Raw genomic sequence first — 72,089 nt, forward strand, 5'->3', positions numbered from 1 at the left:
TACAATAGAACACTCATTTATTTACCTAAAACTAACTTTCAAATAACGTTGATCGAGCGTTATCTCATAGTTGTTTGGTAGTTAAAAACAACTTTCAAATAACGTTGATCTAACGTTATCACTTAGTTGTTTAATGGTTGAGCTCAACTCCTTAATAACCCTATTGTAATGGAAAGGCTTTCTAATGCACAGAATATTACGCACCACAATATTATATTTGATTAAATTAAAAATATTAACATCATAAACAATTACATATAACACCAAGACTGAAATAATTATAACTTATGTATTCATAAAAGAATAACTCATATATATATATAAATATAATATAAATGAGAAATAACTAGAAGATAATCAAGTGCTGAGTGTTTAATATGGTGTTTCAAAGCCCAGTGTTATAAAAAGTTCTTAATTAGTTTTGCACTTCACTATCCTCCACGGTAGTCATTAGAGAACCAAATCGTGTTTATATCTTCAATAATCTCAGGAAAAACACTTTTACTTAACGGTATTCCAATTGTCATCCTATTCTTAGGCTCAGTATCTGCCAATAACAATAAGGAATCCTCATTGTTAGAGTCCCGAATTCTGATAGATTCTTGTTGTGTCGGTTCAAGCTGTTCAACATTGGGTACATTGTTTACTTGTAGCATTTCTTCTCTTAATCCATTTCACACAGATTCCATCTCTTGACGACGATTCTTCCAGTTCTTGCTGTAGGATTGTCTGGCTAACCTCTACTGACTCATTGCTGGAAAATTCGTAAAAAATTTAATCAAAATAATAATTTAGCTTATAAATATAGTTGTACAAAAAAAATATTTTTTTTATTTACAGCGAATCTAATCACTCAAACAATAACGAGCCAAATACTGAAGGAAATAGTTTATAAAAAAAAAATCAAACCGAACCCTAGGTAATCTCTTGTTGAAAAAAAAACGTGCTCCACTTTACATTCATTTCCAGATATCATTAGTCTTTTATGAATATTGAATCATGAATGATGCAGCTAAAGAATAGCTTCAAAGTAACAAATAAATAGTAAGGGCGTTAGGTGGTACAAGCAGCCCCCGGGTGGGGGTGGGGGCAGAAGCTTATTAAACCGATTACGATGATTGAAGTTTCTTTTGATAATTATTAGAATTAAATATTATTTACTATTATTGAAATCTGCTAAAGAATTAAATTTGATAATTATAAAGACGAATGAATCCTACATTATGAGTGTTTCATAAACAATTTCATTTTCGACATTTTTTGTCCTTTTCTTGGATTATTCTTGATTTCAATCAACGGAATTATTAAAAACTGATATTTTCCCCCCTGAATTAGTGTGGAAAAAAGTGATTTTTATAATTTTTTCTCTATCTTTCACACAAGCAGATAATCATATAATAATAGGACAAATTTCTTAATTTGTGTTGTTACAATTTTCTCCTAATTGGCTGCTCAAATCGATAAATGGATGCCAAATTTGGATTTAGCACAAAAAAATGAGTAAATCAGAATAGTTTTTAGAAAATGCGCAGTTGAGCAGTATATACTTGTGTAATCGTTCGTTATATCATATAATCGATTTTGGGTTTGATACTTTAATAATCCTGATACAAAGTTATAATAACTTAGCTTTTTTATTATTGTCATAACCGTTTGCAACGTAGTCCTTTTTCATAATCTTCCATTGGGATTATGGGTGGATGGGTATTGCTACCCATCCACTCTCGTACAATATTAGTAGTATGGGGCGGAGCCCTGTCCTACTGAAATACATATGTGGGCTTGTTGGACTTATTCATGGTCTTAGTGATCTATGGGACCACATTTTCCACAATGTTAGTTTACAACATGTACATCAATTTTAGGTTTAGAATCTAAGCTATTGATAAATAAGCGGAACTTTCAGATTCAATCAACAACACCTATTAAAAACTGTATTTATAGAGGGTCTCATTACTTTTTCTATAACTGGAATATCAACAATAACTATTTACCACACAACCATTTTAAATGGAATTAAAATATGCAATCGTAGATATCAATAAATATAATATCCTTTTTCGGCCAATTGTCTCAAATAGTAATTTGGCGAAATATCCGCTCGGCAAAAATGGTTTTGGTTAATTATCCTGAAACCATTTATTTAAACTTTTATTGAAAGGCAAAATAAAACATAATTTTTTTTTAGCTCCAAATAATATAATTCAAATGTAAAACAGTAAATTCCTATTAATTTCCTTTCTACAATGGTTTATATTGATGTATCATATACATATGGAAAGATTATTTACTTTTCGTGGAATGTCGTGAATTACAGTAGCCAAGAATTAACTCTTTTGTTGTTTCGGTTCGAATATCACAGCTTCCTCTACCATTTTTAGCATAGCATCACTTTTCAAACTACAGCCAGGTGATTTATTATTTCTTACTGTTTTGTACCATAAATTTCAATCTCCTTGAGAGCACAGAGTAGACTGTGAAAATTGAATCAATTATCAGTGTAAAGCTTGAAGTTTTGATTCTTTGGAAGTTTACTATCCAGTCTTATGGCATTATCTGCTCTTATCCCAAACTGCGGACTACGAGACACCTTGGTTCATTTTCTTACATAAATCAAAGTCAATAGGATGATCCTTGTACTACATCTAGTAAAAACTATGAAATTATGAGGTTTATTTCTCATTTTTGCTTCAATTAGTTACGTTCCTACAAGGTTATCATCATTTTGTCCACTGAATTACGTTCTTTTGGTTCAATTTTACCAAAGTTATTGTTGAGAGAGTTCATGAATGGTGTAACTTTGAAGAGTTTATCATAATGATAATCTTCTTTGGGTTTTATATTAATTATATTGTCATTATTGTTTAGATGAAGAAAACTCATCAGTTGTTCAAATCGATTAGGTATCAAAAATACAAGGAATCAGTGATGAAAGAAAATATAGGAAGATTTATAACTAGTTTTAAAAGAATTCCCATAACTCATGTAGAAATAAGAATTTACTGAAAATCATTATAAAATCCCATTGATGCCATATGGAGTCACGCTACATTAAAAAATCTAGACCACAGAATATTGATATTCTGAGAAAACTTGAAATTCTAGTATCGTCTATAAGATGTTTACATTCAATTATGATAAATAAATATACCAATATTATGGATACCTTGTTAGTTATCTGGGGTTGTAACCAGAGCAGTGTCGACAACCTCCCTCAAGAGCAGTTCATGTGCAACTGATCTGCTATGACAGAAGCATAGCACACACCTAACAACAAAACTGATGCGAAATATCACTATTGCAATTTCATATACCTATGGGAATGCTATGAATATTGAATCATGAATGATGCAGCTAAAGAATAGCTTCAAAGCAACGAATAAATAGTAAGGGCGTTATGTGGTACATGCAACGGTAGAATTTTTGTGTACCAAATACATTAAATAACTTAATTGTATCCTTTGCTACAATGTATGATAATAAGAAAATTAAAAAATATTTTATGTGCATACAATTTCAGTGAAATCCATTTTTGAAGTTGCTAATATATATTTCATTTACAATTATATAGCCTAATATAACATTATTATGTATAATCAACCCCGAATAAGAGTAATATTAAGGACCAGGTGCACCAACTAGACGGAAATTAAACTAGGAAGTTATGACATCACTGCATTCAAACTGAAAGATAGTTCGAGTTAATGCAACCAGGCCTAATAATCTAATTTATACGGATAAGAGGCTTTTAATTTTATTCCATATAAATTCAAACAATATGTTATATATAGGGATATATTTAATAAAATTAACAAATACAATGTATACAAAAAAAAAAAATCTTGAAACATACATGAAACATAAACTTATCTTCTATTAGTACTAGTAATAATATAATTATACAACATATTATTGAGAATGTACTCAATAATTTGGTGAGATTGGAAGACAAATCTTCCATAAATACTAGAATAATAGCGAAATATAAAAAATGACGGATTTTAAAGACTACATAAATAGGTATTAAATATATAAGTGGTTTGTCAACATAAAAACAATCTTGAAAAAAAAAAATCAGGAATAGGGAAGTAGCCAATTTATTTTTTTACTTCATATATATCCCAATCTTTCATCAATCATAGATATGTTCGAAGTCTTATATTCAAATTGTGGGATGAACTAAGATATCTAAAAAAATATATCTATAGTATAGATCCTTTATTTGATTTACGAGACTTATATTGTCCCTGATATGGCCTTTTTCATATCATATCTGTAAATTTATCATTTTTTTATTGTGACAATCCATTTTTGTCACTTTAAGCATGGATTTATCCATGTTTTATGTTAATAAGAATAATTAATTGATAGAAATTGACGAAGATTTGTCGAAGAATACAAATATAGTCCATATTGAATTGAGAAAAATCATTCTAGCTTGCTTCTGTGTTGACTGGCACATATCATACTATGTACAGTTTTTATTCCAATCAAATTTAGGATACATTTTCAATATGAGCCAACTGTTTTTGTTCATATAAAGGTAATATTTTTATCCAAATTTGCCTGTATTTTTTCCTGAACTATACAGAACACATCAAATAAAAATCCAGTTTTCAACTTAGAAATATATTTAAAGATTACAATCAAATATAAAACTTTGTTATAAAAGTTTATATACAATACACATAGACAAATATAAAATTATTCCCTAATAAATAATATTGCACTAATAATTAGCTAGGCAGAGGTATTTTTAAAGTTATAAAAATACTTTTGAAATTTAAAATTGAATTAATTCTAAGTAAAATGCTAACAATTACTTTACACTCAAATTGAGTTGAATTAACTATTTAGAAATGTTTTTGTTTTTTTAAATGAATTCAAAAAATGACAGTCTTTTTGCAAGAAAATATATACTACTTGTAGAAGATTTGGAATGTATATACAGTCTACATGTTTTGGAATTATAATGTAATTACTTACAAATACATATCAAACAATATAAATAATCTTAATTACCTTAATAGGAACAATCTCATAACTTTTTGATTACAAATTAAATAATATTTGGCATTCAAATGACACAACAATTGACTAATTCCACAGTTTCTTATTTACCCTCAGACTCATCTTCAGCCAGAAGATCAATCGGAGGCTCTAATAGAAAAATACGCGATTTTTTAATATGATTTCTCAAAAGGAGAGCAAAACAATATCCACTTAAGGAGATGAGAACGACAGCGATAACTTTGACTAAGGGATGAGCTAAAAATGTATCATCCCGTCTAATCAGATAATCAAGCGTGATACCAGTAGCAGCAACAATAATCCCAACTGCAGCACCGAGATATGGATATTGAGAGTCGATTTTAGCCTGCTTGGAACATTCTTTACGGCATTTCTTGACAAGGTCCATTACTTTTTCTTTTTCCATTGTACTCTTTGAGACTTGGAATGACTTCAAAAATGACTCTAGAGCTTCAGAATAGTTTTGAGTCATAAAATATACGTTGGCTTTGCGTTTGTAGCCCTCTGGATCATCTGGACGTAGACGGATAAGGACTTCAGAGTCCTTAAGGGCAAAATGGTATTGCTCTTCCTCCATAAAGCATCGATTTCTTAGTAGGTAAAGTAAGTAGTTGTCGGGTTCGAGTCGGATGGCTTGAGACAAATAGATGAATCCTGAGGTATAGTCTTTTTTGGACATCGCATTATCTGCGAGGCGTTTAAGCTCCTTGGAGTCTTCACTCAACATTTTATCCATGACCAATCAATCTATCACAAAGATTAAAATAACTAAGTAAGTAGCACTGTTAAGAGTCGGCGATGTTTAAGATGTGAAAACTTGTGATGGGATTGTCAATTTTTTCCTCCCCTTTCAACTTTCTTCTCTCCTTTTCATTCCCTTCCTTAGTCATCAGCTTCTTTTCAGTTCATTTATATTATTATTTATATGTAAATATAAAATGTAGCATTTCTAGCTGAATCTTTCATAAAATTAAAGCAGTCTATATCAGAGTTGTTTCATTTGGAATAACTTTGTATTTTGATCATCCGTTGTCCGTTTATAAAAAAACATTATTTGATTATAATTACATACTATATTTTACAAGAGCTTGTAGAAAGAAAAATTTACATTTAAATTCTAAAAAAAACAATGATTATAAAGATACTTCTCGAAAAATATGCATACACATGCGAAATCTAATACAAAATAGTATAAAAATGCCGACTAAATCACATAAAGTACATAGGTATATTATTATAAATTGTATCATTTTGATATTATTATATAATTCTATTGAGTTTTGAGATCCTGATTAATTATTATTAAACTGCTGTGGAAGGAATTGAATCCCTATAACTACTCCCTGACATACTTCCAGATCTTGACATACGTCCAGGTACAAATTTCACAGGAGTCGTTCTTCCTGACGTACTTATGCGAGGAGTATCAGTTCTGAGGGGTGGGCCTACCATTCGACTACTCCCTCCGCGCTGAGTAAATGGCGAATCCACAGAGACAGGCCCAGTTGATGCTGACTGCATGCTCATAGTAGGAACTCTGGCATTAGACTGTATTGATGGAGCCCTTGAAAAGTTCGATACATTGGATTGCATAACTCCCACGGGGGTGACCAAGTCTACATGAGTCCCACCAGAAATATATTTGTCTTGCAAGGCAAAACTTCTTTGACTTGCAGTTGGAGTTGGTGGGAGAGGATAATTTGGTGTTTTAGGCATGGACGTGGCTAGAGGAGGAGGCATTGACTGAGATGCAATTAAGGAAGCAGTTTGTTGGGTAGTATATTTGCTATCATTATAATGTGATCCATTCGTTTCTGGCAATGTTTTGTAGGCATTGTGAACTTGATTCATGGGAAGAGTTCCACTTTGATACATGGAAAAATCTTTCATACTTCCTGCTTCACTCATAAATCGATCCTTCACTTGTCTCCTTGCATTTCTCCATAGAAGACAACAAATTACAACCATTACAATTAGGAGAAGACATGCTGAAAGCATGGACCAAAACGCAATTTGAAGCGGAGATTCGGGCTCCCACCAGAACTCTGTAGTTGGTGGATATGTCGGAGTAATATAACCAATTACTGAAGGTAAATATTCAGTCCAAAATGAACATTCCCGTTGACGATAGTTCCATAACATGGTGGAGTTCTCTGTAGTATTGAGAGTTAAGTATTTCAAAACTTCTCCATGCTCTGTAGGCTCCCAATGAACACCCAAAATTGTTTTTGGAGTAGGATGACCGTACCAAGAAAAGTTTGAAAAGGCATAGATAAAAAATTCACTCATGTTTCTGTCACTTTCAGTCCAAAGAAATCGTGTCACCTGAAATTATACAAAATTCACAAGTTGTTAATATTAAATATCTGAGTCTTTTTATATGATATATTTATTCAACATTTGAATTAAGAATAATTATGAGAATTTTCGAACATGGAAACATTTCATTGGGATTTTGGGGAATTAATGGGAATTTTTGACAAAAATAGAGGTAAACTAGGAATTTACAATGATGAAGACTAGAAACTCAAATATTCCTTGTAAAAAATATTCAGTTTACCTCTGCTAACGAAGTCGAACAGAGTTTATGTTTTTGAGTTAGTTTGTTTGTTAGTCACCAGGATTGGGCCAAAAGTGAATGATCCATTTTGATCAAATTTGGAACTAAGATTATATATGGTCACACTAAGATGCCATTAAATTTTGAGAAATCAAGGTGAAGGTAACAATAAAAGTAAAAAATGCATAATCAACCATAACATTGTAAAATATTGAGATACATAACAATTTGATTTTCGGTGGAGGTTTTATGCTCTACCGAGTGCCAATTTTACTGAAATATATGTTTACATAAAAAAAATTTATCAACAAAATATAATGAATCTGACTAAAAAATTATGGTATTGAATACGTGTAAATATTATCCGGTTGATTTTCATTGAAAGTTTGTTAGATCGAGATTGAATGTACTTCGTTATTGGCTCCTTTATATTTTATTGTAGACTGCCTATTGGCAGTTACTACAGTTTGAAATACGAACAGAGACAAATATATAGAATTTTGTTAAAAGAATATTTTTTGATATTGAAATAAATTGACATTACCCATTTGTATAAAAAAGTATTTTGTTAGAACCATGTATGTAAAGTGAAATTCATAAACGAGTTATACATATATTTTTTATAGAAATAAATACAACATTTATATAATAGTGGTTCCCTTAAGTTGTGTGCATGGAATAGCTGATATTATCCATCTATTTAATATAAAAAAATTAAGAACCTTCTTCCCCTCTTCTGCGATCAGTGCACACAGAAGCTCAATTATAATTATAAAAGTATGAACAATAAAAATTCTAAAATATTGTCCTTCCAAATGTTTACGGAACTTTATAAAATCACATAACCTACTTGATTGAAAAATCCAAAATTCCCGAAGGAAAGTTTCCATTTAAATATTCCAAAACTTTCTACCCCTAAACCGTGACCGTAACCGTGAATATTTAAATATTCCATTACATATATCTGTTTTCTCCTAGATATAATTAAACATGCTGAGACATCCTTTTCACACATCCTTATAATAATATTAGTGAGTAGCTATTTAAAGAAGGTTTACGTCTTCAATAATGTCAGAATGAAAGTAATTACTATCCTCTTTACTACTATTGTATATGTGTTCTAACAATTTGGTACAATTTGAAAGTACAAAACAGATTTATATCAAAGTTAAAACTTACTTGTTTATCCTCTGGAAAAAACACTGAATCCATAAAGGGTGCTCCTGTCAAAAAGTAATACTCCAGATTGTGACTAATTTCTCGCCAATATGGTAATTTTAAGGCCTCAACTGTTGTGTTTTGCACATACATATAAGTATCGACTCTATTTTGAACCAAGGTTTTAACCATGGCATCCTGAGGTGCTCTGAAGAAAAAGTCAGAGTAAAACTGAAAATAAACAGTATGAATATTAAATTGATTCTGTTTATCAAATGATCAAAATTCTTACATTGATGAACTCTTCACGAATATGGGAAACATTATCTGGATCCGGATAATACGTGTACATGTACTTTATAGCATTAAAAATCCCTTCAGGGTTTAACGTATAGTTATACTGTTTAATATGATCTTTTACCATCATATCAAAAAATTTCCAATCAACTTTGTAATCTGGAGCTAGAGTCTTGTTGTTATCTGCCCAAAAAAGTATGTTTAAAATCAGTGACTTCGTAATCAAAATACAAAAATTCCTTACAAATCATGTATGCAGCATCATCCCTTGCCACACCAGTCATGTATTCTAAACTTGGATTATATTCTTGGTTCTCGTACAATACTTCTACTAGTTCTGGAAGTGCCATAAAATCGTCAGACGTCCATTCTTGATACCAGCCCTCTTCCGGAACGGAAATGTTTTTCTAATCAAATTTTATTAAATAAAGATATAAATCATGTGTATTATAAGTAACACATACTTGAATAATTGGAGCCCAGGGCCAGGTTCCAATTTCAGGCTTGAACTCGATATTGGCCAAATCATGAAACTTCCTTCCTTTTCTTAGGCAATCTACAAGTTTCCAGGAGCTGTCGATAGTACAGCCCACTCTTTCACCAAATACTAAACTAGTATTCATTGCACGGAACTTATCACGAATTGTTGCCCAGTCAGCAAAAGGACTTCCACTCATTGAAATAACACGACGAACCATATTTTTGGTTTTCGGCATCACTGCTAAGATACCCGCACTAGCACCGCCAGCCCCTGGTCCAAATCTAACAATAAATTCAAAATAATTCACGGGTAAATTGTATGCCATTTCTGTTCTTCGAATTTTTACTACTTACACTGTGATTTTTTCCCTGTCCCCTTGAAATGCGTATATATTGTCATATACCCATTTCAATGCCATTGCCTGATCTAAGAGACCATAGTTCCCTGGAGCATGTTGATCCCCAGTTGACAAGAAACCTAAAGCTCCAAGTCTGTAATTTATTGTCACTACAACTACTCTACCCCAATAGGATAACTGATGACCAGAAAACTCGTTCCCTGATCCATGTTGAAACTCTCCTCCGTGAATGTAAAACATCACAGGAAATAATTGTGACTGTCCACTCTCGACAGTGGGAGTAAATACATTTAGAAACAAACAATTTTCATCCATCAATGGAGAATTTTTTGTCGCTCCAACATATCTAATGGGCTGGGGACAAACTGGAGCCCAGTCCACTGCGTTATAGCTTTGCCATCCTCCATGAGCTCTTGGAGGCTAAAATACACTAAATATGTCTAATTTTAAACAACCAATCGAAATAGTGTACCTACCATAAATCTGGCATGATTGATCGGTGGTTGAGCATATGGTATTCCTAAAAACACTGAAACAGTAGCTTTAACTTTATCAACATTGGCAACTCCAGGTCTTTCAAATTCTGGAACTCTAGGGCCATCGTATAAATTCACAAGAAATCCATTTACTCTTCCATAGTTTGTATTCACAGTTACGTCCCTCATAAGGTTTTCGCAACCTAGTTATTAATCAACATAGAAAATTAATATCCAAATAATTTTCTAAATAGATGTAAGCAATTACCTGGCCGGCATTCTCCTTGAAGCTCTGGCAGCCAACCACCTAAAACACCAGGCACTGGTGGATCCTCAGGATCGTAGCGAGGATCGTAATTTGGATCTCTTAAGCGGTCTCTCTGCCTATCAGGAAACCTTTCGTAATATCGATATTTTGAATCATACCGGTCCTTTGGTACTTTGTGTTGATTGTTGTTATACTTTGGAAGATTTCTTGGATCTTTATATCGAGGGTCAGAGAATCGAGGGTCATTATGAGGATCATATGTTCCAGGAAGTAAATGATATCTTGGATCATAGCGATTTCCAAAACGATCTTGAATATTTGGAGGTTCCCGATAAGGTCTTCCATTAACAAATCGTATATCATCACCACCCTGAGTTTCTGATATACGATAACGATTAGGATCCTCAAAAGGATTGCGAGTACTTGATGATCTTTTAGAGGTAGATGAAGGAGTTGATGTAGTGGAAGAAATAGTTGTTGAAATGGGTTTGATTGTTGTATTAGTCACTATATCATAGTTGAAATAGCCCACATTACGAAATGCAGAGCCAGGGTCGTATCTCTCTCCACGTTCTGGATATCGCCTTCTGAATACAACATCAGTATCATCAGGAGTTTCTTTAATTGAAGTTCCTTGAGAATAGACCTCCTTCAGATCCTTGATGATGAAAAAGAAGAAAATGGCCAAACTAATTGGCAATCTCAAAATCATAATCGCATATCCAGATTTTGTTTATTTTCTTTTGTTATGCTTTGGGAAATGATCCAGGTATTAAGGTTTTCTTGAAACAGGTAACGTAGTATTATTCTACTGCTGCTGCTGCCTGATATAACTTTATGTCTCCCTACGGTTATTCATTCACCCTTGTATATTTGCTTTTTTTTATATTTCTTATCTCAACTCTAACCTCTTTGTATATAGTTATTATCACTCAGACTAATATACAATCATTAGTTGATACAGAGAAGTAATCGAGGAATTAATTCTTGTCGAGCAAGAGTAATAAATATTTATCTATACATTATATTTTTATCCTTGCTGCTTGCATCAAATCAGTCAAACTTAATAGACTGACTTTTTATGTCCAAAATCTCAATATTTAATAAATTATTTTGAACAATATCCTAAGCAGTCAGGTTAGGTTTTGTGATTAAAACGAACTTTTTCAAATCGTTACCTTTATTGTATCACACAATATTGCATAGGAAAAAAAACTAAAAAACGGGATTGGGGTGGGGGAGTCCAAAATCAATAGATGGTTAGCCCATTTTGCCCACTGATAATCGATTGCAATCTAATCTAAGTGCTGATTTTAATTCAATTCAACCAATCAACGTTCAGAACACTGATTAGGGGGGCAAAAGTAGAAAAATTGACAGCTAACAACAAAAACCCTAATAAGTTATTGTGATAGTGAGTTAATATCATGACTGAGACAAAAATTGTCTGAATTACTAAAAGGATGTTTTGGGGCCATGTACAATGTATTTACATAATTTTCTGCCATTCTTTGCCAATCCTATACATAGCCCCTTAAAAAAACTATGCAACATACTTAAACCCCAGACTAAACAGGGCATAGCTCTGTACTTTGTCATAGTGGAATTATATGTCTTTGCCATTACGCACTCTACATAGTTAAAAATTAGGTTTCTATTACATTAAAATATTTTAACATGTCATACAGCCGTTCAATATTAATCAATATTTAGATCTTATTTAGTTAAACAGGAAGGGAGTTAAATTAAATAGGTATATGTAGTGTTATTCACAGGGAAAAAAATCAGAAATAATAATATTTAATTTTTTTATCGAAAAGAAATACTTTAAACGAAGCTCTTCTCCCGGTTTAAGCATTAAAACGTTCTTTATAACCTTTTTTTTTTGTCGAGGCAAAAATTCATTGATTTCAGGAGAGGATCACCTCCCCCAAACCCCCCCATTCTCTGCAGACGCCCCTGTACATTTTCGAAATTGCAGTTAATTAAATAAGAAGATATAGTATCAAAATATATGCGTAAGTACATTTGTGAACCTACCTTCGGAACTGTGTGACAACTCAATCTAAAAAATAACAATGAGTACAATGTACATATCTATATTAATAGAGCCTAGCTTGTCTGCCAATGACTCATTTTTAATGACGATCATGGGTTTGCTTAATTGAATGCGTCATAGTAAAAAAAAAAAAAAGTATGTAATGAATGTACTAAGGGTTGTCCGCAGGATCATAATTTTTTTTTTTGGGGGGTGGAAATTTCAAAAATCTATAGCTATTCTAAAAAAATTAAACCTTTTGAAAATATATTCACATAGAAGTAGTATAGTAAAGGGCCTAATCAAGGGCGTCTGCAGGATTCTATTTTGGCAGGGGCTTGGTTTTGGAATTTTGAAAAAAAAAAAAAAAAAATCTAGAGCTAATCTAAAAAAATTAAACTTTTTGAAGAAAAATGTCACATGGAGGTTGCGTGGTTAACGGTTTAATCTGGAATGTACGTAGGACAATATATATGTTACTTATATAATATTTTTGTTCGGGAGGAGGGGGAGGGGGAGAGTAGGCTTGTCTTTTGTAAAATTTTGTGGAAAGAAATTTCAATGATTGAATTTGAAATATTTAAATTTTTGATAAAAATTTTCAAAATCTACAGCTTCTCCCAAAAAATTAATTATTAGATTAGAAAAACTAAATTTTCTAGAATTTTTTTTCAAAAAAAATTTCAAAAATCTATAGCTGTTGACAAAAAAATTATATTTTTTTGGAAAAAAATATCAAAATTAAATTTCAAATATTAACTTCCTTGAAAAAAAAAAATTATAAAATCTAGAATTATTCTCAAAAAATTAAATTTTTGGAAAAAAGTTTCATAAGTCTGCAGCTATTCACAAAAAATTAAATTTCAAATATTTAATTTTTTGGAAAAAAATTTCGGAAGTCCTTAGCTATTCTCAAAAAATTAAATCAAACTTCAAACATTAAATTTTTTGACTAAAAAATCAGATATTAAATTTTCTTGTAAAAAGCAAACATTTCCTTAATTTGGGGGGAGGGACACCTTGAACTTTAGATTAGGTTTAGGAGCAAGCATATGTAGTTAAAGCTCAGCGTGTCATTTGAAAAAAAAGAAATGACAAGAGAAGTATACAATAACTATATTGTAAAAACAATGTTCATCGAAGCCTAATAACTGAGCAGTACTCCCACTAATTTTCAATAAATATTTATATTTAAGTATTCATGAATGGTTTCATAAATTTATTAATATTGCACTTTTAACTTATTTCTTTTTCTTTAATGTTTTTCTAAAAAAGAAAAAAACAACATGTTTATTACCTATGAAAATTAAAAACTCATCAGTCAAAAGATAAAAGTTTCATATATATTTTCACTCAACTATGTTATTAGAATATTAAAAATGGATATAACTGTGTTCATTCTTTCCGATATAGATACATTACAAAGACCCATTAAATCAAGTTGTGGTTAACACCCTAGTCTATAAAAGAGGGTCAATAAATCATATTTATGTCTGTTACGTAAGTTACGTAAATGATTGACAACTAGACTAATATACAGGGTTTATAAGCAAAAAAAGTTCGTTTTCTTTTCGAAAAGATTGTTTCTAAAGTAAGGGCCAATATACAATCAAAATGACCTAATTGTATGTATAATTAAACAGTGTATCCTCTAGCATTGGTTTTATGTTATTCGATTTAGAAATGTCGAAAGAACACCAACGAAAACAAGTAGTAGATTTACTTCGTGCCCAAGTTCGTCCTTCTGAAATAGCAAGGATTGTCATCAGAAATGTCAATAACGTCATTTCTCCACATTTCTTCCCAAAAAGGGGGAGTTATTGCGGATGGATACATCCAGGTTCTTCAGGACGTTGTAAAGCCCTGGGTATATCATTTTCTAGCAAGGCGGAGCTCCATATCATAGCAGTAACAAATAACAAAATTGTGTTCAGACAACTTCGGGAGATTCTGGTCTAAGGAGAAATGACCGTCATCATCACCAAATTTGAATCAACTGGATTATTATTTTTGGGCCGAATTTGATAAGGTTTGTAGGACCTGCCAAGATAATTTCATTCATTTAAAAGCTTCCATTGTCCAGGGAATGGGCTTCCTTGATTCCGTCAAAATTGTCAGACCATATAGAAGCTGTGTGGTTGCAAATGGTGGATAATTTGACTTTTGAATAATAATTAATGTTATAGCTTGGGAGAGCTTAAAACAGAATTTCTTATATCGTTTCCAGTTTTCTGGTAATTATACTCAGAAATTATTTAGCGTAGACGGGTCATTTTTTGTTATAAGCCCTGTATAAAATATTTTAATTAGTATAAATGTAAGTACACTAGTCACAACTGATTATAGCTGATCTAATGAAACGTCATGAGCATTCTTTCTCTCAAATTATCAGGGTTACCATGTATATTTTAGGATTCTTTTTTGACATGCCAATTCTACACTGGATTTTCATCATTGCTTAAACATGTGTAGCAAATCCTATGGATCAAAACACGTACTCTTACCCTTTATTACAAAGTAAGTTTGGTGTGATATATGTGAGTAAATTCGATTTAACTGTTAGGAAAAATTGGTTAATCTCTCATCTTCAGAAATAAATCCAATAAAGTATCGATCTCAACTTTCTAGTTCAAGTCAAATTGCGAGGCGAAATTAATGTTGTACAAAATCAGAAGGATTGGAACAGTTGGTCATTGTTGTCATGTCTCTTGATCAAAAAATTGGAGTGCATTCAAAATAATTTTAAGTTATTTAAAGAAACAATGAGGCTAGGCATTTACTTTTACGTTATTAACACTTTGACTAGTTCACAAGAATGTATTCGGCTGAGAGATTTATTCAATAATATGAAAATGCAACAGTGATATACAAAGACAATCAAACACCAGCATGTTTCACTAAAAATCATCACTACAATAGGAGAACTAAACATATGGAGATAAGATATCACTTTATGTGAGAACAAGTAGAGGCTAAATCCATTAGAGTAAATAATTGTCAAAGTGAACATATGGCAACTGATATTTGACTAAAGTACGGTAGTTTTAAACTTTATAGAAATATTGTTAAAACTTGGAGGCATAATTGTAAAGTGAGTATAACATTCATTATGTGAGACTTTAGATTTTCGAGAAGATACATTTTAACATATGAGGCTTTATATTTAATTCAGATCTTAACATAAACTGAAAATACAAATTAATTATGAATGATATACATAAGAGACCAACAACAAAAACATACAACATTGAAAAAAACAATGCCTTGTTTCATGAAAGTACCATTTATGGTCTTGAATTTTATGCAAGAAATAGGTACCCTGAATTCCAAACAACAGCGCCTTTTTGCTGCTTATTAGGCGCTTATGAAATTCATTTAACGTTAAATCGTCAACTACAGGCCTAAAAAAGAAAGATCCGAATCGTGACACCATAACACCATTTAATTTTGAACAAAATAATGCTTTTTGCAAAAAAATTATATACTAGTTGGAGAATTTTGAATAAACTTATCGAAAGAAAATTGTTCCAGTGAAGATACATTTTTAACATTAATCAAAAAAACTTTTGGCATGATAGACTTGACTCAATATTTAGTTTTCAGTAAAAGTTTCGGTTATGTTTTTCAAAGTCAGGTAGAACCTCTAGAACGAAAGCTTCGTTTCTATCGATATAGTAGGGTATGTATTTCTTATACAAGTGTGAGATAGTTCTTTGAAACAGAAAAATCGTGAGCAAAAATTTTGCTCAAGAAATTACCAAAGGAGATATGCAAAAATATATCTAAAAAAGTATTTTGGAAGTGAAAGAAAGTTGAGATCAGAGAAAAAATGAGCTCTATGATATTAATGTTGATTTGAAATATATATTTATTTAATAATAACTGATTCTATGATTTATTATTTCTGAATAAGTGGTGAATTTAAGTACATATATAGCTTAAGGTCCATACATATATTTTTCATACCTTTCAACAAATAATATTTTATTTAACTAAAGTGTAGATAAAATTAGTAATATTCAAAATTAGTTTTAGTAATAACTAGTTTTAGAAGTGGTCCTTAATGTTCAAGTTATATTTCGGTATAAGTATATGTATATAAAGTAGTCATTGATTTAGATAGTATTGATTTTTACGCAACATTTTCCTACAAAGGGGTCACTTAACCTCTTAAAACTATGTAATTATCTATTTGATCTACTTTTATGAATATTTAATTATCATTGAAAATCAATCAATTGATTTGTCAATGTTCCTGTTATTCTTTATAGTGTTAGATCATGAATAATTATGAACATCTCATTAACTCAAACCGATTGTCCCTTGAATTCTTTCAAAACACAACTGTACATTCAAAGTTTCAAAGTACATGTATTGCTAACTTTTTCTTGATGTAATAAAATGCTTTTTTAAAGGAAATTATTCTCATTTTATCCAACCATGTATTCTTGGTGATAAAACTTAACTAATATGATATAATTGTTAGTCCAGGAAACCCATAATATCAAAAGTTAAAACCCACATTACCTAATTATTCATTATTTTTATTTGACATAATTTTTAATACATTTTTGTTATACTAATTATAATTATTGAAATCAATCGAAAACTGTTATTCATTTCACGTTTAATGTAACAATTTTAGTTAGACATTGAGATTGATTAATTATATTTTAAAATATAATAAAATAAGACAATTTGGCTCATAGTAAAATGTACATCAGATTAGTGATATTGAATCAAAATACCCGGGCAATCTATAAAATTTCCACTAGAGTGGTAATTTTACCTTCATTTACATTGCCATGTAAAATGATAATGGATAATTTTATTGTTAAAAAATTCATTGCAAGCAGTTTGAACATTAAGAATTTGATAATGATACAATTTTATTATAAGCAATTTGATAATCGTGGACACTTTGATTAAAATTTATATTGTATTCTGACAATCAAACTATTGTATGATAAAAAATAGTCATGTGAGACTCCATTTTATTTTGAAAATATACTTTGGCCAACAATTTCTACAGGTGGAAAGCTGGTCCCTAAGGGAGATCAAAACCTATCACCGCCGCTATTCTGAGTATCAAGGACCCCTTCTAATATACTATAATACACCCCGGCCTACGAGTTATGCAAGTTAAACACTTTTCCACGAGGTGCGTCATTACCTATGTAATGTCTATTTTGTAGATCATATGTATCCAGAGAACTAAAGTGCTCCATCTGCGTCCATAAATACCACGCTTCAGAACCTTAATTCAGTCATTTTTCTCCGCTTTTAGTGGCTAACTTAATTGAGTCTCTACTTACAGGTGTCTACTATTATTTATAAAATGAGGGATGATATTCTTAGAAAATTCGAGGAAGAGGTGGGAGCAAAATTTGATATATGATATTACTAAATTAAAACATTTTTTAACTTCTACTGCCTGCTATATGACTATATTTTAAATAGTATTTCACAGAGGTAGATGTTAACGACTGGACGACCTATTAAAGAATGAAAAAAGAAAAAAAAGGCACACATACCAACCGGTATTCCTATTCTAATCGCTAAACTATGTCATTTTATAGGGTTTTATTTTTTTTAACATATAGCATTCAACCGTTTTTAGTGTTCCGTTTCACGTTCAATTGCTAAAGTAGAAAAAATTAATTCGGGTAATAAGTTATATGTACGGCTAAATTGGTAGGTTGAGGTATACTTTCTTATAAAAGCTCTGTTAAATAATATTATACAGCTAATAACTTGTTTTTATTTTAGGAATAGTCATAGTTTGGAACAAATTGGAACTTACCAAAGAAATTCTAGTTTTCTAGAATTTTATTAAGTACATTTATAAATTAGCTTTATTCATTTGGTTCAAACATGGTGTTAGGACAACAGGAATCATGTTTCTAGTTGTATAGTTGATTGATAGTAAAGACTTTAACATATGATAATTTCTTATGTTACGATTTATACGCATTTGGTCCCTGCCAAAATCCTGTAAATTCAAATTTTAATACCTCTTGAACGTATTCATTATAATTTTACATTTAATTACATTGCTGAAATTACAAACAATAACAATTCAGATATAGTCCTGCTTTCAAAGATGTTAGGTTGGTGAATAAATTTAAGAATTCAAAATCTGATTTTAAAATTTTAATAACTTTATTGAAATAACTTAAAATTATTTATGTACGACTCAATATTTCAAATTATTCTGTGACTACAATGTATCTGTTAAATTAAATTGAATGAGATAATCTGGTATCTGTGAAGTAATTGGTTGAGACATCAATATTTGTGATACAGGATGACGTCAACTTAGTTACAAAAAAATCGTACGCGGCAAACTGCCCTGGAGAAAATTGCCGAGGCGGAAAATTGCCCGTATTTTGTTCAAACTTCATGATGAATAATAACGGATTATAAATTCACTTGATTCATGACAAATATCTAAACATATTTGTTTGTTCCATCCCCCCCCCAAGGGAGTACCTTCAAGTGTGAGAAATATTATTGCAATACAATTAGCTTGCAATTTTTAAATTCCATACAATCGTCTTTGAAATGGATTTGGAGTATTGGTATGAAAGAGGAACAAAAAATAGCTTTGGACCTCTTAAAATGGGCTTGAATGCCCCTGCCTCGGCTTGTCCCGGGGGTAGTGCGGGATTGATAAAAACCACCGCCAATATAGCCATGGAAACTATCTAATACTAAAAAATAGTTTCAAGTCCACTGGTTGCTTTGGGTACTTGGAGTGCCCACTGGATCCTTAAAAATCACTGCCAATTCATCCAAGGAACACTTTAATACAAAAAATAGTTTAAAACTACCCTTTACAAATTGGAAACCGTATTTATTCTGTGTTTTTACATCGTTTAGCTCTTTTTTTTATGGATGTTACGTTACATGCAAATGGAATTATATGTATATCAAGATATTTTTTTTCTTTAACTTTGGAATGGAGTACACTCAATTTTTAAATTACTTTTTTGTTATTCTTTTAGGAAAGGTTAGAGTATCTTTAATAACACATTATAAACTCGCTATATTTTGTTATTATTCATCATAAAGTTTGAACAAAATACGGGTAATTTTCTCCCGGGCAATTTTCTTAACTGGTAATTGTCCTCCATTGTAATTTCCTCCAAGGCAGTTTTCCGCGCACGGGTTGAATTATAATTAGTTAATTTTAATCTTTGAACAATTCTCAACAGTCATAGAAGAATAGTCTCATAGTTGGCAAGAAAAAAATTGGCTAATTACAAACTGAATGTGGGTTTTTTTTTTTTTTTTTTTGATAAAAGGTTGGTTGATACTATAAAGGTAACAACTTAGGAGAGACGTATTCCGTCACGCTGCCTTTAACAAAAGTTAAATTACAACCCGTTCCACTGTCAAATATATTTTTTGTTGACAAATTTATTGGATTAGAAAAATATAATTTTGGCCATACAACGTCAACAAAAATCCAATGTTTTTCCAAAATTGTACTCAAAACATGTTGAGAAATGTTTGAAATGTAAAAAAAGAAGGCTGTATTGTAGGTGGTGGATTCTTGGTAACGGTTTATTTTAGAGAAAATTTCAAAAGAAGTTATCGAGGTATCCTTGTAAGACACTACTCATGAGGTCTGTATCTAAGAAGGACATAGATATGAATTACTCTGATGTCGATCCTCAGTTCTACTCTGAGTTCAAAAGCAACTTACACCTATAACTTCCCAACAGTATCTCAATGTTACTCTCTGTTATTCATAAGGACACAAACTAGTGAGTAATTATATTTATATGTTCTCTCTTCCAAAAATAAACAATAATGATAACAGTTTAGGAGTTTAAGCTCAGTTCAGGCTGCAACAACAAAAAATAATGCACACGCTCTAGGTTATATTTTACACAACTCAAGTTATACTGCCTCTGTAAAAAATGAATCCAACAGATAGGTGACTTAAGCATAGGGGCAACGAACTCTCAAACATTTAATAATTTTGTTTCTACTTTAGGGATTGGTTAATATTGTGTACAGGCCCTAGACTTTTTAGTAACACCATTTTGCAATGTATATGATCATATGGAGATCAATAGAGGACCTCTACCACCCAATGCTAGTAGTCATGATAGTCTAATTTACTATGGGCGTCAGTATTCTATGACCAATAGGGCGAATAAATATCGTAAGCCTTCTGGGTGGGGACCACTGTTGTCGAGTATTAGTTCAATTTTGAAGACCAACAATTTATAAATTACCTAAATAATTAACGATTAAACATGTATGTGGATTTTGTAAAGGTTGTATGGATGTGAAATTTACTTTAGCTATTTTGTCAATTGAATATAATAAGGAATGTTGTAGAAATATCTCTGTAATTATTCTTATTTTTATTTTTTTAATTTTAATTAAAAAAAGGATGTCTAAAATTAATGACATTCATTTCAAAATCCTAGCTATAATCTGAAATACGTATTAATTGCACTACGAATTCCAATTAAAAAAAAGTTTAAATTTTAATTTAATTCTTCAATAGTTAAATCTTTGCAAATATTCGCTTATGCTCCCTATTTTTATCTCTTCTCGAGTATATGCATCTCAAACCTTTCTGCAAACATTTCATAGTCTTTTGGGCTTTGTAATGTAGTTTCATTTTCATATACTATCAATTTAGTTATGGATAAATTAGTAATATGTTGTTGCTTTTTTGTAAAATATTTTTTAACTTTCTGAATTTGAAACATACTATGTAAAAAAAACTTAAAGATCATTCTTTATAATTTTGAATACCCCTGAGTTTAGAAATACCATATTTTTTCTTCGATTCTCTTTGAAACCGTACAGGATTTCTTCGAATTACTCCCAGGTGGCACTTGATCACTTTGGAAGTCTTTTTGGAGTTTGGTCGTTAAGATCTTGGTCGATCACAACTTCCAGCTATTTATTGATGACGTTTAACTGTTTTTCATACAGACACATAGATATCAAACTGAGCTAATGCACATACAGGGTCGTCTGAATGATTTTTGTTTCAAATGGAGGCTTGTCTCTCAAATTTGAGGTCATTTTGTATAAAAAATAATCTTTTTTGTTAGTGGGGACTGGGGAGCTAAGAAATTTGGCGGAATACGTAATGGAAAGTTCATTTTTTTAAACAATGTTCTGATTTATTAAGTACTAATTGTGCTGTTTTAAATTTGCTAGTCTCCCGGTACCACTATAGTAACTGGTGTACCAAACAATGCTACTCCAAAGTTCAGAGTACTTACTCTTATGTTATTCATAACTATATATCTTATTTATCTAAATAACAATGCTTTACAGTAACTTAGCTGGTGGTACGTTTTAAAACATTTAGAAAAATTACATACATTGACCTTTTACGTCCGATTTCCTGTGGCAGCTTCATATGCAAAATCGAACGCGTTGTTCCGGCTGACGGAGGCAGAATGGAATAAAATGTTATTTCTATGCTTATATTGTTCAAATAAAGGCCGTATACATTGCCCATGTTACTCTCCTTATTGATCTCGATGAGGACAAACTTTGTATAAGTTACGATATTTAATACTAGTTCTACAAAATGTAGATTGCAAAAGTTGCATCCAATAAACTTAATTCATCATAATAGTCAATAAAAGCCTTTTTAAGGCAATAATTGGTTATTTATTCCTTGTTAAACTCTACTTAAATTAGATATTTTTAGCCTACTCCCTAGAACTACAAGGTTTATTTGCCCCCCCCCCCAGATTATTAATTTCCCCATAATTTAATCACAGTTTTTTTTAGAAAATAATGTTATATTTTATTTTAAACTTACCAATTTAAAGATAAGCTTAGCCTACATATGACCTTTTTAAAAGTTTAATAATTTATCTCATAGAGCTCATCGAATAAATAAGAAAATAGAACAAATATAAAAAAACATCATTATTACAACATATACTCGTATATATGGACATTGGAGACACATATCCACACATAGAAACAGAAAATACAACAGAGGAATCGTAATAGTATAATTACTTAAAAACTACAAAATATCCTTAATATATCACGGTGTCATAACTGAAGTTCATAAAATTAAGATTGACAGTTATTGATATGGTCCAAACTATTTAAGAGCTACCTTTACTATTTTTATGAGAAAGGTAAATATTTTTACAGCGTGCCCTAGAGATCAATGCTTTGAGTCTAATAATTACTTTAGAGCCCACACATAGTGTTTTGTATGTTTTCTCAAAACTAGGAGTTCGTGTGAAGAGGGACTCCTTCCAATCCTCTCCCCATTTCAATTCCTGACAACTTCTATTATTTTATTCAACACCCTGCAGTCTCGGAATACCTTTAGGATTATTTGTGTTTGGTTGTTTTCTGCACAAATAGAACGTGAGTCTTTAAAGTGTTACCCTGTAAAGAAAACCCTCGACTATATTCTATATTTTGGATACAACTGGCTTGGACTAAGAATAGGACCCCAGACGGACTTTAGGTAATGACGAACCCTGAATTCCTTCTTTACTGTTTCCACAAAAGTATCTTTAAAATCTTCTTTTAGTAAGGTAGATCCTCATTTTCTGATTAGAAATGTTCTATAATGGATCTTCTCGGTTGACTCTTAAGTTGAAGGAGTATTACTGACGGAAATATTTGAGCATTTCCCTAGTGGATGAGTTTCTCGAGTTTCAATGACGTCACCACCGGATTTAATCCTACTCTACGTCCCGAACTTTCATAGATTTTTGTTTTGACGAGCTCACTCTCAAATAGTAAGGCCTCCTTGCCTATTGCAAGCCACTAGGCATTTCTGATCTCTTCGGGTTTACTTTGTATTTCTCTATATGGCGAATAACATACTTTCCTCTTCAATTTCTATTAGGATCGTGCTTAGTTTTACTCCATGGGAATTTACTGGATTTTGACATTTTAAAAAAGTTGTTCCATATTTCATGTAACGACTATTTTTATATATTTTTTCAACGTTCCCCATAACATGGGTCATCCCTGATTCCATATTTGCAATTTTTTCAAGTCTAAGTGGTTTTATGTCTGTTCTTATCCATACCTAATGAGTATAGTCGTTATTTTAGACCAGATCCCCTCCTCCTAAGTATCCATGTGGCTTTTGAATGCCCTCTAACGAGATATATATTTTAGTGTCAATCCAAAATTCAATTTAGATAATAAACTCTTATTGACGATACGTAATCATACTCTTATTTTCTACTTTCAAATTTGGAAATTATTTTTATCCATTATTCACAAGTAAAATCTAAAATTTTGTAAGGAAAAAAATCTAAAGTAGAAGAGTGTAACAACACTGTAATGATACCATCTTCTTGTAGAAACAAATTGTACAAACTAAAAAGAGGAGTTAGTTTTAACACGCTGAATACGCTCATTTTTATTTCTCTTGTAATAAGAATCCATCAACATTTATAAAATAAAGATAATTCTATCAAATTATGAAGCAGAAATTTTAAATTAATAAGCTTCTCCCCCTCCAAAAGCAAAAAAATTAAAAATTATTAAACCTACATAGGAATCGTAAATGCTTACAATATATCTTCCTGAAGAGAATTTTTCTGACTCATTTTAATTTTTTGACTGGATATAAAATACTTTTTAGAGGTATGTGTTTTAGGGAAAAACTCAGTTTGAGTTATATTCTTTTACATTTGGAAATGTTTAATAAGTAAAAATTCATTAATTATGGACTTGAAATGAACTCGAGTAATGCCTCACGACAGGATAAAATTTACAAGGACTTGAGATTCGAATGTACTTGCAGTATTACGACTTTTTATCCTCTCTGTCGTCGGGTTCAAATCTCATGCTAAATATTGCATTTATCATGTACTTGTACTCTATCATCAGTCATAATAGTATACCATAAGGGCCTCAAAACTAGCCACAAGTGGTGTTTAATGTCTAATCTGAAGCTAATAAATATTTTAGTTCGTATGCACTATTATTCAATTATAAGAACTTTTTTGGAAAATTGAAAGGATGGTTGAATGACGTCATAACACATCTTAGTGATGTCACGTAGATTTAAAATCTGAAGCCGAACTCATTTCAAAACTTGAGTGCTCTAATGAAGTCTATAGAAATTCAATTATACTTTAGTGTGATCAAGTCCAAGACCCGAATATCAATCCTTGTTCTTTTCAAATGATCGCATATAACAACATGGAAATATTTATTTTATGCACGAATGAAAAAGTCAAATCTCACAATTAATTTAGAAAAAATAAAAGTAAGTATTTGATAATGAATAATATCAATTAGTTAATTTTTACCATCTGAGTAATTCAAATTAATAATGTAAGTGTAAGAAATAAAACCTTTTTTATAGAAAGAAAAAGTTCAAATATTAAGTTATTATTCATGACGCACACTTAGATCAAATAAAAACCCGTTAAAGGACACAAAAATATTTTTTAATTAAATTTAATTGTGTTGAAGATATTGAGTAAATGGAAAATGTTGAAATACGTAATATTTTGTAATTAGTACTTTTAGAATACGTAATATGCCAAAAAAAAAGTATACGAGTACAATAATAATTCCATTATCTTGAATTTACGATTTACACCCACTACTTTCGGTTCATAAGATGGTTTGAATATTCATAGCAACGATTATAAATGTTTTTTAACTATCCTTACGGTACCTTATTATCCATAATAAAGTTACTTCTCTAGCATAAAAGTTTACAATGTTGTTTTTTTTGTGAGCTGTCAATTTGTCTGCTACGTTATCCCTCAAAAGTGATTGATTAATAATTCCATATCTGGGAAAGATTGATATAAATGGAGACTGATTTGCTGAATGTCCCTTACAATTACAAGTCTTGCATAGTTGTAGGAAGCACCGTGATGTTGAATGCCCATTTATTAAAAGCTTATAGAACACTTATTGTTTGAATTATACATCTTCTCCTCGATAAAGATTTGTTTTCTCTCTTTAATTTGGTTCTTCGATGACGTATTCTGACGACATTTGCTATCAGGTCGTTCAGGCTCGATGTATAATTTTCGTTTTTTTTAGAGGTGGATATCTATATAACAAAATATATAGCAAAAATACTGGAAGATTATTCGAGAATAAATATTCTATTCTTACAAAAGAGCTAGGTTTTTGGACATTAGCGTGCCTTTATCGTACTTTCTGAACATGACTTGAAAAAGAACTTCACATATTAATCAATCAAAGGAAATGTTTCACAAATCAGCAAATTGACAAAGTTTATTACACTGACTTGTATAATCTTGATTTTGTGCTTCTTTCTTGAGAACAATTCATTCAAGTCAAGAAAGGGATTTCTTAAGATCTTTAGATGAACTTCAATCTCCTTGAAACCATCTTACAAACTCTTTTCGGGTTCTATAGGGATTCCCATTGAGAATTTTAAAATTTATAAAAATTCAGGAGAAAAACAAGCCCAAAATGCTGATACATAGAACATATTCTCTCTTTTCCGAAGAGAGGCCATCCTAAAGTAATTTTCCTAGAGCGGTTTCCATGTTATATGATTATATACCTATGAGTTGTATCTCCTGAAAGAATAAGAAGTCGAGGTAGAGAGATTTTTGGTAAATTATTAAATCCTTGTGAGGTATACTCAGATGTAAGATTTTTTACATCCTTATTATAATCAGTTGGGAGTTGTATGTACTTCACCTTTATTTTAGCGAACTCTAGTTGAAAATGCATGAGTTCTTTATTTTCTTCACCACCTACGAGAAGAACTTTGTAATCAGACTCTTCATATTTTGATAAATGGGATTTCCATTGGTCCAATTATACCTTCAGACTGGAATGTTCAGATCCCAGTTGAGGGTCGGTCAAACACTGAAAGCAAAGCTTTGAGCCTCGAGAAACATGTCATTTGATTGCCTAACTCGATTTCTTCAAATAGTCTAAAGAATTTTCCTGTATACTGGAATACATAACTGTGGTAGTCTTAGATGTGATTTGCGGTATCTTTAATAGTGAAAATGACTAGGAGAATATAAATCTGGATTATTATCACAAACTGTTAAGATGAAGATTTTAATGCAATAGATTTTTAAGAAAATAAATCCTTAAATTGATTTGGGGGGGGGGACTGCAGCTCCTCCGGCCCCCTCAGCCTGCTATACTCTAATAGATCTACTCTACAACTAAGCATCTTTAATATGTACAGCAGATTATATATCAGCCTAATATTGTATGTACACATTTATATAATACATCACAACCTTCTTTCCTTGTTTCTTTTTGGAGGAAAGGGAGCAAAATACCATAGAACTAAAGAAGTGATATAAATGAACGATTATTTGGTCAGTTTTTTTTTTGTCCAACTACTATCTCTAATTAATAGTGATGTAAATCGTGTGTGTTTTTTGCTAATCGTTTTTTGAAATTGGTAATCTGAATAATGAATTTTCTTCCCTTTAGTAGCTATCATTATTATTTGATTCCTGAGTGCTGACCTTCCTTTCCTAAATAGATTCAATTATTTTGAAAACTTGATTGAACATTCTTATGTGTGCATAAAAAACGGAGAGTAACCTTGATGACTTTTTGATGAGTTACAATTATAATTCCTTATTGGACTCAGAGTAGAACTGGGGATCGACGTTGGAGTTATTCTTGCCAATGACCTTTTGTGTGTACTTATCTTGTCACAGCTAATTGTAGTTGATCTCGTCCAAAACATTCTTCAATTGTCGGGGATACTATTTTTATTTTCGTTTTTTACATGCCCATTAACACACGATTTTTATTACTTTTTATTAGTGTTCGTAACATTGATGAGCTGTAATCAAATCCCTACTTATAAATTAGTCAAAGTGGGTTACCAAATTAAAATGTTCACGCAATTTATTTATAAGCAATTTTCTTGTTAGCTGGAGGAAATGCCACTTAAATAATTTTCTGGCTTCCAAAATTAAGTTTATCATCGCTTTTCCACTCCCCTAAACAAGGAACATTTTAAATCACAGAATCTCTGTATTTTGAAAGAGAGGCTTGTTGAGATTTGAAGATTATAATATCCAATTTTTTTAGAAATAAAATCTCAAATGCACCTCAAGATGAAAAAAAATATATATATATTATCTTAATTCACTTTTGCCAAAACGATACTATTGCCTCAAGAACAGATTTTGAAAAAAATTATATAACTGTGTCAATGGCAAAAGTTTGCACACACCTTCATAAATTGAAGCAGAGTTGTGTAATTTAAGATACTTCTTTTTTATGGAATTTTAAACAATTATTAGATCACTTTTCACAATTAAGTATGAAATTAAATATTCTACTGAAATACTTGTTTATTAATATTATTTTAATAAATTCTTGAATAATAGAATTGTATTGAAGATCAAAAACTTATAAAAGACTTGAAAGTTAAATAAATGGACACTGTTCAATTGCAGAATTTTCCACTTCAAAAACAGGCATTTAATAAAATTCATGTCCTGTATTTTCCGAATGCTCAAAACCAAAACCACGAATCTTTCTAATAAAGTTTTCTATATTCATTTCAACTAAATATTATTTACCTAAATCTGTACGAAATCATTTTTATACACCATTGCTTATTTTTATGTCCCAATATCTACAAAAAGTGATTATATAAGGAGTTTTTCTATCAAATACCAAGTATGTTTCTTGAAGGAATTGAGAGTGCCCGATGGATATCCCCAACAATTTGAAATTGTGATCTTCTGAAATAACTACAGGGAATATCATTCAATTTATTCCTTAATTGCCAAGAAATCATCATTTTCCAATCCCAGTAGTCAGGTACGTATGGAAGATAATTCAAGTTGTCAATTGATATTATTCCATATTTTTTAGCCAGTAGCAGATCTGTAGAAACATAAATTATTGATTAGATCCTACCCCAGGTCTTTCTTTAATTTTTCTTCTTGGTGAAGTAGTTTGTGCTGATGATGACTGACACTAACGCTCACAATCCTGTTGAAGTTCAGAATCATCCAGAGTATCATCGGATAAAAATGCTGATGTCCCAGTCTTCATAAGACTTCTATACCTTTAAAATAAAATATAATTTATTTTTATTATTTAAATTTGATTTTATTGCATCATGGCATTTTGTCTAAATTTTGTTGAAATATTAAGTTGTTCCCTGACTTTTTTTTTACTTTTTCTCTCTCTAATTCTTGCAATATTATAAATTTTTTCTCCTCTTTTCTTTCATTTGTTTGACTCTAATATAAGGTAGTACCATAATTAATGTAAGAAAAATTACTTTATTTATTATTTTTACCACCTCTTAAATTAAACTAATCAGGGATCACTGCTCAGTGGTAGACAGTAAAAACTATTTCGTACCATCATTAAAATATAAAAAATGCAGTTTGTAACTATATTAATAAAGAATAGTCTCTTTGTTTGTATGTATGTATATATATGCATCAATGTTGAAAGTAAGTTAATTTTTGATTATAGACTCAAGTCATGATTGAATTTCAACTTTTAACTTTCGCTGTCTTCAATTTAAAAATAGAAAGAGAAAATATCGCGTGCGGGCAAAATTTGTAAACCAGCCCCTTGCTCAGTAACATTAAAATAAAATGTGCCGTAATTGAAGAACAAATAAAAGCAATCTCAAAAACTCGTGGTTGCAAATTATTATATAAGTATTTGTCATCAATATGTATAGAGCAATAAAGGCATTCCGTAATCATTATCAATGTAAATAATTTTTTGCTAGAAAAAGCTACACCCACACAATACCTGGATTGAATAAATGGTATCCAGGAGAGAGAAAAAAAACAACAAAAAACCATACTAACTCAATATTAATACGTAAGACTTATTTGTGAGGGTTTATTAAATATTTTGAGCTTATATTACAATAAATAACGAAAATATTCTTTATTATTATGTTTACATATTTTAATGTTTATGGGATTGTAGTGAGTATTTCAAGAAGTTGGGTTCAATTGATAAAAATGAATGACATGAAAATGCTATGAAAAGAAATCAAATTCTTCTGTTCAATAATTATTAGAGATTTGAATGAATAAAATGTTCTAGGTATACCTGGCAAAACATTTTTCAAGGGTGGGGAAAGCATCAAAGAAGGTACCTTGAGTGGCAGTTTGTACTATTGGGGAAAACTGGGGAGTTTCCAAGGATTCAACCAATCAACGTCATCAATTTATGCAATTTATCTTATTTATACTTTGTATTTCTTATACGTGGGATAGAGTGAAGGTTTATTCAAAATTATACTTGCTATTGTACATCATATAAACTCTCTAGGGGCACAAGTTCCGATCAAAAGGGCAATTATAAATATAACATGTTACCTCATAAAAATACATGATGGAGTGCGATATATGCCTATCCTCTTCCAAATGCCGCTCCATCTGGTTCAAGAGAGTCAACATACGTGATTTAAAGCTTAACTTATGTCCTCTGACCGAAGGGTTATATGTATTTGTTCAAATTCTATCTATTAGGTTAATGCAGATACATATTTAGTCAACAATTTAGACGTAAGATCTGTTCATATTGGCCCATTACTAAAATTTGTTTTCTAAATCTTTTTTTTTTAGCTAGTGGTCTGAAAATGGTTTTATTTAATAAAATTTTCTAATATTTCTACAAAGCTGTAACATTTTTTGGGGCGCTTAAAAATTATGGTAAGGAATAAATCAAATTATTAAAATCATATTTAGCCTTATTACTCTAAGCAACAAAATTCAGATCTTGGAGCAATCATGAGTTAAATCCTTAATTTTATCATTTTTATTCTAGCCGTAGAACACAAAAGGTTACACCTTTAGAGCCTTGATAAAAATATCAAGTTTGTAGGGAATACAGTTTAGTGACTATGATTCTTTGAAAAGTGAGCAATGGCTTGTTTTGGGTCTTCTTTTATATGATAACACTAAAATGGGTGTCTTGATAGTTATGAGTAAAGTTATATTAGTCCAAATTTATTTGTTCAAGTCCAGTCAAAGGAGCGGTCCTATCAATCCTTTGGAACAATCCTTTGGACTGTCGGTACAAGAATTGATTAAAAAAAGAACAAATAAAGATGAGTGACGTCATCATAGACCGAACTTTATAACCGAACTGAACCGTACCGATACAGAAACTGTGCAGTCTTAAGTCCTAAATAATGACCAACACAACAATAGTGATAGACCCTTGCCCTACTGACTCTTCTTTGGGCCCTGATTTATTTAGGAAAACATAAATGAGTCCCTTTGTGATTATATCCCAATTCTGTATATTATAAATAATTTTGTAATCTACATTGGAGATATATCGATCCCAAAATTTTGACGTCCCCCTCCTAAACTTCACAGATGTGAAGACGCAAAGTTGTCCCAAAGAACAATCTTTGATAAATGACGTCATAATATATATCTACCATTGACTTTATCATAAATCATTATTCAATAATAAGCTTATTTTTGACTTCAATTAGGCATAATTTAAGAATAATGGTTAAGAATTAATAGGGTTTAAAGATACTTCATGTTTTACTGAACTAATTCAAATGGTAAACTTAGATACTCTATTATAATATTAATTGTCTTGTAGAGGGCGCTTTAAAATTTGAGACGTTTTTCAAGAACCGATCATAAAGATGAAATATATAGACAATGAGTTCTGATAGTAGAAGAACTCATTGATATAGAGTCCTTACGCTGAACAAAAGTAAAGGATATTTTTTTGAAGCTAAACGTTAATTGACCAAAATAGTAAAAAATATAGTTATTTATACATCCATCATTTTAGTTCTTGTATGGAATCGTCCTATACTTCTATAAGAATTGAAGAGTTCCATTAAGAAAAATTGTATCAAATGTAAAGCAGAGGGTGAATCGAAGATAAAAATATTTGAAGGGCCCTCTATGTAGTTAACATACCTATTTATTAATACTACAATTTGAATGTTTTGGTCAACTACGACGGGGTCAACTTCTTCTTCACAAAGTCACTCTATATTTTTATATCTATGGAACCGATAACAGGGGCGAGAAACGGACTGATACAGCCTTAGTGTTTATTGTTAAATTAATATTTTTTAATAAGATAAACTTTATGCATTTATTTACTTTAAAAAACTGTTAAAAAGTGCTTAATTTATAGTAAACAAGTACATTTTATTTAAGGTTGGATGAATACGTACTGTACTATATGTTCTAATGTTAATGAATCCTAATTTATTTACAATACTACCTGCAAGGAATCCCTCAGAGGGATGACTCATTATTTTACTTTTAAATCTATATACGGAATTCACTTTCACATACCCAACAAATCTACGAATACGCGTACGTAAGAAGTAGAATACATACTTATTATATTCAAATGCAAGCCAATACATGTAGGCTACATGGTGTTGTACTTAGGCTGTATGATGTAGCTACTCACATATCAAAATACTTATTATGTAGAACTTATGCACCCGTTACAAGTAAAGACAAAATGCTTTTATAGTTTGATTAAAATGAATTTTATAATAATCTTTTGTAACATTATGATCCGTTTTCTATTAAACTTTGAAATGTCATAATTTCTAACCGTTTATTTGCCAAAAACGACACGCAAAAAAATGTACAAGGAACAACAGATGGTTTGTTACGAGCCCGCTCTTTTTTCTCATCATGTTAGAAGAAAACTTTGTGTGGATTAACAAATGTACGTTGGACTAGGTTTCAGTTCGGAACAATATTTAAGAGTAGTAGGCACTTTACTCGTATATATAACTAACATATTGAAAAATGGATTTTAATGGATGGTTAGAGCGATTACGTGAAGTTGAAGATGAACACGTGGGTAAGTCCATCATGCTACACTCGTTATATATTGTTAACTGACAATTATATTTAGTAATATTAATTTGCAATGTCATTATCAAAGTAACCTTCAAAAAAGAGATTGTAGTAGCATCCATAAATTTTTCAATATATGATTCAATATATTGTTAAACTGTACAAATGTATTAAATAAATCAGTATGATTCTACTTTCATGGAGTGATTCTGATTCAAATGATCCTTCCATAAATTATCTTTACTAAACAAATGTAATCCTCATTTAGACTAATTACTATTCTAAATCACATATTTTTGAGACATTCGCTTTTATTGTATGGTAGATATTCCCAACTTTTTCATCACTACTGAGTCCTATAGTATTTTTTAATAGAGTCCTGCGATGCCCACCCCCTATAATAATTTATTATTTATTTAATCTCTAAAAAAGCTCTTAAAGATGCACCGCAGAGTACAAGGGCACCATTTTGTAAACACAGTTGTATCGAAAAAAGCGCAATGAGTTGTAATATCACACATATACAACTATACTCCGAATATTATGGGTAAGACTCGAGACTGTCCGTGCTACAAACCAATATTTAATTCTTAGTGTATGTATGTTTTTAAATAATGATGGACTTCATAGCTAAAAAAAAGTCTTGAAGTGAAGAAAAAATAAAATATTTTGTAATCTAGTGAGACCCGGACTCTTATATCATTAAGTTGTTTTAAAAAATAAACTTTGCAGGTTCCTAATAAGAAGGGTAGACCAGGTTCAGTTACCATTAGGTGTTTCAACTCAAACACATCAAAGTTACATCTAAGATACCAAGATATGCCGGCTTTTCTTTCAATTTTTAAAAATAATTTTACGAGTCAAAAGTTTTTCCTCAAATTGGATAAATTGAATAAAAACTAGTCTTTGAAGGTGTTGAATACTTAGCCTTCAATGTATTATAGCAGAGTAAGATATAATAAAAATTAAATTATTAATATAAATAAAATTTCATGTAGGTATTTCTCAATTATCTGCTTTATAATCTATTCTATACATTGGTAATTTAAATTTTGTAGCTGTAGCCTTTTTGATATTGGACAAAAATAGTCAGTTGTAACTGACCCAAGTCTACCCTACGTTTGTTAAAATTACTATCTTTTATATGATAATTTTAAGGTTATTTGAAAATTGAAAGGACTCACTTCATTATTGAGTTATACTCTTTAATATATGCGACTTTTTTTTTAATTGATGTCCTTCACTTTTCAAAATAACGGGTACTACATAAAAGAAAACAACTTTTTGTTGTTAGAATTTGATCATTTAAAATGCATCCCTCTTCTTAAAACGGCAAATATTATTGCAAACACCTACATACTTTTACCTTAGAGAAAGTTAATATGAAATAGGAGAAATTATATGACGTACATAAGTACATATATGAAATTTCCTACCTAAAAAGTTTGTTGAAAGAATCAAAATTATGGTACATTATGCAACCAAATTTTAAGATTCTTTTTGTTCCTGGGTTTTTATGGATATTTTATGTCATATTACATATATCACGCAAGATTTTACTTTATGAACATAAAAATTAGTGTGGAGAATCGGTCCAAGGCCGATTTTTTTGTTCGGTTCGGTCTTTATTAATTTTCTTTTAGACATACTTTTCGGTTCAGATAGCGGTCTCAGATCATGGACTAATTTTTTTTTCAGTCTAACTTTGTGGAACAATTTTTGTCGGTTTTACCCTAAGCCCGATTTTTTTCGGTCTGACCTTATAGACAGTTTTTTCGGTTTTACCCTATGGCCGATTTTTTTTGGTCTTATATATTATGAGACACCAAATTTATTTCTTTTCTAGATCAACCGTTATTGATTTTTTTCAAAAAAATCCCAAAGTACACGATATTTTTTAGAATGAATACTTTATATACATATAATATAAATTTATTCATTCGATTATACAAGCAAATCAGTTGAGTAATACTTAATCAGTCGTATAAGTCATAAGAATCTGTTTCCTTGCCCATTATGTAGTTGTTATATTATTTTATTATTATATGGACTTATATGTTCACCAAGAGTTAGGAGCAAAGGAAGATCAAGGAAATCGAAGGAAGATACTTCTGACTTGATCGTTTATCTCAAGAGATGCTCGAATTCAAAATTTCATATTCTACGTAAGACGACGGGATTAAAATTCATCCGAGCTATCTCTGTTTAAACTTCGTATGACCTAATTGTACTTGAGAATACATTTGATGTCATGTTATAAACAATTTATCTGTAAAATCGGTCTAGATTGATTTTTTTTGGGACCAAACAGGACCGATTTTTTCCTTTGGACTAATTTGGTCCGAATTTTATTTATTTGGCCAATCTAGACCAAATGAACATTGATTCAACTTACAAGCCATCTAGCGAGTAAAAATTATTTTATTTTTGTTTATATTTACAAAAAATTTCAAAAATTGAATTTCAAATATTATTTAATAAAAATAATTTTTGTAGGAAAAAAATATATAAATATAAATGTTTTGGGGAAAAAAAATTAAAATTTATAGCTATTCAGAAAAAATTAAAATTTAGAACGTTGAAATACGAGTACATGTGTTTTATATTTTCTGAACGAGGGATGTTTGAATTTTGATAAACTAAAAAAAAAAAAAAGTTAATAACAAAAAAGGCAAATAAAAACACAATCAAAATCATACTATATTATTACAAAAGTATTGATCTTTTAATCGTTAAATCAGTTTTTATCCAGTATTTTACAGAAAAGTCGACAGAAGGTTCTTTTTAAGAATATTAATCAACATCAAAATATATCATTAAACATACATTTTGTGTAGCAGTGATTTCCAACTTTTTATACTCATGACTTATTTTTTAGGATAGGGGAAACAACCAATTTTGTCTGAAAATCCGGGTCTTTTATTTTTTAAGATCATTTTTATGGTGTTAGGTAATATTACATTATAATATTTTGCCTTGGGATATTTTTTATTACAATAAAATGCAGTCAATTGTTGTTTTCTGTTGGAAAAATGATGCCCCAAAAATTTCAGTGCATACACGAACAAAATCTTACTCTATAATGAATTCGAACTAGACACAAAATAGGTAATGCAATGAAACAATATTAAAAACAAAAATAAATAAACATAGCAACAATTCGAAACGAAGAATTGCTCATCACTTCTCAGTTATTAATGAATTATAATTAGACATCATATTGAAAAATACTCATTGATTGACAAACAAACATTATATGAGGCTAAAGCATAATTTCTTATTTATTCCAACAGATAGCAAACATTTAATGCAATTTATAGTTAAAAATATATATTTCAACCAAAAATTTACAATAACGACGTATAAAATTCATTTGTTTATAACTTAAGGGTAAGGGTATATATTTTCGAGGCAAAACGGCTTTAAGGGAAAATGATAATCTGGTGGAGCTCTAGACCAGTAGTTCCCAGCCTATGGGGCTGGTCCCCAATGCCATGGGTTCATTAATTGACTTTGAGCTGAATGTGAATAATATATCAAATACGGTAAAAAGCCTACTAAGGGAATGACATAATTCGTACTATAACACTAACACAAGTCACTCAACACAACGTATGAGCCAGTATTAAACATTCTCGACTATATTTAGGCATATTTAGCAGTATTCTACCAAATTTTTGAAAGAATAGTAAAAATATACGGTATCGATGGTGGTCAAAACTATAGGGAGGAAGTTGAAGAGGTTTGAGGAAAGAGCATTCTTGACTCAATAACATCAAAAATTCCGAATGATCATTCTAGAAACCGGGGGGTTTTCTTCGATGAAGAATTAACGGAATGTATAGTTCTTTCACTAATCTATAACTCATAAGCGTCATATACTGTAGTTAGTTGAACAAAAAAATGAATGTATTTATAAGTTATTTTAAGAATTGGGGTCGTTTATTGATTCCTTGTTCTAAATTGAGTCTCTTTATTTGTGAGGTTGGGAATCATTGCTCTGGACGGTGCACTGTGAATCCTGAGTTGGGAATAATTGCTATAGAGTATAGCTTTTTTAATGTTCGAGAAAAACGACATGTTGTTACCCTACCCCGTTGCTACTATCCCCGGCTCCCCTACATTTAAAATGAGAACTTAATATATTTTTATCATTGATGTAGAAGGACTATAATTTTTTTCTACTGTTCTACGACTGTATACTATTACTTATCCATACTTTTTCTTTTACAGAAAGAGACAACTACGTTCGATTTGGAGAAGCAATTGACGTGAAAACAGTGGGTATCTTTAACCAAGAGAATTGTAAAACTCATCGGACTACAAATTATGAGTTGACTAAGAGTAGGAAAACACCTGTTGTCCGAAGAGGCCAAATATTTTTTGTCGCCCTGGATTTCTTAGGAAGATCTCTAGATGTCAGAAAAGATAAAATTGTTCTTATTTTTAGTTTTGGTAATTAAATATTTTTAATAAAGATAGTAATACCTTCATTATTATTTTGATATATATTAATTTTTATTGACCGAGTCAAACTTCAACATGTGTATAATTTTGTAGGTAAGAACCCTAATCATGCTGACGGTACTAAAGTTACACTTACCGTTAATTTTCACAACCAACAATTATCCCAAGACAAGACAAAATGGGATATATCCCAACATAGAACAGCGCCAAAAATTATAGTTTTAAATGTAATGTTTTTTAATTTCATTTAAACATGTTATAAAATTTCAAATGCTCCTTGTTTTTTTAAAGGTTCAAATAGGGTCCGAGGCCCCTGTTGGAGCATGGAAAGTCGAAGTCGAAACTTCATTTGTAGATGACAAAATTAGTCCTCGTCGAATAAAAGCAGCTGATACTCCACTTTATATTTTGTTCAATCCATATTCCAGAGGTATTAATTAACTATCATTCAATAAAAAAAACAACCGTATTCAATTTTAAATCAATGATTAGATGATCAAGTGTACATGCAAAGTGAGGCAAAGCTGGAAGAGTATATTCAAAACCCGACTGGTAAGATATGGAAAGGTGATGTTAAAAATATATCAGGTCGTCAATGGATATATGGCCAATTTGATGAAATAGTTTTGCCTGCCATTTGTTATATAATGGATACGAAGGGTCAAATTTCTGATTCGGACAGAGGTGATCCAGTTAAAGTAAGTAGAACCATCAGTTCTGTTGTTAACAGTGAGGACAATAATGGAATTCTACGAGGTAAATGGTTTGAGCCCTATGATGATGGAACTTCCCCATGGGATTGGAATAGCTCGGCTCCTATTTTTGAGGAATACGTCCGTAATAATGGCGAAGTAAAATATGGTCAAAGTTGGGTCTTCTCCGCTCTAACAGTCACAGGTTGACTAATAGTTAATTTAATTTAAAAGTTTTTGTATAAGTAATTGTTCTTTTCTAAAGTATGTAGAGCTCTTGGAATCCCTTGCCGATCTGTTACTAATTACGTATCTGCCCACGATGCCAATAATAATCTTACAGTTGAAAGATATTTTAATGAAGAAGGTGAGGAGTTGAGTCCAAGAGATCATCCTGACGTTGGTTATGATAAAATTTGGAACTTTCACGTGTGGAATGATGTTTGGATGTCGAGAACCGACCTGCCTAAAGGTTATGGAGGCTGGCAAGCTATTGACTCGACTCCTCAATATTCTTCTAATGGTACAAAGGATTACCTTTTTCTTATCGAATTGAATATTACTTATAGATTATGTATTTTACATTTTTAGGGTTATATCAGTGTGGTCCTGCATCCTTATTGGCTATTAAAAGAGGGGAAGTTACTCATGATTTTGACACACGGTCCATATATTCTCAAGTGAATGCCGATGTTTTTCATTTTGTCCTTGATTCTTCTTGTGGTAAATTCATTCGTTCATGTATCAAAAAGGACGAGTAAGTTTATAAATGCATAAATATATCTTTTTACATACACTCTCAGTATAAATTTATAAATCATCACCTCCCAGGGTTGGTAAAAAAATTGTGACTCAACTTCCAAATTATCTTAATCACGAAAAAGATGACGATTATGAAGACATTTCTCTTCAATATAAATTCTACGAAGGATCTCAAGAAGAACGACTTTCTGTCTTTAATGCTGTTCGGTCTACTGCTGGAGCAAAGGAATATTATAATATTTCTGAAAATCAGTATAATGATGTGCTAATGAAATTAGATGAAATGGAAACTATCCATTTTGGTTCTCCATATAAAGGAAGAGTCTTTTTGGAGGTATCATTTAAAGGTTTTTTTTTATATATGTGGAGTGTCAACACGAAAGGAATCTTAAACAAAATTTAAGAAAATAAGTAACTCCCAATTTATTGGTTTACTTTCTAAATATAAACAGACTGTTATTTCACTGACATACTTTTGTTAACAAGGCATGATCAAACTAAAAAAATAATACATTATCCGCAATGTGGGCCAACAGTCTATAGTTTGATGTTTAAACTAGTTAATTTAAAAAATATCGCATGCTAAAAATATTTTTTCGGCGCCCTCTATGTGAGTAAAATACACCTATATTTCCTATTAAACAGTAATGTTATTGAGGAAGTTGTATTTTGCCACTCTCTCGCTTTGTTTACAAACGAATATTACTAAACAACGGCTTACCACATTAAAGTCTTTATTAACTAATTTCAGGGATAAATTTAGATACAATTAGCTATTGTCTGTAGAATAATATAACTTATTTATCTTTTTCTATCACTGATGGATAATTTTTACTATCTTAACGTTAAGTTTTTGGCGCTTCTGGTTGATTTATCAAAATAACTTATTAATAAAAGTGTAAGATAATTAGATTAAAGATACAAATGTAGTCCAGGCTTACATTTGAGAATAATATTGGGCATCTTTTTTAATGTTGACGGGCCAGATATACATTTTTAAAGATATATAATTCATAACTTGTATATAATTTCAGAACACTTCTAATGAACAAAGAACATTAAATTGTTTGATAACATCATCCTCTATGTACGTAAATGGTATTAAAGCAAATGAAATCTCAAGAGCTGGAGGAAATTTTACTCTAAAACCTGGGCAAAGTAATTATTAACTAACATAATATATATACATATACATCAACTATTTTTTTTAGAAACAGTAACTTGTAAAAAATTATCTTAAGGCGGGTTGCCACATCTATCGTGCGTGTACACGTCTAAGTGTCTATATATATATAGATATATTAATGATAGTTTTGTGAGAGCAGCTCTTCTATCAATGTCATTTATTTTTATGAATATATGCTAATATATATATATATTTACACTTAGACGTGTACGCGCACGATAGATGTTGTAACTCGCCTTTATTATGAAAATATTTCCTAAATAAAGTTATTTACTTCTACAGTGCTATTTTATTTTCATAGGAGAAACCCTTGCCCTCACAGTAGAGCCTGATTCCTACATAAATGATCTAGTCGAATATTGTGTGGTAAAAATATACAGTCTCATTCGTGTTAAGGAAACTAATCAGACATGGAGTGACGAATGTGATTTCGTTATGAAGAAGCCTAAGTTGCTTATACAGGTACTATACATATATACACACTAGGACTGTACGATAATGACGGTATGAATATATCTACGGTGAAAATTTGTACTAAAACAAAATCACCGTCAATGTTATCCTGTTCTGACTTGTGACCCTCGTCATATATCAAGACTCGCTTATGAAATTAAGAAAGATGTACTATATTTTCCTTTCAACTGTTTCCATTGATTTTCATAAGTCGACTTTTGTATGATTTTAAACAGCTGACTAAACGTACTATGAACTCAAAAAAGGTAATACATAGGATTTTTATTTTTATATTAATTTATATCAATCAAGGGACTTCATTTAGAATTTGTTTAATTTCATACTCTTATTTTGATAAAGTTGTCGTTCAATGTGTATAATAATTAATCATTATTCTGAAGTAATTATTTACAGTTAGCAATAAGAAAAATACAGTGGATAACCATAGGTTTTTTTCCCAACTTTTATTTCCCCTTATGAAAATCGAGGTTGAGAGAGTGAAAGAAAAAGCCATTCATGTATGATATTTCGCCTTCAAATGGTTTGAAGTTGGAATATGTCACACTTTAATGTTTGTGCAGTTGGTAAATGGAGGACGGGGGATTTCCAGAGTGCAGCCTTTGTTTAACAACGAACTTCGAGCTCGTTGTGACAGTTTTGCATGCGCATGTAGGACGTTGTTTATTGTTTTGTCGTCAGCTAAAAAAAAATGGCATCGATCAATGGATTATTCCTTCCCCAATCGTGGAAAAAGTAAAGTGTCCTTTTTGCGATCCACACTGGACCAGACATGTTGGTTGTTAAATAGAGGTTGCACCCCTATACATTGTTAAGTTAATCCAGATTTTATAAACTCTGACGAACCTCTAAATACAATTAGAAACATATGTGTTATATAACGATATATACCATTACCTCATGGTTAATAGAAATACAAGGTTAAACTATAAGGACTGATGTGTGACTTCCACCACGCTTTTATTATTGACGTCATAGTAGATGAGTGGTTGCGTGTTTGTTCACAATCTGTTTTTCTTCCTCGGCAGTCTGTACTTTATATCAAATTGAAAATTATAGCAATAGTGACGCCATAGACTATGAGTGGTTGTGTGTTTTGTCAAAATCTACCTATCATGCCCAGCAGTTGGTACAATACTTCAGATTGAAAATTCTAGCAACCCCGATTACATGATGGTCTTACTTTGTATTTATACTAACCTTGCATTACTTCTATAAATTACCATATAATTTGTTTTTTTTGTGCAGTTCTAATATATATAATATAAAATTATAAATTTGATTCACACTTTATCCTCATAGACTGTTGGATGGTTAAACTATGGACAATTGGCTAAATTTCGCATATCATTCCGTAATCCTCTTCACATTCCTCTTACTAATTGTAAACTTCGTATGGGAGCTGCTGGTTTATTTAGTGAACTCAAAACCAATGTTGATACTCTAGCACCCCATGCCACTTTAACTCATACAATGGCTGTAAAACTTAAAAGAAGTGGTACTGGTTCAGTAGTAGCTACATTTAGTGCCAATGAAATGGTTGATTTAAGTGGATCTGCTAAAATTGAAATTAATTAATTCAATTTCATTATTTGTACCATGATAGTGGAAATACTCGTGTATTTACAATTATTATCTAACAATAAGAAGCATAAACAAGATTCGAAGATTCTTTAAATATAATTTTGAAAATTCTCAATTAATGTAATTTAAGATTGAACTCATTTGGTAGTCCATTCATTATCAATAATATTGTTAATAATTCCATCTTATTTTTCTCCATTTATAGCCATTAAGAGGTTTTCTTTAATTTATATAACAGTTTATGGATTTTAATACGATTTTTAATTATGCTATTATTACCTATTTCAGCCTTTCTCATAAGTAGTCCGCATTAAATCAAATTGCCTCAATATATCTACCCACATATTCAAAAATACTATTTAATTAATTAATTGTAATGATACCTAATATTTCAAAATTTTCTGTTCACAAACCCCGCTTAATATACATATTATAATCAAGTATAGAGTATATGAGCTTAAATCCAAGTCCAGTCTAAAACTTTATTTCGTGTACACTTCGAATCAGAAGTCACAGTTTAATGAGACTTTAGTGCAAAACGAGTCGGAAGACACAATTATGGATTCAAATCCGAGTTCCCAGCTCGGTTTTTGAGGATATACCTTTTTCTATATGAAGAGCTATAAGATGCGGTAATTTATTCGTTGCAATATGATTAAAGATATTATTTAAATATAAGCTTATATACATTGTAGAAAGGATGAGAGATATTGACGCTGCCTAAATAATTTGTATTAACTAATAAGGAATCAGAAATAATCTTGTAGATTCCATAATTCGTCCTTAAAATAACATCAGATCCTGTCTTTTCCAGGAAGCAATCCATTGTTTCGTGCCACCCACTTTGAAAAAAACAAGGAAAAACGGTCGGTGGGTTTGCTCTATGTTTAAGTTGACAAAGCGGTTATTCGGCAAAGTGTCCGTTCGGAAAAATGCCATTAGGTAATAATGTTTTCAGCAAATTGTCCGTGCACGGCTATGACGTTTCATTAAATTAGCTGTGAGATAAAAGGAAATAAACACAAAGTCTACTCCGTATCTAGCAATGATAATGCAGGAATACCTCCAATGTCGATCCTCAATTATATTCCGATTCGAACAAGAACTTAGGCATATAATTATAAAATATCTTAAAAAACCATTTTTTAGGCTGCAACTCCAAAAAGCCTCAAATTTAAGGCCAATTCCAATTCTTCCATAGAATAAAGGGGGTTTCATTAGGGACGCTTCAATTTTTTTCTATTAGGGGGAAAAACGACCACATATTTCTTCTTTTTTTTCATATGACATTTATAAACTTCATAGGTATACATTTTATCATGGAAAGATTTACAGTTGATCAGTGATTTAAAATCATCCGAATTTATTGCCAAAATAACCGTTCATTGATGTTTTTTTTCATTGCAAAATCATTTTCCTTTTTGGCTCAATGGCTTTGTTAATAGGCAAAATATCCATTATTGGTCAGGCAGTAATCCAAAAGTGTTTCACAAGACCAAAAATGCATCCCAAAAAAATTACTATTTGGTGTGGACATCATGCTGGAGGGATCATTTGAGCCGTATTTTTTCGTTAATGATGAGAATCACCACGTTAACGTAAATGGAAATCGCTATCGCACCATGATAACTGATTTTTTTGTCCCAATGGCAAAGTATGAACTTTGTAAACAAAACGAAAGACGGTGCCCAGACAGCAACGTTACATTCAATCTATTACAAAGCACATTTGGCGTGCCCGTTATATATTTTTGTAAGGATTTTGAAAATTTATAAAACTTTAATGGGACAATATTGCAGCACCCTTATTTTATGTCTTTCATCAAAATGACTTTATTGCTTTGTCTTATAAATTGTTTGTCTAAGTATTTGGACTTGAGTCCATATTTTGAAGATTTGTGACTCGACCAGAGCTCACAATAATAGACTCACGGATTAACTTGGCCTGGATAACTAAGATTTGCAGCTCGACTTCGACTCGAAACCTGAACACAAGAAAAGCTTTGAGACTATGTATCCTATATGATAGTTATGGACTTGAGTTATGACTTATCAAGTGAGAAGAAGGACTCGACAGCTCACAACAAAATACACAGGGTATTTTTGTGTTAGCGAGGTAACGCCGAGACATACGTATAGATACATAAATGTACATCTTTAAGGTTTTGAGTCGATTTGTTGATTATTTCATTCGACAATAATCTCATACTCTACCTAAATGTATTTTTGAATATACATTATAAGAATTACATTTTCTATTGTACATACCCACTATATCATTCATTCATTGCCTCCAAACTTATTGGCTTATAGATATCCTTTGAGACAAGTGTACTTTAAAACAGTATAGATAAAAAATGTATGAATCTTTCATATTTAATCATTGATTATTATATGTAAAAAGTTTCGTACTAAAGGGATTATTAAGTTGAATTTTTTAAAATATCCAATTAATGGCAATTAAAGCCGAGTCTCAAGTCCTTGCAAACAATTTCGAGTTCAATTTCAAGTCCATAACTATCATATAGGATACGTAGTCTCAAAGCTTTTCTTGTGTTCAGGTTTCGAGTCGAAGTCGAGCTGCAAATCTTAGTTATCCAGTCCAATTTAATCCGTGAGTCTATTATTGTGAGATCGGGTTGAGTCACAAATCTTCAAAATATGGACTCAAGTCCAAATACTTAGACAAAAAATTTATAAAACAAAGCAATAAAGTCATTTTGATGAAAGACATAAAATAGGGGTGCTGCAATATTGTCCCATTAAGGTTTTAAAAATTTTCAAAATCCTTACAAAAATATATCAAGCAAATTGTCTTTAAAATATCTTTCTTATAATGTTATGCAAGTTAAAAGTTTTACTTTATAAAAGATAAATAATATTTTATTCTGTTAAAAATGTAGGAAAGTATTCCTATATTTCTTTCATACACATAGTTTGACAGTTTATATTACATAGGATTGAGATAAAGTTTAAATTTAAAGAATCTTTTCAAACATAACTCATTGTCTTCAAATGTGGTAAGAAGTTTAATGTATCTTCTGAATACATACATAAAGATTACTACTAATTGTTCATAATCAGATAAAGTGAATACTATGAACTTTAAACTAATCGATTAATATTAATATGTCAGGCTAAAAACTGATTGTAACAACTCATTGAAGAATCTAAGGGTTTTATTTGCTGTTACATTTAATCAAATTAGATTTTTTTTTACTTCAGCTGTAATAAAAGAGAAAAACTTTATTTGTTGAATACCTCGCTAACATTGTATATTTTTTTATAAGTACATTTTTGTATTTCTTCTTTCCTTATCTGTGTTTTGAACGTGGATTAGTTGAACTTGACCTCTTTTGTTGGAAAGCTATCGACAACTCCCAAACATTATATATATAAAAAAACATTTCACAATGGGAAATAATTGGCCAACTAATTACTGATTGTGGCCCCCCCCGGTTTATTTTTGGAAGAAAGGTTGCAAGATCAAAGAAAGCTATCTTTTTTTAGTTTTAATGGATTAAAACCTATGAAACCTTAGGAGCATGTAAAATGAGACCAAAATTCATCTCAAGAATCACTTCACTTCTTGTTTTTCATATCCATTAAAACTAAGAGGGAACAATAGTTTCAAAAATATAAAGTTATAAAATAAATTTATAAAACCTTTTACTTTATTTTAATTTTTAGATACAAATCAAACACAATAATAACAGAAAAGAGCAAACCCTCAGTGAGCAGACAATTAGTTTTGTCTCGGCCCCGACTTGTTTCCTTTTATAGAAGCATTAAGTTTTTTGCTATTGGTGAAGGCCCTCAAACTCTTGGTCTTGGATAAGATGATCTTGAGTACAACACAAACGTTGAAACCAAAATGTTTGACCATAGCTATAAAAAAATTTAATATTTGAAATTTTATTCCCAAACAATTATTTTGTTGTGAACAACTTTGGATTTTTAAATATTTTACAAACAAGTTAATTTTTTGTGAGCAGCTGTGAATTTTAGATTTTTTCATATTTCTAAAACATCGAAAAAACTAAGCCCACTCTCAAATAATATAATCCCGCAGACGTCCCTGCCTTGATTTGCAATCTCGTATCAATATCAATATTCTTCAATTATACTAGTCAACAAAACTGAAATTTATTTCTAAAATAAAATCCATCCGTGCAATGCTAAAACTAAGAAACTTTGAAGATGGCATCCTATTTAACAGGGAATACTATTGTATGGTAAAAAAATATATTAACCTAAAAAACCGGACACACTTGTATCCGATGTTAGGAATCTGTAAAAGGTTGAAATAGTGTAATCAAAAGTTGTAAGCATAATGACTTGATGATAATGCAGAAATGGACATTCTAGCTTTAACACTCATGGCCATGACTACAGGGAGAGGAGAGAGTATACTCTCTACCCTCGACAAAAATTTTGTTCCTAAATTTCAAAATATTTTTTGTAAAAGACAACGGCTGTTGCCAAACTTTTAGTAAATTTATCAAAATATGGAATTATAATAAAAAAAACTAGACTTTTACTGAAGCAGACACTTTACAGAAAATTATTCTAACACTCATAAAATAGTTTTTTTAAATTTGGCTTTAATTGAACTCAAATAATCAAAACATGGATCATTCAAGTAATGTGTCGAATATCTATAATTATCCGTAAATAGACTGTAATAGAAACTAAAGGCCCTTCTTTCTGATTAAAATCAGATTTGAAGTATTAAGGATAAACTACATTTCTTATTTATAAATTATCAAAAACTTGAAGATGACCTAACTCAAAAATTGGGCAATTGTCCGAAGACGAAACGACTCAAAGCTGTGTTTCAAATCACAGACTCAACTTAACTCATTTTAACATTATACCAATATTTGATTTGTCGAATTTCTAAGTACATTTCATTATGAATTGTCAAAATGAAAATCATTAAGGTTTTATCCGTCCTTAATATAGAACTTCGGACAGGTCTTGTCTTTGTTATCGGTTCTCAAAAAAGTCCGAAATTTTAAAGTGCCCTCTACAAAACATAATTGTTACTTATATTATAAAAACGTACTTTAGTCATCCCATTTGAATTAGTTGAGTAAAGCTTTAATTATTATAAAAAATGTGTATTTTTTATCATTATTTTTTAATTCAGGCTTAATTAAAGTATACATAAAGAATATTTAAACATGTAAAATATTGATTTATGATGATGCCATTTATCAAAAATAGTTTATGTGACGGCTTTTGCGTCCTATTTGGATACTTCATTAAAATTAAGGTGATAACTTAACAGAAAGACAAAATTTTGGGACTAATATATCTCTCAAAATTATAATGCCAAATTTTATTTGAATGACAAAAAACAAAATTTGTTTATTGAGCTGAAATTTAGTTTATTTGCTGTTGTTGTTTTTGGTTTTTTTTAAGTTTTTAATTATTTTTCTTTTTTAACGGAAATTTGACACTTTTTGACAAAAAATTTAAAATTTGATATTTTTGTTAGAAAAATTGATTGTTGTCCAATTTTAAATTTTTTGTCAAAAAGTGTCAAATTTTCTGTTAAAAAAGAAAAATAATTAAAAACTTAAAAAAAACCAAAAACATCAACAACAAATAAACTAAACTTGAGCTGAATAAATACATTTTTATCACCCCCTCACGAAATAAAATCTTACACACAGCCTTGTTAACACTTCTTATTTACCTATGTCATATACACGTAAAGGGAATGAAAATAAAGTACACAACTAACTTTTTTCCAGATAATGGCATGTTATGCCCCTCATATTTTATGTACAATGTATTGATCAAACTATTTATAACTTTAATATTCAACTATGCAATGCAGTTCTCGTTAACTGAAAGGATATCATTATTTATCTCTTGTAATGTCCGTCATTTATTTATTTATATATATGAATGTACATTTGCAAATCATTTAACAAAGATAAATAGATTTATTTAAGATTCAATAACCAGGAAATGATTCATCAGGAAATTCTTTTGACTACTTACTTACAAAAGTACGAATTTCTTGGTTTTTTTAACTTCTTTCGTCTTGTTAATCAACAGTTACCCAAGACATACATAAATATTGTATAAAATCATTTTATTTCATGCACTCTAGTTGTACTTATTAAGCATTTTCATGAACATCACAGATTGTAAAAAAATAGAAATACAAAATTGAATCCATATTGAAGGCATGGTTTAAAACATATTTATTAAAAAAAAAAAAATGAAGGAATGTTGATATCAGAGTTGCCAAGAGAGAAAATAATAAAATAAACTGTTAAATATAGGTAAAGTTAAGTTTAACAATTTAAAAATAAAATTAAATCTACTATGCATTTTCTCGCATGTGATATATTGAAACTGATTGAATAGATCCATTGTAGTTATACATTCACAATCCTAGATACACAACTCCGAGACTTCGAGTCCCTTGAGTGACTACCAAATCTAGCATGTTTCATACTTTTTATGTTATAAAAAAGGTTCACTAAGACACAAAGACCGTCGTTCCCTTCTTTTTATTCAGATTCCAGACTGCTCCAACTGTACTGAGCTTTACAGTTTTCCTCACTTACGTCTCTCATTTCCTCCAATTTTCTCAGTGCTTGCTTCACCACAGCCAACCTCCTCTTCTTCCGAAACATCCTGGATCAAGAAAAAGTAAAAATTTCAAATCACTACTCTTCCCCGATCTGATGTTTATTGTTATGCTTGTTCGTCCATAGATGAGTCGTTTCAAATATAACTAATCCATCATGTCGAACAATAGTTGATAACGGATAAAATACAGATATTGCTTATTAGCACTTCGTCTATTCGATTAAATGACTGTCGTGTCAGTTGATTATTTGATTTATATAATGTACTACATCGGTAAAAGATTCGAAGTACGACTACGGTCGTGTGTTAATATATATTAATCAGTAATGAATATACCTAATAAAAAATATTTTCTGGAAAAGAACATTAATTAATTTACATATATGACATATATGTATGTCATACAAACAATAAAAATTAGGCAACTTATCATGGAATCTTTTTTAATTGAATTAAAATATATAATCCCATATATCAATATAGTATTTATTAAATATTATGTTTCAGCCAAATATCCCAAATAATTCTTCGACGAAATATCCGTTTGGAAAATTGTTCTTCTACGAATTGTCCGTTCGGAAAAAATGTTCTTCGGCAAAAATGTTTTCGGCCAATTGTCTATAACCCATTGCACCACTGTCACAAGTAGCTATTATATTTTTCAAGTAGTTTTCATGGATATATTATGCATCGATGGTTAGTTTATTTCATTCAAATTTTTAAATAGAGTTGATAATCGATATAGAGTTTTCTTTTATAAACTTGCAAACTCTTGTATATTGTCCTCTCTCGCCACGTCTTGTGGATTCGACGCTTTTTGTAGGGTAATTTTTCCCATTTTTATAAGAAAATTGGAAATGACACTGTTTACACAATCTTTCCGGGTCTTGTTCCATTATTTAAGACGGCTTTGACTTTCTCTTCTCGATTCATTTTGGCTCCACTTGACTTGACTTCTAAATCATTTTGATTATTTTTTTGTCACTTCTACTTTTCTTTATAAAGTGAGAGTATCTTTTCAATGAAGGTGTAGACTCTTTTCCATCAACTTTTGTAGTACTTCATCGTCGTTGACGCTGCACATTATGAAACCAGTTAGCATATCTCGTTATATCCAGTTATATATTTCGAATTTTGTTGCCTCTTCTTCTAAAATTTTCAAGAAACAGCAAAATTTATCAACTGTTTCCGTAGACCCTTGTTTTCTTCTAAATAATTTGTATCAAGTTGCTGCATATTTTTCACTTAGGTATTCAGGTATTAGGTATTTATTTAGTGATATCTTCTATTATTTTATTTAGAGCCTTATTTTTGTTTGCAGGAGTTTCTAAGATATCTCGTAACTTTTGTGAGGAATTCAGGTGAGCAACATGTCCATAATATTGATATTTGCTATTTGCTAGTTTTTAGCCATTTATGGAAGTCATAATAATTATTCTCGTCTTCAATTTTTTTGGGTGGTTAGATATGCATTCTTGAAGTGTCTTTATATTTCGTCTCACTCGGATCAACCTTCGTTTCGTGTAAGTTTGATTCCAAATATTGATCTACTTCCATGAATGTATTTTTAAATGAATTACTTTATCAATTTCGGGTTGAATGATGGGGATGATTCATGCATTAATGATACACCTCCTTCCTGTTATGATTGAATTAGTCGATAGTTTCCTTTATTGTCACCATCCTCCTTTTAATCTTGAAGTTATTTGGTGTCTTCTCAATTAATATATCCTTCACATATTATATTTATGCTTCTCTAGACCTCAGTACTTTGGTTAAAATGGTATCCTTATTAGACGTCATCCTTGAATTTTCTTTTAAATAGGAGTTATCCTTATATTTCAGGTTTTACAATACTTATATACGCTTCTAAAGTACCTCCATCAGCGCCACTTAATGATGGGTCTAATGTTCTCTAATTAACTGAAAATTAATTTTATGTTCCATAATTTTATGTATAGTTATATATTAATAATATACAACAGTCCCCTGGCTGACTGATACATTAATTAAGGATCAAATCAGAATAATTATACCTATGCCCTTACAGAGTGAAATTTGGGTTAATCGACTTTTTCTCAATTCAAATTGGAGCTTATTTAATAAAACATAATAACAGGTACGTTTCTTTCATCCCAAACAATCCTTAATTTGTCTAAGTTAACATGTAATTATTCAGTTTCTTTTTTTTTACATACCGAAAGTGCTTAGAACTTACAACTTTAAACATGGGACTGACTTGATGATGCCGACTAAAAAAAGTAATATTGGAATGCTATCAAAGGGTCAAAATTACTTACGTGTTTATAATTTTCTATTTATTTATTGTGCATCATGCTCAAATATTGTACCACATGTTGCATAATTATTTTTCGCTTTTCGAATTTGAGTCAAACTAAATAAAGGTCGAAGTATTATTTAACAAAATGAATAATAGCTTACATTTCATTCGAATTATTAGACCCTGAAATATAATTTTATGGGTAGATAGTAAAAGTTATAGCTTATATGATTGTTGGTCATATTATGACATCCAAATATACAGCAATAATTGAGCATTTTCCAGAATAAAAAATAAGTAAGGGTTTTATTATTGAATGAATACACCACATGAAAGGGCTTTATGAATATTCAGATAAGCACAATTTTCTTTATAATTTTAGACAAGTTTCTTTATTATATCTTCTATAAATGTTTTTTTAGCATTTTAAGTTTTAATACTCGCTCTAAAAGCTTTTTTTTTCGACAGATTAACTTTGTGGTTATTTATTTTATAAAAGGAGAAAGCTTAATTTAACATTTCTTTATCTCTTGTGTTGAAAAAAAAATAAATCTAAAGATTAAAACAAATTGTGTTTTTAATATGTGTTATCATTTAATTCCACGTATATAAATACTTACAGATGGCGCAAGCTGCTCCATTCTGCCTACCCTTTGTTAATAAACTAGTCTTTATTTATGTGGTAAGCTATATCATATATAATTGCTTCTGAAGTATGGTAATAAAATTTCTAGTTATCTGTTAATTTCTTGTTGTTAGTCATTTTAATAAATTTTTAATAATTGAATTTAAATAATTCGTTAGTTTTCCCCCTTTTTCTCTTTTTGAGGGTGAGACATACACGTTGCACGTCCTTACTTCTATGATATCTTGCACCCTTTCCTCCAAAAAGAAACATAAAAATAGACCCACAATCAGTTTGTATTATCTCATTCTTCTCAACTATGGGATTATTATTCTATAATTGTTGACAACTTAACAATAGATAATTCGAATGCAACCAATCCACTATAAGAACACTGATAAATAAAATAAGATTAAAGATTGACAACTGACCACACAATTTAAATTAAATTATTTCGTTAGTGAGGTAAAGTTGTGCTTTGTACTAATCATGGATTACACACGAAAATGATATCAACAAAAGAACATAATTATCTGCCTGATATATATTAATCGTCATAATATTCGCTTTTTTTCTATAACTTAATAAATAATATACATATTTTTTCCGTTGATGTTATGAAAGGGCTATGAATAGGTATGTTAACCCGTAAACGGCAAAGTTTATTTTTTAAATACAGGTCAAACCGGTTAGCATTTTGATTTACATTTTACTTGCATGCCTTTGCCTCATAAATGGAGAAAACTTCATGGTCTATAAAGTTGAGTTTCAGTGAGGAAAGTATCCATCAAATGTTGTTCAAAAATTCAAGATGGTGGTATACTAGGAACGATTTTGGATTGTATTGTGCTGGGACAGTTCAGTCGTGAATTATCGTGCGTCGAGTATGAAGGTCTCAATGGAATAAATGGGCATTATTTTACATGTTTACTATCAGAGAGGGAAAAACACGTCGAAAGTGACCAAGAAAATTAGCGATGTATACTGTTTCAGTCATTTTGTTCCACAGTGGTTCCAGCGTATTTTCCCGCTCAAAGCTGCCCTTTTCTGTAAACAACTCGACCGTTTGACGCTGTTGATCAAACAAAAGCGGCCAGTATTGGTAAATAGGAACAAATGACGTCATCAAGACAACGTTAGCCACACACATCTTTGATCAGGCTCCTGAAGCTCTGGGAGCTCGGATGTGAAGGTATTATGCATCCAGCATTACATTTCGGACTTGGCAACAAATGACTACCATCTCTTCCTGCTTGGGGGTACAAATTTGACCTCAATAGAGGCCTGTAAAAATTGGGTTTTCGAGTTTTTTTTGCTAATAGGGACAAAAACTATTAAAAGAAGAACATTCTGAAGTTGGATTCTCGTTGGCAACAAGTTATCGAACAGAAAGGGGGGCACTTGGCTTAAATCGGATGATCTGATATAAAACATTGAAAGAAAACGAAAAATACGGAAGTACTTTTTATCCAATTGTTATTATATAATAAAAGGTAAACTATACATACTATAAAGGATCATATCATTAAACATAATTTAAAAGCATTAGGGGTTTAAAGAATAATATTGATTATAAACCATAAAACGTCACATAGTTATTGTTTATCAATATTGTACTAATGTATTCAATAAGGAAAATTTTGATAGAGTTGAAAATAACGTTGAGGAAAAGAAGTACACTGAAAGAAATGTCTTGAAACAACTGCGCTCAAAAGAGCTACCATGAAAAAAATCACGCAGAAATGAATGACAACTCAATTTTCAACCCGATAGTTATTTGATGTATATACATTTTTATTCTCCTAACCAAAAAAGTTAAAACATAAATATAATTAAAGTATGGATATAACTCATTGAACAAAATAACTCATATAAGATATTTATTAAATATATTAACCTACATTTCTTATATTGAAAAACAAATATTTATACAAGTGGAGTAAGGATAACATAGAAACACCTACGTACATATATATATATATATATAACATAGCTATCACAGGTGCACTTTGGTAAATTGTTTTTGTTTGGAAATAAAATTAATAGTGTTATATTGATTTGAGTTGAGTTAAACCAAGTCGATAAATTAGAAAAGGAAAAAATATATATCAGAAAACATAAAGTATCTACGCTTGCATTTAATATTTCGGTGATTTATTTTAACTTTCTGAGCATACATGAGCTAAAACCCTGGTGTATGTCTAGTCCTTCTCTTTATGATTAAAGGAACCACATTAGAAATTGAATTTACTAGAAATTCACCTGGGAATAGTGCCTCGAAAGTCAAAACTGTTGATGAGGTTTAGCATAAAAATCAAGCAGACTCAATAAAAATATGAATTTGTACCTTTGAAAAACCTGCACTTCCTTCCCACCTCGCCGTGAGCACTGCATATCTATGAAGGCGGTTATATTTGTTAAAAATGGTACTCATAAGAATACAAATCTCTTCCATATACTACATTTTTATATATAATGTATGTATAAGTAAACAAACATGGGTGCCCCACAATGGAATTTTTTTTTCGACGATCCGGTATGTTTAAGGGAGCACTAGAAGTTTATTTTGTATGGCAAGGGGGTACATGCCGGTAAAGTTTGGAAAACTTTGAACTACAGGGAATCACTATAAGTATAATAAATGAAACCTTATAAGCTTGATTTATATTATAATAAATTCTTTCATATTTTTACAAGAAATTATAAGTAATAATTAAATACATAAAAAAAGCAAACAGGTGTTCCATTGATATCTCAACATTTACTAATTCAATAAGGTTGAGTGATTGAAATTAATTCATATTCCGACATATTAAAGCATACACTATTAGTTACAAAACAAAAAAAAATGTGAGCTCTCTAGCTTACCTACAAGTCGCGAAAAGGACACTTGAAAGTGATCGACGAATTTCCATTCGCGCACTCCAAGCAGTTGTGGGTCTCTAGGACCACCGTCTACATCGTCTGCAAGTCCCACATGTTAGAAAGGAAAAGGTGCTTTGTAAAAAGGGCCGAAGAGGATCCAAAGAAGTTACAGAAATATACTATCAAATAGTAGTTGGAAAGAGCCTTGTGAGAGTGGGGAGGCAACTTTTGACAGCAGAAATGAAAGAAAACCATCTCCTACGTTGCAAGACTCTTTAGAATGAGTTTGTTGAGTTCTTTTGAACTCTTTTTTGACACTTTTGGTTCTCTTACAGCCCTGAATTCATCCCCATCGACTACAACCTTTTGGTGCATGTCGAGAAGAAGGCCAGCACTTGGACACCATGACAGAGGCATACATCCACAATGGTTGCCACACCTTCCGACACCGCCTGGAAGCCATCATTGTCCCTAAGGGCGGCTACATAAATGATTAAGAGAGCTGAGACCCACATCTATCTATTTTGTTAAAATGGTATTGTTAAATAATAAATTATATCTTGTTGAAGTTTAAAATTCAAAGTGCCCAGATTTTAATGTACCACTCGGTATTCTAGTAAAAAATAAAGTTTGGTAGCACTTTAGTTACTCATATACTTGCAAAATCTATATTTTTGTGGCATTTTCTCTCTTCTAAACAAGTTTCATTTTAGGTCACAAAACCTCTTTATTTTGAAATGAAGAATTTTTGAGGTTTGAAGATTATAATATGGAAAGTCCTTCCTTCTTTTTGCTATAACTTATATTCTTGGAATTATTGATATAAATGGATATAATTTTACATAATTCAAGGCTAAGTCATTGTTTAGAAATTTTAAATATTGGAAGGTTTGACACAAAGGGGGCAGTTACAGATAAAAGGTTTAATGCTGACTGTGTGTATGTCTTAATATATTAATTTTATATATATTTAACTTTTGATACTCGAACAAAACATTAAATTCCAATTATTATTTTTCCTGTATGATTTAGCATTGCTTAAATTCTCCAAATTCCTTATCGGTGAAAGTTATTCTCGGAATAAAAAAAAAGAAGACTTTATCCATTAAAATAAATGACTTTTTGTAGTCTGTAATCTATTCCTCAAACAAAACATGTCTAACTTCTAAAGCACAATAAACGTTGCACGCCCTAGTATATTATTTGGTAGCAAATAGACAAAAACGATAAAAAACAATTATGAAAATGAGAAAATTCAGCGAATACACTATTTATTATTCTATAAGAAGTTAGAATGCATTCTTATGAGAAGTTTGTGTACTTTGTATCCCCTTGTAAACCCCACCCACAACCCACATTGTATACATCCGAATTATTTTAACTACTTCGTAATTTCTCTTTACTCGGATCACTTTTGCAAATAGTAATTAGGATATAAATAATTATTTTAGACATCAATTTCAAGAACATATGAAAAGATTTTTAACAAAATATGATTAATTTGCTAATTTTATTATACTTTTATTTCCTAAATCTATAACGATTATTATTTTTAACTCCTTCAATGTCCATTCATTCATAGGTAGTTGACACACCTGTCATTGAAGCGGCCATTTGAAGGGGAAGTTCAAGTTCCTTAATTTTCCGTACCAAATTTCTACATAGGTCTTATAACTTTTTACTTTAAACTTTCATGTGCTTCTATCAGAAATTGTACTTCTCTCACCTAATCTTCCGTTTTTCCCACTTCTTCGTTGAACATGATCTATATATTTTAATATGGGCTCTTAAATGAAAGAAAGACTGAGATGAAACTCTTTGTATAGCGTTTTAAAATTTCAAAAAAGATGAGAAAATTTATTATTGTTAATTTCTTGTTTACGCGATTAAAATTGATTATAATTTTTTGTTAGAGCCCCTTGAAGTATGACTTTGCTCTTCTTTTTCAGTGGATTTGGAATTAATTTTCATGTATTTATGTACTTTTCTTATAATTATTTGTCTATCAAGGGTATTTAAGGGTTAATCAATTACATATTTTCTAATACTGGATCTGACAACCAAAGTTTGCTTGCAATTTTTGCAAAATTATGTCAACTATCCTTATGAACGTCAGATTTCTTGAGTCGATTTTTTCTTTACAGCAGACATAATTCCTTTTGAGCATAGGGAAATCTTCCACGTCTGAAAAATCTAGTAAGGATTATGCAATATAACTTGACATTTCATTTTGGTATTTCCTTCAGAATCCATCAGTAACTACAAATAACATATAATAATAATAACATATTCGCTGAATCTTTTCCATTTCAAAAAGCGACTTATTTTTTTCGTCTATAATACAGGGTAGCGCTATAGAAGTGATAGGTTTTCTTTTAGGAATAAAAATAAATTAAAAAGGGATTCTGGTGGGATCCACTGATTTTTTTTTTTTGAACGAAATGAATTATATTTACAAGATGCAACTTTTGAAATGCCTTAACTGCGATTTTTTTTGGTTCCTTTGATAGTCCTTATGGACTATGGTACTGAGTTCTAGAGACCTGGAATGATCACGCGAAAATTTCATTCTCACATGAGGGGAATATAGAAGGATTAATTGGTTTGAAAAATAAGAAGAAAAAAAAAGTAGATGACAATTTTACTCTAATCCTTCATGAGAGGAAATAAAGAAAAACAAGCAATGATTCATCTGTGATTATTCCATGTGTCTAGAATTACATCTTCTTGACCAGGGATTGTGAACTTTTTTTAGTAATGCGCCACTTGTAAAATATTTTTTCAATTAAGTACCCCCTAACCAACACAAATCACTTTGAGTTAAAAACAACAATGTGAAACACTGTGTCAATACTGTCTGTTGTATTCAAATTTGAACACGTATATATGAGTCATACTTATTCTTTTTAACTCTCTTTCTTCTAATGGATGGCGGGACACATTTGAATTGAATATATATATATATATCAAAATCTGGAATACCCTCTGGAGGGCCTCCAAGTACCCCAAAGGTGTATACGTACCCCCATTCGAGAACAACTGGTCTAGGCCAACTGATAAAAGTATTTATTGTTAAAGGACAATACATTTTTATTGCTGTTTCTTTGGTATTTACAACGAGAGCAAGACAAGACAAAGAATTGGAAAATTCAATTAGGCACATTCAATAACTAGTCTCATGACCATGATCGATCTCGTGAATCTATAAATAGCATAATCTATGAAATTCTTACTTCATTATGTAGGTACATTGAAAATATCCAAATTTATATTTGTATGTTCGATATCTGTGGTAGCTAAATTATGGGCTATGTGCTGAAAGTGGCATGTTATTTGAGTAGGAGTAATGTATGGCAGTTACATGACTTATATCTACCAATCAATCTTTTTTATTTAAAAATTACTTAAAAATGTATTTTCCTTTCAGTTGAGCCCAAAAGTATTTGTACCCTCACAAAAATGCCAAGAAAACATAACTAATTGTTCATGTTGGATCTACAAACTCATTTATAATATGCCTTTTCAATCAAAAAGTAATCTTAACAAAAAAAGGTATTATAATTTATGCGTTTTTCGGAGTAAATTGACAAAATATCATTTTTGGTGTTTCATAAGTATTCATACCCAAAGAGCAAAATGACTTAATAGTTTCTGATATGACCTCTGCCTTTATTCAAATATTGAACACGCCTGGAATAAGTTCAATAATTATTGGGAATTGGTTCAAAGATTGAGTAAGAACCAATTATAGTTCAACCAATCAACGCTCCAAAATACTAATTAGGAGAAAAGAAACCGAAACATTGACAGCTGACAACAATAAAGACTGTTTATTTTTGTGTTAGCGAGGTAACGTCGTGAACAAGAGCTAATTCGAATACAGCTAATCAACGACCAAAACACTGATTAAGGGGAAAAAATTGATAGCTGACAACAAGATATATTGTAAATTTTTGTATTAGTAAGGTAAAGTCATGACATGTTACTTTTCAAATTGTAAAAAAAATAAATTATAAAATAAGAAAAGCAGATTGGTAAATAAATGTTTCAACAACAACACCCTTGAAACAATGCCGTAAAGCAATATTATATACCTTCATATTAAAAGTAAATATCTTAAGTCATATTAGGACAAAATATACGTATTTAAATAAATAAGGTGCTCTGCAGTACGAAGGATGAAAAATACCTATGTTGGAGTTATTTTACTATTTTAAGGGCAGGCACGCAGCGTCCTTACCAAAAGAATCATGAAGTATGTGTAGGTTTACTTATCTGAGAAATATACACTAACATGTAGGTTTTTTTAGGCTGGAGTATTGGGTTTAATGTGAATAGTTAAAATTGTTGAGAAATAACTGAATATTGAGTCTGTAGTGTCTATAGAGTCCTTTGTGTTGTCATCATGGATTTTTCTACATGGATGAATGATATGAGTGTCGTTGAAAAGGAGAATATTGGTAAGTTAAATTTTCTTGTAGAATTAACATATTAATACTGGTTAATATGTTTCAAATATGTACACACCGTAATAGTGGCAATAACAACTTCGTTTATAAAACGTAAATTTGTCTATATTTTTCCCAAATATACTATTATATCAAGTCATCCGACAAAACTTCATTCATGGAGATCATGTTAAGGGTCGTATAATTGCCCTTGTAAAAAAAACTTGTTTTTATAATATGGTTGTTTCTAATAAGGAAGAGTTTAAATACCAAGAGTGTACTTTGTCCGCAAAATATAAATATCAACCATATTAGTAGGGGAGACCAAGGACTCTTTTTATTTTACCACAACATACAAATATATGTCTGTTACTTATTTAGGGTTGGCTAAAGCAAGTATTTTTCATCAAATTCCATTTTAATAGCAGTGTTCCCATAGATGGGGCCTGTGAGAACAGTAAAATATTATCGAAACTGAGTTGGAAATTAAAATAATTAAGCTAAATAATATTTTATAATAAATAAATAACTAACCCTTCCGTGATGTTAAATGATTAAATTTCAATATTTTAGAATTATATTTTGGGAAAGCTTAGTTTTGAAATTAAAAAAAAAATTATCCGAACATGAAAATTTTTGGAAAAAATTTGAAAAATTTCGAAAAATAAATTTTAAATATTAAAAAAAAAAAAACAATTAAAAAATATTTTTTTTGGGGAATAAAATATAAATATTAAATTTATAGTAAAAGATATCAAAATCCACATTTGTGCAGAGAAAAATATTTTTTTGAATAAAATGTTCTAAATCCGTAGTAGTTCTTTAAAATTGAATTTTTTTCAATAATTAAACTTTTCATTTAATTTTATTTTTTAAATCCCCAGTTGCTAACAAAAATTGAAAATTTCTGAAAAAATTTCAAAAAAGAAAAAATTAAATAATAGCTTTTGGAGAGAAATTTTCAAAAATCTATAGCCATTCACAAAAAAAAAAAAAATCAAACATTAAATTTTCAAATAAATAGCAAAATTCCTTAATTTGTGGGGGCGAGTACAGGCCTCCAGCCCATCCCTGTGGACGCCCCTGAAATTTGACAAATAATCTTTTTGATAATATACAATTATGATGCAAATTATATGGTTGTAGCTTTTATAATGTTTGTGAAAAAGAGACTATTTCAACCGTCTCCCTACTACTAATTTTTTAATGCAAATTTTCCTGTTTCATAAAACAATTTCATTTAACAAGATATCAAATTTATTCGAATACTTAGAAAGAAGTAACTACATTCAATTTGGAGAGCCTTTAGACGTGGATACAATTGGTCTTTATAGTCCCAAAAATTCCCAAAACCATAAAACTCATAAATATGAGTTAACTCATGACAAAAAAACTCCCGTTTTACGAAGAGCTCAAGTTTTTCATTTGTCACTACAATTTCGTGGAAGGAACCTGAATTTAAATAAAGACAAGATTGTATTCATCTTTTATTTTGGTACGATAAATATACAGCTATAGAATTTTTTTGGAGTCATTTCTTATTTAACAAAAATACAGGGACAAAGGCTAATTCAGAAGATGGCACAAAGATCACACTTACTCTTGATCCACATAGACAAATGTTGTCAACAGTAAAGACGAATTGGGATTTAGTTCTGCATAAAGCTTCTCCTAAAATAATGATTTTAAATGTAATATTATTGTAGTAATACTTATTCAAAGCTATTTTGAGAGAATATAATGAATACTTGCCTAGGTGCAAATAGGTTCAACAGCTCCTATCGGAGCTTGGAAATTTGAAGTAGAGACATCATATCTTTTTGATAAACATAGCCCACGAAGAATTCAGGCGGCAAATACACCGCTTTACATTCTTTTTAATCCGTATAGTAAAGGTACTTAGAATACATATATTAAGATTGATTTTTTAATGACTATCCAAATTGCAATTCGATCATGTAAGACGATCAGGTATATATGCCAAGTGAGGCAAAATTAGAGGAATATATTCAGAATCCAACGGGCAAAATATGGAAAGGAGAGCCTAAGAATCTTTCTGGCCGTCAATGGATATATGGGCAATTTGAAGAAATGGTACTTCCAGCAGTTTGTTACATAATGGATACAAAAGCACCCATATTAGATACGGAACGAGGGGATCCGATTAAAGTCAGCAGAGCAATAAGCTCTGTCGTAAATAGTGCTAATAATAATGGAATAATGAAAGGAAAATGGTCAGAGCCTTATGATGATGGAACTTACCCATGGGATTGGAATGGATCAGCCTCAATATTGGAAGAATATATAAGAAGTAATCATGAAGTAAAATATGGGCAATGCTGGGTTTTTTCAGCTTTGACAGTTACAAGTGACTTTAAACTCTCAAGAAAAACTTTAATTTGATATTAATAGTTCATATTTTTTAGTTTGTAGAGCTCTTGGAATACCTTGTCGCTCCGTGACAAATTACACATCTGCTCATGATACAAACAAAAATTTGACTGTGGAGAAATTCTTTTCTGAAGAAGGGGAAGAATTAGGTCCAAAAGATCACCCTGATATTGGAAATGACTCTATATGGAACTTTCATGTATGGAACGATGTTTGGATGTCCCGGCCTGACTTGTCTCATGGATATGGTGGTTGGCAAGCTATTGATGCTACTCCGCAAGAGTCTTCTAATGGTTAGACAGGTTTTTAAAAAAAAGTGATCTAATCACTTATAACAACTTCCTATTAATTTGTAGGTCTTTATCGATGCGGCCCATCGCCCCTCTTAGCAATTAAAAGAGGAGAGGTTCAGTTTGGATTCGATACCCGTTTCATATATTCAGAAGTAAATGCCGACGTTTGCCATTTTGTGGTTGATCCTACGTCAAGTTGGGGGTTCTCTCGTACAAGTTTAAAGACAGATGAGTTAGTATTATATTTGTACAAGATGTTGTACGTCAACATAAAAACAATCTTGAACTAAAATCAAGAAAATGAGGAATTTTCAATATATATATATATTTTTTCTCGAAAGTATACATGGCCCAATACTTTATTAATATATTTTGGGCAATTATGGGCTAAATATTCTAAATAATGGTTTGATTTTAAATATTTAAGAATGCTTTCTATATTCTACATAGAGTAGTTGTTCCCAAAGTGGATATCACAAACTTCAAGGGTTTCTTAATAGATGTTCTGTAGTTCTTCGAAATACATTTTTTGAGCAATATATATTTTATTAATGTAAAAAATTATAAGCATCTTAGATTACTCTGTTACCCCAAAAAAATCACAATTAATTATATTACATAAAACCATGAAACATAATTTGATATTATATCAAACTACTTTGTGGTCACAGTTGCCACATGGACCTTCAGAATGATACCTGTAATCAAAAGCAGTGCTTCAATTTTTTTTTAATTCCAGTGAGAGTTAGTGATATAATCAATTACATAATGAGCAACAAATAACACAATTTTTTAGTTAAGTTTATATATACATAAACAGAGGCGTCCGCAGGGGCTGGGCTGTTAGGATTGTAGCCTCCTCCCCCAATTTCCGACAAAAAAAATCTATAAAAAAATAACTTTCTGTGGATTTGGACTTTCGAAAAAAAAATCGAAAAAATATAATATTTGCAATTTTTTTTTCATATAATTTAATATTTTAAATTTAATTTTTGAATTTTTTTCTCAAAAAAATTATTTTGTATGAATAACTGTAGACTTTTGATTTAAAAAAACAACAACAACATACTATTCGATTTTTTTCCAAAAAGCTTAACTTCTTGTGAATAACTATGGAATTTTGATTTATTTTTAAATTATAACTTAATTTTTTGATATCAGTTGTGGGGGTTGGAAATTTTTTTCCACACAATTTCTTTTTTTTGTAAATAGCAATAGATTATTGAATTTTTTTTTTAAATATCAACTTTGATTATTATTTTTTTATGAATAGCTGTGGATTTTTCAATTTTTTTTCAAGAAAATTTAATTTTTGAATAAGTAAAAAAAGAAATTAAAAAAGAAACAAGTCTCATTTAATTAAATATTTTTTATTCAAACAAATGCTTTTAGGCATTTGTCTAATCATTAGTAAAATATCGGAACGGAAAATATCTTTCTATGAGCATCTAACGGTTTTTAGAGTTTTTTGACACCCCCACCACCTGTTAGAATTATTGGTACATAGACATCCTTTGATTTATTAGACTGTATTAAGCTATAGTCTGGTTAAAAAAAAACCTGCTATAGTATAATTAATTATTTGGCAAAGAATACATATAAATGTAATCTAGTTACAATTTCGAGAAATATTCATCTTTTATGTTGATTGGCCACATCCGTATGTATGTGCGTGGATATAAAAAATGGATAATACTAATAATGGAAAATTGTGTTTTTGTTTTCTTCCTATTTTTTTTTTACATTAGAGTTGGTAAAAAAATCCTGACTCAGCATCCAAATTATATGAATCATCAAGGAGAAGATGATTTTGAGGATATTACTCATGAATATAAGTTCTTAGAGGGATCAACAGAGGAGAGGCTTTCCATTTTTAATGCTATTCGATCTACAGATAAAGCAAAACTTCACTATAACATTACAAAGGACCAAAAGACTGATATTTTGTTAAAACTTGATGGAATCGAATCTGTTCAATTTGGTTTTCCTTACAAAGCAAAAATATTCTTAGAAGTATGTATGTAATTTCCAATTTATTGAATCTTTTTTCCCTCATATATGTATAGAAAACGTATCTAAGCCATAAATCTACATTTTTTTATCCTGGTCATCATTTTCTAGAACGTATCTAATGAACCAAGAACCTTAAATTGCCTCGTCTCTTCGTCGTCAATGTACTACACCGGGATTAAAGCTTTCCAAATTTCTAGAGCAAAGGGGATCTTTGTGCTTCAACCTGGACAAAGTAAGAATATATAAATATTTTTTTTTTGGAGGGGGGAGATTATGAGAAGGTGAAGGGCAGACCTATTTTTCTCTTTATGTGATAAATCATTCTATATTTCCCCTTACCTCATTTTTTAAAGATGGGTCAATATTCCTTTCCTTCTATTCATCATAAGATGAATCATAAAAAATAAAGGAAAAATAGTCCAAACTCTTATCATGATGTTTATAAATGGTAAATATATGAGACGTTTTAACTAGTGTTGTTTGGGGTCGGTCTGAACATACTCGATCGGTAAAAGACAGTTCTGATTTTAAGTGGACCCCACTAATCTGGTCATTTAAAGAAGTTCTGTTTGAACTGGTCTAGAAGAAAAAGTCGGAAATATTTTAGTCTATAAATTGAGATAGAAACTAATTGGTTCACGATTTGAATCCCATTAAATTTCGGTCGACTGTTTGATATCGTGGTCTAGACCGAAATATTAGTACAAATATCTCTAGAAAAGAATCTTTTGAGACCGAACCGAATAAAAAATATATCTTGGACGGCTTTTCAAAACTAATACAACCCTCTGTTAGTCTATATGGCATAACCTTGCAAATACTAAAGTACCCTTAGTATTTCATTGTCAGCTCTAGATTCTTTTATCTCACGTGATACGTCAAGGTTATTTCCTAATTTATTATTTTTCATAAATATATGAAGAAATGAGTCATACTATATTTATGCTCTGTTTTCAAAAGAAAAGGAATAAAATTTTTTGTTGATCTGTTGTCGTATATATATGCATATAATACATATTGACCATCTTCTTATTTCTATGAAGATTTATTGGCTGTCATACACAAATACAAATGTATACTTTACTTTTAATACACCATTAGTAAACCATATTATAATATACTATCAATAAAATACGAATATAGTATATGTATTAAGAAATTTCTATAAATCTAATACATTTTAAAAGTAGTCTAGAAATAATGCAACAATGATAGGGTCAGAGTACATAAGAGATAAATAACATTTTGTATGATTGACTTATTTGGCTAACCATCAGATGATTTGGGTCTTTTTTATTCGTTATTTTTGGAGAAAAAGTTGAGTGATACAATAGATATAATGACGCACCAACTTCATATCTTAACATGAAAGGTATGATTGAGATTTATCCATCTGTGTAAGAAAAAGTTCTCTTGTTATCATAATAATCGTACCTTAGCATTTTTCTTAATATATAAAGTCAAATCAATCTTTATAAATCAAATATATTTTGAATACCTATGAATCGTAATATGGGTTTATTTCGATTTAAAATGTAAAATCATGATGAAGTCATTAATTATTTTAATATATTGCATCTTTTTCTGTAGTTTTTTGTTAATTAACAAAAAAACAAAAACAACGAAATTGTACTAACACAAAGTTAAAATTAGGAATTAAAATCATTTTTAATTTTCAGAAGAAACACTTGCACTAACAGTTGAGCCAGAAGCGTACATCACCAAACTAGTAGAATACTGTATGATAAAAGTATACGGTCTTATTCGTGTAGAGGAAACCCATCAAACTTGGAGTGATGAAATTGATTTTGTAATGAAGAAGCCCAAACTTATGATTCAGGTTTTTATATTTTGTAATAAATACCCGTATAATTATGTGGTAGACGAGAGCCTGGAGTGTCTCAAAATCTATTATTTTTTGCTGATAAGTTCAACGGTAGTTTGACTTCGTAAGATCAAAATTTTGTGCAGAAGACATATATATTTTTTGAAAGTATTTAAAAATTATAACATTGAATAGTTTTAATACAAATTAAATTTGAATACGACTCGTAAAATAATATAACGAGGGTTAAAAATACTTGAAACTTTTCCCTAAGTGGGATTTGAACATCTTCAAACTATATTCAATAATATCAAAATAATTGGTAGTCCAAAAAATATAAGTTGCAGCAAAAACAATCAATAACTGACTACACTATAACAAAAATATTGCTCCTCCAAAAATTACCTGTATCTCTCAAAATTAGTTTTTTATCTAATATCTTGAAGAAAAGTTGACAAAAATTTATGAATCCCCCTCCCCCATAATAATCTTTATTATTACTGACATTTATTAAGTAAGTTTTGTGGATAAAACCTTTTTAATGCTTGAGAAAATGAGTTTATTGAATTTTCTTCGTTTGGAAACTGTCCCACAGTCTCCCTCTAGTTATAAAGTACCTACTAGGATATTGCCTTTGAGGGAAATTATCCTGCAGCATGATTGTAGGAAAACAATATCTAAATTTTGGGATCACAGGAAATTTCTGGATGAGCTAGTAATGAATAAATACAAATAAATTTAAGTAATTTATTTTATATTTTAAAAACACAACATCATTTTTTAACTAGTCTTATTATTGCATTCGATAAAGATCAAAAATTTATTTATGTTTTCTTAATGAAAAGATGAAGTTATATTGAAGTATTCATTTATAAATTTTTCATAGGCGCTTCCTTGGACATCAATTTTTGTTTGTATATTCAACTTTTCAATTAATAAATTATAAACATAAAGAAAACTTTTATAATTAAAATGAAAGATTTCTTACGTGTTAAGAAATTGTGACCTCAATGTAGTCAAAAATGATATGGTAACCATGAGTAAGATGTCAGATAATAACGTTTGCACCTTAAAAACAAGAAACAATAGCTATTTTGTTTAATTTCAATAATTACAAATATGTTAAAGGTTACAATCTGATACGTTTAAGGAGTGATTTGCACAGCTGAGAATCCCTTTATTTAGACAACTTAAGTAATTTTTCACTCTTATAATAATTTTTCTGATATTTTAGGCTATAGGCCGACTGCACGCCGGACAATTAGCTCGTCTTCGTATATCCTTTCGAAATCCTCTCCATTTACCTCTTACCCATTGCAAAGTAAGAATAGGAGCGGCAGGATTCTTTGATGAAATACAAGAGGAGGTTGAGAATGTGAGTCCTCATAGTTCTTTTAATCATGTCATCGTTGTGCGGATTAAATCAAGTGGAACTGGTTCTGTTGTAGCTACCTTTAGTTCTAGTGAAATGATTGAAGTTGGTGGATCTGCTCAAATTGAAGTGAATTAGTTTTTTATATATTGTAAATGACTATTCTATTCTATTGCTTACAAAATTATACTTTTTGAAAATCTTTTGTATCCAATATGAAATTTTATTTCTTAACAAATAAATAGTTTTTCGTATCGTAACTGTTTTATACAATTTTAGTTTGAATTTTATTCCCTTTTGCATCGATGGGACACTAGTGTCCCATATTTTGATCCATTTGTCATTGCATTATTTTTTATGAATATTAATATCTTATAAAAATATTAGAAAGAGTAATAGTAGATCACTAAAAATTATAATTTTTTATTTATTGGGGAACTTTATTTTCGTACTATTGAAGCTTCAAACTATGTCATTTTTTGGAATTCGATAAAATCATTTGGTACCCATCATATGCTTGTCATGTATGGATCGTTTGTATTTTGTATTGATTATTTAATATTTCTTTAGAATAAGGAATAATTGTTAAAAACTTCGCTCTGTTTCGATGAAAAATGAAAAATTTATGGAAGTTTAAAAGCGTTGGGACTCTGTTTTTGGGTTTGAAAGGTATATTTTTATCTTTTGTATAAAATTTAAAAATTTGTTCAGGATTAGACACGTATCTTTTCCTTTTTTTTCTTAATATGAATTAGGAGTATTCATACTAATGAATACTTTATTTGTGGACAAATTAGCAAGTAAAACATGTACCATCATAAAAGGAACTCAAACAATTATCCATTTATTTTTTATGAGAACTTTAATTTTGAATGTAGAGTTGAAAAAAAAAAATATTGAAAAGAAAACAAAGATCAAAGTACTTTAATATTTTTAGCAGCACTATTAGTAACCAAATTTATAGCATTTTAGATGAAGTAGAAAGTGCTGATGAAGAAGACATTAACTATTTATTAAATGACTATGATATAAGTTATTGTAGGTGAGGAAGAGGTTACTACAGAAACGAAGGCATTAGATTTTTTATTGACTCCTGAAGCCAACATTCACGTCGTTATAAATGATAATTTTAAATTTTCCCTATGATGATAATCTCAAGGATGAAAAAGTGAAAGAAAATATAACGTAAGACCATTGATAATTAATTTATCGGAACAAAACTCTCACTAAATTATTGTCCTTCAATTGTAAATCTCTATTATAAAGACATGAAGTGGGAGACAATATAATGGATCAAAGAAGCTATATCTTCTAGATATGATATGTGTAAATAGCTATGTACAATGCACATTTACCGTTTATAACTTTAAATATCTAAATAAGTTATCGCTTCTTGACCAAAAAGTTGTAATTGCCAAGCGTCTGATTAAATATTATGAGGGGCATCAAAGGGAAATCCAATCGTCTAAACCAATGAAAATCAAAAAATGTATCTCTTATAATGGACAACCATGGCTGAATTTTTTGGGAATTTGGAAGAAAAAAATCTGGATAATGTGCAAGCAAAAATATAGAAAATCGAAGTTTGGTCATATGTATCACTTGTAATCTCGCTTGTAGCTTAGTAAGAGGTAGAAACTGTTTCGTAATGTTTCACATGTAAAGATTTATGAAACTAATGTTATTCAATTATACAAATTATTACTAGTTTGAATTAGAAATCAAAAGTGTTTCAAAAGAGTTAATAAATATGAGGAATTTAACTCCATTGTATAACTTTCGTATTTTGTTTATTTATAATAAAAAATTACTGATCATACCTAGGGGGGCAAAAGTGTCCCATCAAATTCTGGCAAACGTATGGAAGTTAATAAAAAAAAAATTCTAATTACTTTTAATACGATCAAGAAATCAATAATTGAATGTAATTATTTTTGATTTTATTTTCAATTCCTTGTGGGTCTGAAAGGGTTATTATCAATATATAGAAAAAGAACCCTGGTTGATTTTATTTTCCAAAAAGTTTGAAATAAGTTTCTTTAATAACAAAATTCAAAATTCATTTAAATTGAAAAAAAGAAATAAAGGACTCCTCATAGCTTTTATTCCCCAGATGCCTCTCAAGGCAAAATTGGCCCTAATCTTTATTACCTATTAGTATTATTTTATTCAAATATTGTTGTTGTATTTTAACATCAAGTCAATCCTATAAAGTGTTTTGATGTGATGCCAGCAATGTTGATGTCAGAAATTTTGTAGGACTAAACAACCAAGTTTTATAACAAAAAAAAAACCTTTTTCATTAATATTAAGGAGAAGAGTCATTTGATGTCAAAATGGGACCAATAAATAAAAGGACATAAACCATACTGTCTATCAAAAGTATTTCCCTTTAATGGTTAGTTTTATTGTATATTAGACCTTAATATGTATTAAACATATGGTATTACATTGTTCTACAATCTTATTTCATATCCTAAATAATAAATCATCTATTTTAATGCAAAAAATAAGATAAATTTTTCTAATTATCCTACCTTTCTCATCCCTAATCCATCCAAAAAAAAAAAAAAAATAATCTAACAAATCTAGCCAATCTTAGCAATTTCCAGTACAGATTACTTAGATTTAATTTAGATATTCGTGTTTATCATTGGCATCAAGTAGTATTCAATGCATGTGGTAAGTTTTTATTGTTCTTAAATCTATTCAATGACGTTTCATCAAGATCTATTTGAAATATGTCCATTTTATATTGTAAAAATACCTACTCTGAGCCCCCAAGATGACATCACATTCAATTATGATTCAATGTATGACGTAACTGAGCACACTCTATTTCTATAACAGTTGTTAAAGATTTCGCTAAATACTAGAAACTGATTATGGGCCTTTTCCCCCCTGTTTCTTAGTAATGGCGGGCTATAGTCTGCTCTTTTGACCATTATTGAATTATCTATGAGGTGTTCCACGTTATTTTAAATATAGACTTCGTAGAGTCTATTTGTATGTAATAAGAATTATACAATCCTTTTTTTTATGAGAAATTTCCTTTTCCGTTTTGTTTTTGAGAGAAGATTCGTTTGGCGGGAAAAGGGATAGAAAGAGAGAAAGCAAGGGACTCTCTCTAATGTTATGTTCTCCTATTAAATCTATGACCTACCACTTGTTGGAATGATAAGATACTTCAATGGGGGAGGGGGGTGAGAGATAAAGCAGGGGAGTAGTAGTTAGTTATATATATATATATATAGGACTACATGCTTCTTATTAGTATTTGTAAAAAAAGAAGGAAAAAAGTACACACAAACACACATTAAGGCTTGAGTGTCCAATTTGCTTCTCTCCTGTATATGGAATAAAGAAGGAAAGTAAAGGAAAAGAGGAGCAATAAAACGGGGAGAGGGAAAATGAAGAAGAACTGTATTCTAAAAGTATCCAAGTGCAAATAATCAAAACATGATAAAACTTTTTTTTTCTACTTTAGAGAGGGAAAACATAAAGAAAAGAGAAATTGTAGGAAAAGTTTGTTGTAATATAAGGTAGAATTTGTTTAATCAATATTATATTTTGTTAAAAGGTAAAGAGAAACTAAAGAGGTAGGTACAACCATATATATACACACACATTAATATAGAATATAAAGAAATGCATGCATGTTTTCAGACGCAATGAAAGTTGGATCAAGGGAGATCATGCTGTGGGGATGTATAGCTCCCAAATTTGTGACGTCTCTTCCGAAATTGTAAGAGCACCTCCAGATCGGACAGAAACCCCCTCTTATGTAACAATATTTGCTAAACAACGCCATCATATATATATGTTACCAGCGATATATAGGTATAATTAGACATTATATATTATACCTAGTCCAGAGTAAAGTATTTAATGCCTGATGGTGTCAGGCAAATTATATAATTAATGAATTTTTTGTTATACTTTTCCTAGGTGTTCTATGTAATACCTAGATATTATATATAATAACCAGTAACCGTTTAGACAAAGTATTAAATGTCGAAAAGATGGGACTAAAAAACTTTATTATGAATTAGAATTAGAAAAAATAAACTTTAAAAATGAATATTATTTTCAAAAAAAATGATAGTCAAACTATGAGTGAAAATGGAACAGCTGGTATGGAACTAGTTATTATATTAATCGCAAACTTATTTCTCAGGAAAGACTAAAATGACATTTTGAATTGTACTTAACTTTTTTTTACTCAAAGGCACCTTTTATTTTGACATTTTTTATTGTACATAAATTTGGCAAATCCTTGCCCGCTTTGTGTAGATTGAGAAATAGCTACCGATGAATGAGGGATGATTTCACAGTCAGGGATATCTTCTATTCTCACAAAATTATTTGTGTATTAAGTGAATTGTGATCGGGCATATAGTTGTTTTAATATTCCTTCTGTAGCCCCAAGCTTTTAAAATCCATATTTTATCACGTTCATTACAACAGCTAAGATGTTACACGATTCAACCCACCCTTTGGTCTACGGTGAGTATTGGAACTTGTACCGTTACTCTCAATGGCGCAGTCTGGAACTTATATGTATTATATATATATAGTTTGCCTGAGACTATCAGGCATCACTAAAAATGCTCAGTAGATTTGTATTATACATCATATGTTTATGATAAACATTTTGGGGCCCTTGAATAATTTTTTTAGGGAAGTGGCCCCTTCCCCATAAAAAGGAGCTAATGATGCCCAAGACTCTAAATACAGCGTGCAACTTCTACCATCCAATTAAAAAACTAATGTCAAATGAAAGCTGAATAAATGTATTTTTATTATTATTCAATATTACCACCATTGGTGTCAATAAATGCCTCTACTCTACCTCAAAAACAGGAGCAGGTCTTGGGAGATTCTCTCCAAAATCCTGGACATCAGCTGAGATTTTGTTTTTCAGAAGGATCTGTTGGCATATCTCTCAACTGCACCCACACAAATAAATCCATGCATTGCGGTCCGGTGAGCTTAAAGGCAAAATACTAAGACACTAAGAGACCTAGTTCAACATTTTCTTAGCAAGGTGGCATGGAGCAGAGTTCTTTTACCAGACGAATGACATCTCAGCTGCAACTTCCTCAATCCAGATAAAATACGTTTCCATGTTTAAGAAGTTTGTAATTTCAACATTGTTCGTCCCGCATCGATTGCATCAAGGATATTCTGCTTTTTCCACGATCGTAGAATAAATACTTCGTTGATTGATGCCATTTTTTTCAACTGACGCTAAAATACTATTGGCTAGCCACCGAAACAACAAACAATCGCCTATCTGCACATTTGCAGTTGTCACTGAGAGTTCGTTGTTATACGTAAATTATAACATTTATTTATTAACTAAAGTAACTCGAATGAGAAATTGAGGCACGAAAGGAACGAAACAAGAAGGACATGGAAAGTACCCCCCACACACATCCCAGCTGAAATAGAAGCTCAGAGGACGACTGAATATTTACGAGTGAAAAAATGTAAAGTGTTAATTTGACTTTTACAACTTCTATCTTCAATACTAATTTTTTCTTTATTAGAAAAAAAGTTTATTTTGGGTTTAAAGAATGTTTCATTTACTTATTATAATTTAAATATCCTAGATTTTCTATTAATCAATCGTCTATTTTTTAAATATGCCCCCAGATCTGTGGTTACAGATGAGTAAAATAACAACACAAATGATAATCTATGATTTTTTTTTTTTCTAAAA

The 72,089-nt window shown here is 30.4% G+C and overlaps 4 protein-coding genes and 1 long non-coding RNA gene across 6 annotated transcripts; 3 read left to right on the forward strand and 2 right to left on the reverse strand.

Moving 5' to 3' along the window:
• Positions 1-348: 348 nt before the first annotated feature.
• Positions 349-5,919, reverse strand: LOC121117773 (E3 ubiquitin-protein ligase TTC3). Of its 2 annotated transcripts, none has more exons than XM_071888897.1 (2): positions 5,023-5,910; positions 349-754 (listed from the first exon to the last, which is right to left on the reverse strand). In XM_071888897.1, exon 1 carries the CDS (start codon positions 5,765-5,767, stop codon positions 5,114-5,116), a length of 654 nt encoding a protein of 217 aa, XP_071744998.1. In that variant the 5' UTR covers positions 5,768-5,910; the 3' UTR covers positions 349-754; positions 5,023-5,113. The 2 variants fall into 2 exon arrangements, with proteins under 2 accessions (XP_071744998.1, XP_040568200.1); XM_040712266.2 differs by lacking the exon at positions 349-754 and adding an exon at positions 3,782-4,620 and having other exon boundaries at positions 5,023-5,919.
• A 106-nt stretch (positions 5,920-6,025) lies between these two features.
• Positions 6,026-11,575, reverse strand: Gli (carboxyl ester lipase-like protein Gli). Its single transcript, XM_040712265.2, has 8 exons — positions 10,630-11,575; positions 10,362-10,564; positions 9,881-10,305; positions 9,511-9,808; positions 9,291-9,453; positions 9,042-9,229; positions 8,771-8,980; positions 6,026-7,356 (listed from the first exon to the last, which is right to left on the reverse strand). Exons 1-8 carry the CDS (start codon positions 11,339-11,341, stop codon positions 6,334-6,336), a joined length of 3,222 nt encoding a protein of 1,073 aa, XP_040568199.1. The 5' UTR covers positions 11,342-11,575; the 3' UTR covers positions 6,026-6,333.
• An 8,471-nt stretch (positions 11,576-20,046) lies between these two features.
• Positions 20,047-21,002, forward strand: LOC121118519 (uncharacterized). The gene is made up of 3 exons (XR_005864485.2): positions 20,047-20,439; positions 20,496-20,612; positions 20,673-21,002. It is a non-coding gene; the product is annotated as an uncharacterized lncRNA (long non-coding RNA).
• An 11,093-nt stretch (positions 21,003-32,095) lies between these two features.
• LOC121117775 (hemocyte protein-glutamine gamma-glutamyltransferase) lies at positions 32,096-42,104 on the forward strand. The gene is made up of 11 exons (XM_040712268.2): positions 32,096-32,479; positions 36,709-36,930; positions 37,036-37,169; positions 37,234-37,372; positions 37,435-37,839; positions 37,900-38,157; positions 38,226-38,391; positions 38,466-38,730; positions 39,431-39,554; positions 39,884-40,044; positions 41,356-42,104. Exons 1-11 carry the CDS (start codon positions 32,425-32,427, stop codon positions 41,629-41,631), a joined length of 2,205 nt encoding a protein of 734 aa, XP_040568202.1. The 5' UTR covers positions 32,096-32,424; the 3' UTR covers positions 41,632-42,104.
• A 16,172-nt stretch (positions 42,105-58,276) lies between these two features.
• Positions 58,277-66,624, forward strand: LOC121118464 (hemocyte protein-glutamine gamma-glutamyltransferase). The gene is made up of 11 exons (XM_040713048.2): positions 58,277-58,482; positions 59,744-59,965; positions 60,028-60,161; positions 60,227-60,365; positions 60,434-60,838; positions 60,897-61,154; positions 61,218-61,386; positions 62,903-63,167; positions 63,276-63,399; positions 64,847-65,007; positions 66,227-66,624. The coding sequence occupies exons 1-11, from the start codon at positions 58,428-58,430 to the stop codon at positions 66,500-66,502; spliced, it is 2,208 nt and encodes a 735-aa protein (XP_040568982.1). The 5' UTR covers positions 58,277-58,427; the 3' UTR covers positions 66,503-66,624.
• The last annotated feature ends 5,465 nt before the right edge of the window (positions 66,625-72,089 follow it).

The sequence above is a fragment of the Lepeophtheirus salmonis genome, chromosome 5, assembly GCF_016086655.4.
Source record: "Lepeophtheirus salmonis chromosome 5, UVic_Lsal_1.4, whole genome shotgun sequence".
Lineage (NCBI taxonomy): Eukaryota > Metazoa > Arthropoda > Copepoda > Siphonostomatoida > Caligidae > Lepeophtheirus > Lepeophtheirus salmonis.

Bases quoted from the DNA above. Each gene is read 5' to 3' on its own strand.
- LOC121117773 (XM_071888897.1), bottom strand. From the start codon at position 5,767: ATGGATAAAATGTTGAGTGAAGACTCCAAGGAGCTTAAACGCCTCGCA.
- Gli (XM_040712265.2), bottom strand. From the start codon at position 11,341: ATGATTTTGAGATTGCCAATTAGTTTGGCCATTTTCTTCTTTTTCATC. The intron at 10,306-10,361 runs GTAGGTACACTA...AGTGTATTTTAG, and splicing joins TCAATCATGCCAGATTTATG to CCTCCAAGAGCTCATGGAGG. The intron at 7,357-8,770 runs GTAAGTTTTAAC...GTATAATTTCAG, and splicing joins TTTTTCCAGAGGATAAACAA to GTGACACGATTTCTTTGGAC.
- LOC121117775 (XM_040712268.2), top strand. From the start codon at position 32,425: ATGGATTTTAATGGATGGTTAGAGCGATTACGTGAAGTTGAAGATGAA. The intron at 37,373-37,434 runs GTATTAATTAAC...ATCAATGATTAG, and splicing joins GTTCAATCCATATTCCAGAG to ATGATCAAGTGTACATGCAA. The intron at 38,392-38,465 runs GTAAGTTTATAA...ATCACCTCCCAG, and splicing joins TCATGTATCAAAAAGGACGA to GGTTGGTAAAAAAATTGTGA.
- LOC121118464 (XM_040713048.2), top strand. From the start codon at position 58,428: ATGGATTTTTCTACATGGATGAATGATATGAGTGTCGTTGAAAAGGAG. The intron at 58,483-59,743 runs GTAAGTTAAATT...TCGAATACTTAG, and splicing joins CGTTGAAAAGGAGAATATTG to AAAGAAGTAACTACATTCAA. The intron at 59,966-60,027 runs GTACGATAAATA...ACAAAAATACAG, and splicing joins TGTATTCATCTTTTATTTTG to GGACAAAGGCTAATTCAGAA.